Here is a 51,033-nt window from a genome sequence, read left to right as displayed (position 1 = left end):
CCTACACAAACATTAGATCTCGTTTTTATGGCGATCGTGTGATTGTTTAACTCATATTATACCTTGTCTTTTAAGGTGGAAGGATATGTTAGAAGAATAGTGTATATTAAATGGATGTAATTGTGTTGTCTCGAAAACTAACTATTCACTCACTATTAAAAAAAATGAATATTAACTTTGAGGATTGAAATTGTTTTTAACATTATATTAATATTTATATTTTGTTTTATGTAATGTCGGTTGGATTAAAAACAGTGTAGAATTTGACAATGATATCAAACTTGTATGAATATTATCGTATGTTTTCATTTATTTGTGGTGAATAAATTATGTTGACTTCACTGAGTCACCAAAATAGTTGAAGTTGTTGCAAACTGCAATCTCATACTATAATTTGGCCAAGCCAGACTGCAATTACATATGACCATTCTGCAATTCTAAATGAGTTATAATGATCATTTTGGTATGACTATACATAGCCTGGAATGATAAACCATAAGTGAATCCATAACACAAACATAAGTGCATACATTCTAAAACGAAACAGTCTCAAACATAACAAGCATTAGACAAGCTTTTTCATGGCTTGTCATGTCTTGGAGAAGCTAACATTGCATACCTTTTCCAGGCCCGTTTCTTGTTCCATGTCGAGTTCCACTACCAGTAGGATACTAGGATGACTTGTTGAAGGTTTAGTTGATGAAGGTTGATTGGAATGAGTTTGGCTTGCTGCATGTTGACTTCCTCCTACAGTTTGACTTTCGTGAGGTTGAGATTGAGTCATATTACCATGAACAGTGCTTTCTTGAGGCTGAGGTCGAATTGTGCTACCTTGAAAAGTGTAATCCCAGGTTATCACCAAGACATGTTAGAAAGTAGAATCCATGTCCAAGAGCTGATTGTTTCCGCTTCAACCGTACCATATAACAATCCCGGGTTAAATCCCATTGTTTTCTTCTCACGTCAAGATTTGAACTTAGCCCTAGATAATAATCCCATGTTAAGTCTCAAGGCCCCAGATACCAATTTATTTGTTGATGGTTGGTCTTTCTGCATGCTTGTAACTGTTTTCTTCTTAGCCCTAAAAGCTTTCATTCAAGAAATACCAACCTCAAATTGTTTAGACAATTTGATAATGATTTGCTGCTCATTGTATTTTTGGATTATACTCAAGCTAATCCACAACATGTTTTGAAAGATAAGTGGCAACATACTTATTTATTCCGTGTTTTATTTTTAACTTATAAAATTTGTTTTGTTTTGTTTCCATAATCCATTTTTGGATGAATAATTCCCTATGTTGCTTCCCAACTATCAATATTCCTGGGTTTAGGGTTTTGAACTCACTTTTAATATTTTGATAATTAATTAATAATTTTGTGTTTGATCTGCAAGGCCATTCAATCCATGAGCATTATTATACCAAGTTACCAACACCCTCTCATACCATTTTTGCAGCCACCACCACAGCCAGTGCCGCTCACAGCTTCATCACCAGCTGCTAAAAGCTGTTGGAAACCAAAGAATATCTAGAAAACACATAAAAGTATTTCTCATCGTCGAATTACACGGGTACCATACTAGTTTACTTTCCACCATTGATGGTTATTTATGTTCTATGAAATTGAAATGAACATGATATTAAAATGTACAATATAATTGAAAAAACACTTTTGACACTTCCTTATCATTTGTGATGCCTTCCCATTTCCATGTTAGCATACCATTGAATTTTGGAGACAAAGTTTCAAATCATGATCATTTCAAGTTGATCATCTTCAAGAATCTCACATATGCCAAGAAGTTTTGTCTTTGGAAATAGATATCTTTTCTCACACATTCTTCTTTTTGGTAATCGTGGTGTCTGGCCTTGGCAGACCACCACACAAACTCACACCAGATAACTCGCTCTCCCATAAAAAGATCGATGTGGCCATATCATCCTTTAGTACCATCAATCCTTGTTTACAACATGCCATTTTTGAGGTGAGTAACACAACATTAGTGTATGACAACGGACTCGCACACGGCCATTGTAAATCATTGCTTAAACCCTTACATAACCAACCATGTCAACTCGGGACTTTATCAACAAACAAATGCCTAATAGATGTCAATTTTTCCCAACTACGTATCAACAAATGTATATTCACTCTCATAATCATATAATTACTAAATTCATCCATCTGTATATGTCTATATGATATCATATAACAAGATCAGTCGATGTAAAGCAAAGATACATAGAACAGAAAATGACTTAACACGGGTTTCCATTTGTTCATCACGCGAACTTAGTATTACTATTCTTGGGGTGTACTTTTCTACTCTGTTTTGAAATTAATTAGCATAAAACTACAACTCTAGAAAGATTGCAGAGCTGCACTTTAGCAAACAAATAAAGAGGCAAATATACATGTAAAGGAAGAAATGAAAAAACATAGTATTTAGGTTTATTTGTTTATACATTATACATCAAACATCTCTTACCTTAAGCATCACTTCAGTGTAAGACGGTGCATCATCCCATCTTGGGCTCGAAACTGTTGGATTGAACTTGCGAACCAACATGGTGAAACACGGTACAAGTATAATGTATAGTATGCCGAAGATAAAAGGGGCCATAACCAACCATCCCAATAACTGCACATAATACGAACTAGTTACTATGCATATAAATTTTTTATAAAATATAACCAGTTGTACAAAATGAAATGTGAAAGGAAACTGATTAAATATGCTGCTATGGAAGTGGTTATAATCACATGAGCAGATGTTTGGGTGTTTTGTCGTATATTATGCAAGAGTAAAAACATTAAAATGACCAGTAAGAACGTTTATGAGGAACGACTATAAAAAGTTACTCAATTCAAGTTTAGATGGGATATAAATAGGTAGCTAGAAACAGGATATATTTTCCAAAAAATTAAAAACTAATTTTCGTACATTCATTTTCATAAGGCGAATCCAAAGATCCACTATGTTATAGGGAAAGAGATTTTAGTGTTAAAAGATCCATGTTTAACATACCGCACGAGCAATGCTTAGCAAGATCTCTATTGAACCTTTGCCAGTCAACATCTTCTTTAAAGCATCAGCGCTTAAAGGAAAATGGTCTCCACCGGTAAGAAACTCACCGAAGCGTAAGAACACTATCATCAAACTATATCAGTAAACAGACATAAATCAGACAAAAACCAACCACATATAACTTATTTATGCTTCTATCCCATACAAATTTTGACAAAAGATTACCGGAAAGTTCCCATTAAGTTTAGTGGAAAGAATCTATATATTTTTGGAATCTTCTTTTATGGATGGACCTTTTATATTATTTGATAAATGGTCAAGCAAATTCACTGGATTATCAGTCAAGTTAAATGCTGCAATTTTCATGAGACAAAGGAAGAGTCAGAGTTTCAGGATTAGCTCTAGTGACATTTTCTTTCTGCAATCTCCCATAAAGATTGTAATTCACCAATATTGGAAAGTTTTCAACTTCATATTAAAGTTCGATGTTTTATAACTTAATAGCATGGGCGTATTGGTGTTGGCTTATTGAAGGGCTTATCATATATACTTGACAAATAAACAAAAAACTTCATTAAGCTATTGGCCATGAGAAACCTAGTAATTTCCCAATTTCAAGATTAAAGAGCATGCCTACTGGAAGCCACACAGCTCAAAGTGGCAAAATATTACTTACATTATTTGGAGTAATATGAAAATCAACTATATGTGCAGTAATAGGTTTGGAGGTGGAGATTTCGTCCCCTCTAGTTATGTACATGTTATGTCACATTCAATCAACACATCAAATATGCATAAATAAAGACGATTTGATAGGCCAGACGGGTCAATTTACCAAAAATGTCCTCTTAACGCGTCAAAGCTCTATAATCATTTCAGGAACAAAAATTTAATTGTAACTAACATAGTATACTTTTCATAGTCATATTTGACAAGCTAAGTGCTAATAAAACTTTTACAACTCAGACTGAAAGTGTTCCAAGTCAAACAAGTACCCAAAAATGACCCCTTCTAGTCCATTACCCAATCAGCCAGTTTTATCCCCACTGGGTTGGAGCTCGAGACAACTTCATAGTTCAAGGACATGTATTAGTTATAAAACAATTATCATAATTATAGAAGGATAACAAAGTAGAAGAATAAAGAAATGTGGTTTAAGATCTTAGATTCTTAGATAAAGTAATGAGACTTGACCTCAGCTCTATTGGAGTAGCAACAAAATTCGCTAGCATGACAGTTGGGGCATTGATAGAGTTCCCAAGTATTGCTATAGCCAGTGCACAAAGGAAAAAAGTCACACCTGTTTTGAAAAAAAAATAGGTTATTCATAATGTTATGGATAGACTAAATCTAGATAATATTACACTTGTTAGATATATTCAAAGCAGCATATCACAATAGAATTCTTGTTTCTTTCAAAGCACCACTTTAAAAAGAATTCACCCTGTTCTAATGGGATTCATCATTATGTTATGAGGTTCTAGCGAAGTGCTACTGAAAGAACATGCATGAACAATACTTCTAGAAAGGAATGGTACTGGTGCCACTGTGAAGGTGCACGGAAATTATAAATTTACATAATCTGTTTATATTTTCGAACAACAAACCACACATCTTTCAACCTTGTCGGCTTGTCCCATATGCGACTGTAACACATAACCACTTGGCATTAGGGACCTTAGATACAGCTTGGATACTATTAAGCCAAAGGCCTACTGGTAACGAGTCACCAACTTTACTAGCCAATTTTATTGTAGTCTTAACTCTTCAGTCTCTTAAAAGAGAGAATATATATCCAAGATTATTAAAATGAACATTCTTGGATGATCAGAAAATCTATAGGCATGCTAAGTGAGAGACCCAGAATTCAATGCATATTAGTTTCTAATATGATATGCGGATAGATTTCCCAATTCCCTTTTTCAATGAATAACCAAGCACGACTCTTGTCATTCAGCACTCCTAAGAGACAACATACTTGCATAGCAGAATAAGCAGACAAACAGGTTGTACATGAAGTAAGAGCAAAAGCAATCTCAAAACATTAGCCTTTAAAATATTTTGGCTTTAGTAGTCAAATTTTAATTTTTAATTCTATAATAAGGAAGTTTTCGACTATGTAATTGACAGCAAATGCAAAATTAATTCTTTAGGTTTATTATCATAGAAACCAGTAGAAATGCTTAGTTTTTACCACATTATCTGAAAACAATGCATTAATTTGAGCATAGATAAGAGTTGAATCAAGAGCATACCAACAATTGGGAACACTCCTAAAGTAATGCCAAGAGCTGTAGAGAATGCCAACTGCTTAGGCTCTGCTCCCCTAAAACAAAAGTACCACATTTCCGATTAAAAAGAAAGTCAGTATCAGATAAACCTAGTTCGCTAAGAACTTAAACTAAGTCAATGGAAGTTGCAGAGCATATTAAGCTCATCATGTGCCATACGGGTCAATCCTATTAGCATCAGATAAGTGGGACTAAAATGAGTAGATTATATTTGGCATCTGGACACCATGCTTAAAAGTCCCTCTTGTACCACAAATTGCATGTTTAATACAGTTAAATTCCAAGTTGCATCTGTCTTCACTATTAGCATACAACTTACAATGAATGACCAAATTTTGTGATTTCTCCCCTTCAAGCAATGCCCCTGTTACTTCCCCACTAGTAGTGCATATTTTGGGTGCTACAAAAATTTGTCTAAGTTACAACTTTAAAAGATTCAGGAATAAAATTTACGACTTCCATATAGAAAGCTCAGTTTTCCTTAATATGCTGACAAAAAAGGTTTATTAGATTTAGTTCTAAAAAGACATTATATACAGAAAAGGTTAATTAGATTTAATTCTAAAAAGATTCAGGAATAAAATCACGAACTCCATATAGAAAGCTCAGTTCTCCTTGATATGCTGAGAAAAAAGGTTTATTAGATTTAGTTCTAAAAAGACATATTATATACAGAAAAAATGAAGCCAATCCATGTACATAACACGAATATAGAAATCTATTCAGTTATATTTTACTTCAAAATTTTAGTATATGATACATAAATGCATATAACGTGTATGCAAAGACTATTTCTCCCTTCATGCCAAAATAAGTCCACACTACTTGTCACTATCGTGCATGTTAAGCACAATACTCTTTGAAGTTACCTTAGTATTATTTCAAAGAGTCCTGCTTCTATGACCAGACTAGAACTGATGACCACTAATTTAAAAAGGTAACATCGGGTTCTAAAAGGTCATCCATACGACTGTTACAGATATTTCCACTTACATTTGTAATGATACAAATATAGAAAGACTATGAATTGTATCAATTTCTTCAAACTAAATATCATGTCAAGGGTTACAAATGGGATGATCTTTAAAAGTCAACCACATCACCTAGAAAAGTAGTAAGAGCCGAAGGGGTCATAATGTAGGAAGCCTTATCGTGCTTCTACATGTCCCCACCGACGCTCTCCCGAAAGACTCTTAAACGTTGATGCATATAGACTAGATGCATCAAGTCACCCTTTAAGGCGGGCGCGAGTGGGACACATCGAAGCACCAGAAGGGCTCCCTGCACTTGCTATGTTAAGTTCAGGAACTTAACCCCCATCCCTTCACTTATCTCATGTTCTAATCATACAACAAGCCGACTCATATCCCTAAATTCCTAAATCGTATATCTAGATGATGACACTTGGCAAAATCAAACAAACTGACACGTAGACAAGAAACTCAAACTTTTCTCCTCGGGTCAAAGTGTAGCTCAATTGGCAATGGGTGAGGTATCTTTGCCACTAATAGCACAAGGTCTCGGGTTCAAGCCTAGACGCCCCATGGCCACAACCAATGAGCGAGGGCTGATTTGTGTTGCCGGTTATCAACATACTTCCTTGCATTTTGTCAGGCATACAAATTAAACTAAAAGCCAAACTAAAAACATTAACATAAATAGATGCAACAACCAAGTTGAACCAACAATATTAAAAAAAACAAAAAGGAAAAAAAAAAGAAGGGGAACCTGGTAAGGATATCAACAAAAGGATCAACAACTTTTTTGTTAATCCAACTTCCTATTCCTTGCAACCCACATCGCCTCATCACATCACACATTCTTCTTCTTATTATTATTATTTATTATCACAAAAAGAGAAAGCAAAAAACACAAAAACACATGAACAATATTGTTTTGATGCCCACTTTGATTTAATGATCTTCTTATATATATATATATATCCTATTTTATAATTTGGGTGTGATCTTTATATTCTGTAATTATATCTGTCTATTTATATATAAATATATATTTTTCATCGTATTGGAATCTATAAAAACACGTCGTCAGGTACACACGACGACTCTTTGGAATAACACTTATATTTTTAATAATATAATAACTGCCTTAAGCATCTTATTTTTGATCCTTATAGTTGGATATGGTTAACAAAAGTAGGCATAACTTCTTACGATTTTAATTTGTGTTTTAATAAATGCATATATTTAACGTGCTTAGATTAATTGTATCATAAAAATTATAGTAAATTACATTTTTTGTCTCTGAAGTTAACATGTTTTGTACTTCTTATCCCTAAAGTGCAAAAATTATAATTTTGACCTTAAACTTGACAAATTTTTGCAATGGACGTCCCTCACCAAACGGTGTTAAGTTTCGGCCGTTAAGTTTGACACGTGCAAAACATGTGAGGGACTGAAAGTGCAAAAAATGACAAGTTCAGGGACGAAAACTAAAATTTACTTTTCAATTGTTATCATCTTCATCTTCTCCGGCTGACTTTCGTCGGAAAATTCACCGGAAAACTTAAAATGCCGATATCTCACTCATTTCTTCGAATTAGACCACGAAACCGCCACCAAACTTCTAAAAATTAATTTCCACACAAATCCTAATAAAAAAATTTCAAATTCAACAATATCATGAGAGATTTGAAAATGATGAAATTTGGGAGGAGCTTCTTACTACAGTGGTAGCTGATACCTTCTTTACTTGTTAATGGATATGTCAGTTACTATTGCAATAGTCTAAAACAATGTATGTTCTATTTGTCTTATATTGATCTAATTCTTATGCTGGATGCATCGTCAGACTTTGATTATGAAGAAATCGATCGAGCCATTGCACTTTCTCTTGTTGAAGAAGACGAAAGAAGTGTACTTTCAATTGTAGAAGACGATAAGAAAAGTGCACGTTCCAGTGTAGAAAAAGCAGAGGATGATTTTATTTCCTCTATAGAGGCTGTAAAGGATGGAGTTCCATCTCTAGAAGAACATAATAGAGGATCGAATAAAGAAGATCATAAAGGAAAAACAGTAATTGGTAGGTTGTATCTGCTACTACTTTTGTTTTTAAGAGATTCTTGCATGTTTCAGTTTTTTTTCTTCTTTTTACTTATTTATCAAAGCATACTATGAAATAAGAATGTTGTTTATCAGATGATGAGTCTTGAAGAAGATGAACAACTTGCCAAGGCTATTCAAGAAAGCTTAAAGGTGGACTCGCCACCACGAAATAACTTTGGAAGCCTATTTCCTCGTTTGCCAAATTTCTTTCAAGGTGAACTACAAAAGTCCTCTTATAAGTTCATCTCATCTGAAATGTGGGTTGCAGGATATGCGCTGGTTGCAACGGACAAATTGGTCATGGGCGGTTTTTGAGTTGCATGGGAGGATATTGGCATCCAGATTGTTTTCGTTGTCATGTTTGCAACTTACCAATATCTGATTACGAGGTCCGACTTTACCCCAAGTCAAACTTATCATTAACAGCTCTTTCACAAAGGTGTTCTTATATTGCTTCTAAATTTTAAAACCCTAACGGCTTTTAAATCATTCAGATATTTTTAAAAATGTGTTAGGCATTAGAATATTCATTTTTGCTAATATCACTCAAATGGTTAGTTATATTTGACTTTCCTGCCCGCCTATGCAGTTCTCTATGTCTTAAAACCGACCGTTCCATAAATCATGCTATAAAGAATACCATCACCCAAAATGCGATGTTTGCAAGAACTTTGTAATTTTCGCACCTAAAGTGTTGAATCTGAAATCTTTTGGTTAGGATTCGTGCGAAAATTAATTTTGAGAAGTTTGGTGGTGGTTTCGTGGTCTAATTTGAAGAAACGAGTGAGGTATTGACATTTTAAGTTTTCCGGCGAATTTTCCGACAAAAGCCAGCCGGAGAAGATGAAAATGACTACAACAGAAAAGTAAATTTCAGTTTTCGTCCCTGAACTTGCCATTTTTTGCTCTTTCAGTCCCTCACGTGTTTTGCACGTGTCAAACTTAATGGTTGTTTCTTAACACCGTTTGGAGAGGGACGTCAATTGCAAAAATCTGTCAAGTTTAGGGTCAAAATTGTAATTTTTTCACTTTAGGGATAAAAAGTGCAAAACGTGTCAACTTCAGGGACGAAAAGTGTAATTTACTCTAAAAATTAAGAATGGACTTTTGATATGAAAGATATAATTTTTTATACACGTTAAATACAGTGTTTAGAGTTGCATTTAATATTTTCCTATTGATTATAATGTTTATTTATTATGTGTCGTATCTTTTCAATATTTTTAATGGATATGATGTGACGGGAAGGTAGCACCCCCGTTTTTAAAGAAAAAAAGAAATTAAATAAAAATTGCAAAAAGATCGGGCAATAATTTTTAGATTGAATTGAGAAGGAAATTATAGAGATTCAATACAAAATGTTGATGAAGCTTATTTGAACCGTGTTCGAGAATTACACTAGTCCGAATTTCATAACTTTCCTTTGTGTTTTTCATGACAAAGATGTTCTACTTATTATCAACTGAGCTACATCATTTATAGCTACTTGTATTTGCTGTGTAAAATTTGTTTTGTAAACATCATCTTGAAAAGTGAATAGCTCGCCAATTCTTCCCTTTTTTTTTCTTTATGTATTACTCCGGGTAGTTTATATTGCTTAGCCCAATTTGTTGCCCATTAGACTGTTGGGCCCTAGGGTTTATGCGTTCAATGGGCTTCACAAAGCTATGGTAAACACTTTTTGGGCTATTTTTTAACAAACATTTTAAATCTTAATCTTTCCTATAAATATATAAAGGGAAATTAAGTTTAGGTGTGAATCCCTCACATACTAATTTTTAACTATTTTTTATTGAATGAATAAATGCTTAGGCCCATGAATTTTATGTATTAAAAAAGGAAAATAATTAACCCTCAAAATCCTCCTAAAAGCTTTAAAACATGACAAGTGTTATCAACTAATTTTCTTTCCTAATCTTAACCCTTGATTTTGCCACTTGTCTCAATCTAATAGTTAGGAGAATTTTTAGGCTATTTTCTTAAGAGAATTTATCATTTATCATTAAAAAATTAGTACAGGAGTATTTCTTACCCGTCATTCTTATATTATCATCTCCATATATAAATATATAAGATTCAAACCCTGTTGCATATGTAAAATAACATTGTGAAGGTTAGCCTTGGTTTACACATCATGTTATGTCCAAATATGAATTCTTTTATGATTACTTTGACCACTTGCCTTCAGATTTACACATCATGTTATGTACTTATGTCCAAATATGAATACTTTTTTAATTTTTTTATTTTTTGGAACACTAAATATGAATACTTGAACTTGACCACATGCCTTCACATAAGAAGTTGCATATTACACAAAAGTTGCATATAATATCAACATGAACTTACACTTCATATGTGTAAAACGATGATTTTTTTTCTCTTTTTAGGTTACTTGTAGGACGAGTCTTGGAACTTTAATTTCATATGGCTAGTGATTTTATGGACATTGTATATAATTTTATACATTGCATTGTTTGTATACTTTCAAATGCTATTTATCTTATCTATGAGATATGAACATGTCCTTATAACGGACTGCACGTAATGTAGAAACAGACGGTTACAAAAGTTTCAGTTGATCCCAAGAGTCTCCAAAGCTGCAGTGATATCATGGACTTCATACCCGTTTGAAATGACTATGTTGGAGTTTTCGGGAGGGACCATGTCGTCTTTTTTAAAACTTTCTGCACTGCGAAGAAGCTTCTCACTGCCATATTCTACCGAACCCTTAAGAATAACAGCCTTGTGGAGGCCAGCAAGGAGGTCTTCGTAGTCTGTATCTCCTTTTTCTCCCACAAATACAATCATTTTGGTGAGATCCATTCCCCAGCTAATTGATAGATATCTGCATACATGTGTTGAAAGTTGAAAGTTGAAACTATGTCTAATCCAATCAGATTTTGCTAGAGGTGAAGATTTTGACCCAATTGCTAAAAAGGGTTGTGTTTAATCTCAAACGGGTCATATAAATAATTAGCTAAAAATGGAACTGGTCAAACGGGTTGGAAGTCGCCCAAAGTCTATCGTTAATGCATACTGCCCCTAAAATCGTTTTAATCAAAGGCTTTAATTATTACATTTATTATGTTGTTTTTGTAAGCATAATGAATGCACTACTTTAGCTAAAGTTTTCTTCAAAATTGGACAAAATATGTTTCGTTTGAATTTGTTTTGACCCGTTACCTACTTACCTAACCTGACTGAACCGCCTATTTAGTCAAATTTAGATTTTGCTCATATTTATATGAAAATAAGACATCCATATAATAGAAATGCTAGGAAATAAGTTGCGGACCTTAATGCTTGGGCCCTTGATGCAAATAATGGAATCACATTTAACATGTTTGCAGCCTGTGTGAAGACGGCATTGCAACGAAAACCTCTCATCCGCAGCCTCTGGCGCAGATCATCCACCCTGCGCGTCTACATACATATGCATACATAATTGTAAGTATTAATCGCTTACTTTTGTAATATGAGCTTTTTTATTATTATAGTACCTTGGCTCCTGGTTTGATCATGTATGTGTAACAACGGGAGCTTGATGTCTTCGTTTCTTCTGTCATGTTGTCTTCATCCTCATTTTCTAGCCTACCAATCCTCATTATTGTTGATCTCACATTTTCTTGTGGCCATCGGTACTCTGTATGGTTATGATAGTCTTCATCAGCGGTAACATCTCTCCACGGGTAGTATAGTTCACTTCCACTACTGCAAACCAATGCATCAAATTTGTCTAGGCTGACTTGGCATCTTTTCAATACTTCCTTCGTTTCTTGTAAACTTAATCCTGTCGACAGTATAAAACCTATCTGCCCAGAATTTTCATCTGCAAGTTTCATCACATTTTTTACTACAATTGGCAAGACCTCGGTGAAGTCTCCATTGGTATCATAAGCGTCGGTGGCTATTATGTATAGTGCCTGACGTCTTCCAGGACTGTAGCTCATGCTTGATTTTCTATTAGAGACAGACATTCTGGTGAAAGTATCTATGAGTTCTTTCTGCCTGCTTGCTGGATCCAAGTCTCCATTGGGCTTAAAGTCACCATCTATAGAGAACCTCAATGAAATGTCATCAACATCCCTTAATGAATCACTCATTGGTTCTTCTTTAGTAGGTATTATCTTCTGACGGGTAGTGGGATGACGATTTCTGCAATGTTCAAGATGGGAGAGGTAATTCTTGCAGTGTTCGGGCCATGAGAAACGATGGATATTCTTTAGGCCATGCTTACGGCAGTCAGCCCATAGGTATTTGTCAGAAACAAGCTTCAAGAGAGCATCTTCAATGGCTTTTTGGTCATGTGGGTCAACTAGAAGACCGTTATTTAGTGCCTAATTCATAAAGTGTACTTGTTAGATACATCTACGAGTATTTGGAGGTAGAAAACACATACCACATTCATAACTTAATTCCAGGCAGTTTCCTGTCCCTTTTAGGGGCATAGTTCATGACCCGTGATTACAGACGTGGAGATTTCAAACACTTCTCTTAAACTTAGATTGGTATTGGCTATATTTGATCACTAATGGGTCAACCATAACAAACAGGTCGCATCGGTTGAAAGGCATCAAAAATGTTATAACCTTTTTAATTGAATCATATTCAACACGTTCATTACATACATTGAGAAATGTTGGCGCAAGTGATGTGACCATTTTTGCACCTGCAATAACAGTTACCCATTTTGATCTGTTACCCATCCCGTGTGATGTGACCATTTTTCCACTTCTACTTGATTGGGTGTTGTATTTTTCTGATCTTTGGAACAACATGATCCGGATAGATGTATGTTTGAAGATAACAGATGAATACATGTTTTTAACTTTTGATGTTATTCAAAGCCATACCTTGAGTATATCAACTGGCCCACCGTTCTTTGTTGCCACGACTGGCAAACCATAAGCGGATGCCTGTAAGTGACAAGAAGCATTAAGGAGATACTTCATAGGATCAGAGGTTCTTACTGTTATCATTATAAGTGATAGTTTCTGGATGTTAATTTTTTTGGTTTAAAGTATGAGTTGTCTGTGTTTTAGAAGTCTAAGTTGCTTTACCTCTATGATAGTCAGGCCGAATGGTTCCACTAGAGCTGGGTTGATGAAGACCCCCTTCAAGATAGAAACATTTCATAGAAGTGTGTTAGTGTTGGTATTGGTGTGGTCTCACAAAGTAAAATTTAGATTATAGTTAACCGTCAAACAACGATCATCAGCAATACGTTTGAATTAACGCAGTCTTAGAAAAGTGATTGCCTAAAAGTCAAATGTCTACAGTAGAAGTGTTATATGTTGGCATTGTTACCTTGGTCTTTGCAGCAAGACGATATATGTCAGGCACATCGACTTGCTTATGATGCTTTGGATATGCTACCTGTCCATACAAGTCGTACCTGTCAATCAGCTTCAGAACCGTGGTAAGAACAACTGAGCTGCTACTCGACATATCTTCTATGTCATCTCTGTTCCCAAGTATAAGCGTCTGCAGTTGAAATTTTCAAAACATATACAACTATTGTATGCGAACATTAATTCTTTCAAGGAAGACAGTTAAATGAGTCATACCAAGTTGGCTAGCTCTCGAAGGGGTTTACATTCTCCAAAAGCTTTAAGCAAAGTGGTGACGTTTTTCTTAGGATCCGGTCTAGACAATGCTAAAATCATGGGTTTATGTGGATTTGTGAAAAACCTCATTATCTGCATTAGGCAAGAAAAAGTTGCACTATAAGTGAAAAAACTTGATCAATATAACGTTACAGATGTAAAGGAGTTCTTTAGATTTCTAACCTCAGTCCATATGGAAGGTACCGCCCTTTTGTTCTGAGCTCTATCACGGCCAATTATCGATAAAAGATCCCCATCACCTTCTGTCGAATCTTCTGCCTTGACGTAGCTGAAGTCCATGCCTGGAGGTATCACCTATGTTTTCAAGGATAAGAGAATGTAGGTCTGCAATAACGTTTTGGTAGAGGTGGAAAAATGGGTGGGTCAGGAAGATTAAGTAATGCAATTGGGAAATATTTGCATAGATCAAATACTTGATGTGTTAGATGATTATTACTCCTTCCGTACCCTATTAAGTGTCTTAGTTTGACTTTCAAAGTCTTTTCTTTAAACTTTGACCGTAATTATTTTTGGTGTGCTATATAACACTTGATATAAAATATATGAACGGATTATGTTTTTAATGTACTTTTCAATGATATAAATTTCATCAACCATTATATAATACATACAAAAATATTTACGGTCAAATTTAAAAGAAAAAGACTCTGAAAGTCAAACTAAGACACTTAAAATGGTGTTTTTAATCAATACTTCATATGTTAGATGATTATTAGGAGTCTATTATTACAATCATAACTTTTTTCATTGATAAAGTATATTTGACATTTGGACCTGGTTGACTCGTTTTCCTTGATAGCTTAGTTTATTGCTTTTATTCATTTGACCTGTTATACATACAATATAGCCCAAATGGGTTAAAATTGTGAGATTTACCACCATCCTAGGCATGTTTCGTCCATAGCCGCTCACTCCTCTTCGTCTCCTAACCCTAAGCTTCCTCTCGAGCTTAACATCAAAACCATCGTACAAACCCCATTGCTCTTCAATTTCTTGCCTTGTGCTAGTGACCACCATTTCAGCACAATCCAATGCCAACTCTTCACCTTCAATCCTTCTCATTATCTTGTAAGTTGAATTGATGTCTTCTTTAGTAAGCCTTCCTTGTTTCAATAGCTGCTCAAACTTGTTTCTCCCGAGTGAGTGCCCAGTTAGTACCATAGGCACATTTAGGGAGCCAGACAAACGGGCTGCAACTTCACCTGCGTCTGCATAGTGACCATGAATCACATATGGCCACATCGGCTTCCCACCATCAAACTGCTCTCCTAAAGCTCTTGCCATGTTCACAACGTGGCTTAGTGCCCCATCAACAAATTCTGGTATGTAAGGCCATAAGGACTCTTTGAATATATACCTGTGACAAGTATAAAGATTAAGGGGTATAGTATGCATGGTGTATCTCAGTATCTACTATGGACATTTGAGTTGGAAAAATGTGCCAAGCGGTTTGGATAATTGGTCAAATTGGTCTATGCTAGAGCATGTTCCTTAAATACAGGTTAAAACGAATTGAGTTGTGCTGACATACAAAGATTTTTGCTCACAATTTAGGAGACATAGCCTTTATATTAAACACTTTCATCTCATTTGGCCCATTTGACCTGTGAGGTGTCAACGATAAACAATATTGACCCATGAATAAGCAAATGGGTCAAAATGACCACCTTAAATGGACATAAAAAGGTAAGAAGAGGAGATGGGGTGTGAAGAGGAAATACTTGTCACGAGGTCCACAAGGGATACGAACGATATAGGCCCCACAATTACCGGAACCTTCAGGTGGGGAAGAGAGCATCTCAATGGGCTCACCATAACCATAGTCGACATCTGGGCATGCTATTTGTCTAGTTAGCAGATCAACCCGTATGACTCCTTCCATATCAGCCAATGCTTTTGCAAGTTCAACCACATATTTCACCTGCCCACCAGTGTCAGAATCTCTCCCAAGTTCCATGTTTTCGCCTCGCACCAGCCCATGAATGCTATATGTACATAACATTGTTTAAGGCGTCAATTGCATAAAAAGGTCACTAAGTTGCTTTATCGTTATGACAAATAACTAGTTACTGAGTGTGAGAGTGTCACATAATCAAAAGGCAGCATTTTGACCTGTTATATCAAACACTTTTACAGGTTGATGGTTTTATCATTTATGGGTACAAACAAATATGGGTTAGATTTTTATGCAACTGCCCCTTCTTTAAGATTTGGATTTTTAAGCTACCTGACAAGAACAATGTAAAGTTGGCGAGATTTATTCTCGTCTGACCACATTATCATCTCGGAGTTTATTCTTGAAATCTTGTTAACTGTCTGAGTTTCACTTTTTTCCTTTTCGCCTTCTGAAAGCTCTGAAAGATCTTCTGCAGCATCATGGCGACCTTTCTCCCTTTCAAGACGACGCTTTGCTAGTTTTTGTGCAGCTTCTGTTGCTATCTGCAAGACATTATGATTGCTTTAACTTAAGAACCAGTTGAACATGCATACTAGAGGTGACATTATTGGTCAATTCGGGCTGAGTAGCGTTTCAAAAGGGGTTTGGATTGAAATGGGTATCATAAGTACAAGTCGGGTTGGGTTGACCAACAAACACTTCTTTTGCCATTTTTAAAGATGATTATAAAAGCTAAATAATAATAATAATTTTCTGAAAATTTTAATAATTTTTAGAAGATTATATGCATGAAAACTATGCTCTGGGTAACTTTCGACCCATTTGACCCATTTCCCTAGCTAACTAAATTTTTTATGACCCATTTGACATTTTTGAAATAAAACGCAACCAATAATGGCCCATTCATAAGTAAATACTCAATTTTATCAATTTTAATTTTTTTCATTCCAAAAGGGATTTTTTTAGTTTGGTAAATTTCCATAACTTTCTACTTATTGATGGGCATTTTGGAAGTGATAAGATGGCCAAAATATGCCATCTGAAGCTAAACTTTGCTTCATTTGTCTACCAAATATGCGGCTTTTGACATGACATGAATCTAAAAAATGTGTAATTATAAATCAAAAGTATTCTTTTAGTAATAAACAGAACAATTGAGAACTTGTAAATAAGAATAAAATTTTATAGATTATAAATCAGGTAACGAATACAATTCGCAGAAAAATTCAGGCACTCGAGAACCTAACAAAAAAAAGTATCATGTTTTTTTTCCTTCTTAAAAACGAATACGACGTTAATGAACATAACAATTACCTTCTTCTTCTTACGGGTAAGATGCCAAATCCGCCAGCACATATTCTCAAGCCTATTGCTTCTTTCATGAGTGTTCCTTGTTGCAATCACCTGCACCTCATGTTCAAAATGCATCAAAGTTATATATCATATGGTCCCAACACTTATATATTACATGCATCTCTTGAATATTAGCCCATATATATTGACATATATATTAACATGATATGTGCATTAACTATACATAACATACAGACTGCTTAATTATATGAACAAGCTATATATATATATAGATGGAAGGTATATAGACCTTGATCCAAGTTTGGTGGAGGTCAGATTCATCGACGCTATTAACAACTTCTTCGACAAAGTAATTTGTCGGATTGAAGTGTTTATCACGCTTAACGTTTTCTTGAAGTTTTTCTATCTTCAACTTTGTATCAACTCCTTTTTGGCTCTTAAAATTTGCTCCTACATCCAATATGGCTTCCAAGTAGCCGTTTATCCATTCGTTCCTTGCCATCCAGAAACCGCCACGGTTCCTAGTGGCGTTTTGTGGTGGTGGTGGGAGGAGGAGGATGAAGAGAAGGATATTGAGAGGCTTTCTTGGTTTGAAACAGATATATGAGAAAGCTTTGAGACCTTATAAAGGCTTTTTAGCATAAAAGACATAATTCCTATGCCTTGGTCCAAACTTACTACAAATCATATATTTACTAATACATATACATGTGAGAATATGATTCTTTTCACTTTGAGAGCTAGTTTACTTTAACATTTTGTTGTCAACTTGTCACAATATTATTAGATGTCTATAAGAGGTACACTGATTAAACAATTTTTGGCCTGATATATAGTATTTGAGATGACTCTTCTTCAATTAAATTGTCGAAAACTATAGGGAAAAAAAACCCTATAAATATGTTTTAATTGTATACTTGTCTGTTGTCTTGCTAAATCAAACGAGTTTTATATTAAAACAATTTTGTACACGTACTGTATTCAAAATGGGTGTATTAAAATATACTAAGAGTAAAATTCAAGGCGACTAATGCTTGAAAATTTGGGGGCGACTAGAAAAAAAAGTTTGAAAATGGCCAAGAGATGGACTGGGCCTCATACATTTAGTCAAATATTTGTCTTCTTAGAGAGCAAACCAATAGTTACCACTTTTTTTTTTATATAATAATATATATCAAAAATAAAATACACTTTTGCGTCATGGTATTTTCGTGATATAAGTTTTGTGAGATGTCTAAATTAAGTTACACTTTTTTATTTCCATCATCAATTTACATTTTAACCCAATTTATAAATAATTAATTTATATTTTTTAGTTTTTCATCACCAATTTACAATTTAACCTATATTAAAAATAATTAATTTAATATTATTTTTATTAGTAGTTGTAATCCGACTATAAATAGAATAATCATTTTGTTTTTCATCACCAAGTTACCTTTTAACCCAATTTAAAAAAAAAGTTATTAATTTAATATTATTGATATTAATAATTGTAATCAGACTATAATTAAGATAATCAGTGTAATTATTAGAAATTGGAATCAAACTATATTTAGGATACAAAGTTTTCATATATAAACTGAACCCTACAAATAAAATCACAACACATGAAATTATTGAAAACATATGAACCAACTGCTATTTTCATTGATTGATCGACTAGTGAAAATAAAAATATTTTTTTTGCAATATATCAAAGTTAAGATATTGATTCTCTGGACGAGTTTGTATAAAAGAAACGTTGTTACACCATCCAGCCTTAATATGATTTAGCATTCAGTATTTACATTTGAATATCTCAATCTTTTAAGTATATTTTTACATTTTAACATACAAGTATTATTTTTTTATTCCATATGATAATTCTTATATTGATAATGTTATAAAAGCCATGTATTTGACATAGGCTTAAAATCTACTAATATATATCAAAAATAAAATACACTTTTGCTTCATGGTATTTTCGTGATATATGTTATGTGGGATGTGGACGTGAAATAAATATGGGAAGATGGCTTGATGCGGGTATTTTGCCCATCCATTCATATTCTCTGCCAAAAATTTTTTTGGATTTGTGGACTACATTTTCTTCACCAATATTAACTACCTGTAAGTTTAAAACCTATATATTTTTTCCGAACATTCAATCAGGATCTGACATAAAAGAACTTTACCGTATAATGGTAAAGTCTCACAAGTACACTAGACAACGAGATGTTAATTATGGACTGTTATAAGTATTCGTAGAGAATAACTCAAAAACTTGTCATCCTTAAAGTTCAAACTTAAAATCTTAGGTAAAACCTAGATTGTCTCTGATTAGTTAAGTTGATCATCATTCTAAAAAATACTTCCATTTGATTAATGTATGTAGTTTAATTAAAACTAGCGGTGAAGATCTAAATTACAAATTACAAACTTTAATAGTTTTTTATTTAATCAAAGTGACCCGTAAAAGTTAAGACCGAAATACATCAAAATGTTTACATATATTAGATTGGATTTTGCTAAACGAAGCCTTAGTGGTTTCGTTAAAGTGCATTAAATAGTTGTAGCTATTATAAATTACTAAACGCAGGCCTTAGGGCTGCAGTTAAGGTGCATTAAATAGTTGTACACTTACCATAAAATTTAGTGGGTGGACTTTTGATATAGAAGGTACAAATTTTTCAAGCACGTTAAATGCAGCCCTAAGAGCCGTGTTTACATTTTCCTATAAATTATTTATAAACCTAATATAAAATTGATTCTTTTTAGCTCTGCAAAGAGTTTGGTTTTGTATTATGCAAATGAAAATTCAACCAGTGTATATCTGTTTAGAATTACGTAAATAAATATATGAAATCTATGATAGATTATCATTTAAGACAACTTTCAAGTATTATTTTATTTATTAGATATCATAGATCTTGATAATGAAACAAATTCAACGGATGAAAATATAGGGTTTTACCCATAAGAGCTATCACAACGAGTCGTTCCCTGTTCGTTCGTGCATCGAGGACGAGTGCACATCGTTAGGTGTGACTCGTCCTCGGCTTCGTTCTCCGGCTTCCGTCCCTGCACAGATGAATGCTGATCAATTTCTTTTTCCCTTGTTTCAATGTAACGGATAAATCTCAAAAATTCAAAAATTTTACCTTAATGGTCCCTAAAACGGCCATATTTGATAAGTTAAAAAAATTTACACTTTTAGTCCCTATTTATCATATGTAAATATATACAACCATTTACCATACAAACCACTTATCTATAAAAAAAAACACACACTTCTACATAAATAACAAACACTCACAAAAGAACTATGGCAAATAACATACCAAACATGATCGTTCACGCTGCAAAAATGGGCATGCAAGATCACATGCTGCAAAATGATACAAACAGATCTACAGTTAACAATGTCATTGACAACTTGCGTTCAAACATAGCGGCACTCACAACCGAAATTGAACGACTTCAAGCTGCAGAACATGCTCGTAACGCCGTCGAAGTTGAGTACATTATTTATTTTCGGCAGCACATCAACTGGCTCAATCAAACTGTCTTCCAGCTTACCGCTGCTAGTAACACTTTAAACTCCACTCTAGACCACGCATTATACTGGCAAGGCGCTATCGGTGGTGGTCGTTTGGATGATTATCTAACTGACCCTGGGGAGGAGTACACATCTCTGCAACCCGGCGACCGTGTCAGGTCTCCGGAACCATATCGGTACATTCATCGCAATGACGGCGACAGTATTGTGGACTCAGACTACTCCGAGTGTTAGTCTTACGTATGAGTTTTATAGACCATGTGTTAGTATTAAGTGTGTTTATTAGTAATGTGTTAGTGTTAAGTGTGTTTATGTTTTTATTGATCACATGTTCGTATTATGTAGTAATGTTTTATTTTATTTTATTGTATGATATTTATTAATGAAAATTTTCACTGTGTTTTTACTATAAAATTGAAGTTTTATAAGTTAGAGGGTTAAAAGTGTATAAGTAAATAGATGATAGAATATTGGGGTAAAAAGGTAAAAATAAATAAATGATGGATCCTAAACTAGTTATGGTATTGTGGGTGTTTTGGGGGATTAGTCCTTGGTTAGTCTTTGAGCTAATATGGAGCTGATGTGGTACTGACAATGACTAGTCCTTAGAGAATGAGTGCCTCCCACTGTGAGAGCTCTAAGAAGGATATTTAATTCTCAATTGGATTTTAATTTATGAAGTTTTTTCATATGAAGTCTAACAAAAATCCGTGTAATATGGCAAAAATGGAATGTTTTTAACTTTTAATTTTTGATTTTGCTTGTAATTGGCTTCTCTTTGTGTTTGTACTTGCATGCAGTTTCATGTTTTTGCCTGTACCAACTAGCCACTCCCTAGTTCTTCAATGCAATAAAATATATGAATGTTCAAAAGAAAAATTAACTCTACTCTCTGTAATGGATCTTGCCCTTGTATAGTGAGGTTGAGTTGTCTAAAATGCACGACTCAAAATAATAATAAAAAAAACTACTATATATCTTTTTTTTTTAAACATGTTAGTTGTTAATGACTAAGTATTAACAAATCATCTTTAAACCTTTAAAAGCAAACAACCATTTTTTTCTTATCACTTTTAATAATAGAATAAATGCAAAGGACGAAAACTAAAAAAAAAAAAAAGTAACGAATCTGGGCAAGTTAACGGAGGAAAGATAACAAAGTTGACGCAGTGACCAAAAGAGAAAAAAAGTGACAAGTTTAGTGTATAATTTGCAAGTTTTCAAGTTTAGTGATTAAAATTGAAAAATGTGTCAAGTTCAAGGACCAAAAGTGTAATTTACCCTTTTCTTTTCAGCCTTTAAAAAGTCGAAATACCTCTGGTTTACTAAAATGTTGAAAAATCAATTATTGTTAGTTGTGAACAAGACTTGAACAAGGAATATATGACTTTCAAAATAATCATCTTACCACTCCATTAACTATTGTTGGTTTATTAAGTTTCCTTCCATTAAATATATAACCTTACTTTACTTTTGTTATAAATTAAAAACCTTCATCTAATATACCTATAATATCCTTAATTAAATTATTTACAATAATATATTCCTCAACCCATAAGGCAGGAGGGAGTACCAGTCGGGTAGAGCTTCGGGTACCTCGAACCCGATCGGGTACACCACCGCAAGGTCTCGGGTAGCGATCGGGCATGAAAAATCGGGTAGGGAATCGATTAGTGAAACCGATCGTTGGGTTCAAAATTGTAACGTTAAAAAGCGTGGGTCCTCCTCCTCAACGGCTACATTGACCAGGTTTTTAAAAAAATATTTTTTTTCCCTCTTTTCCTTTTCCTTCTTCTATATATATATATACTTATATGCATTGTTGTAAAAATCACCGAGTAGAGCCGAGTACTCTCCGAGTACTCTCTACAAGGTAGGGTGTTGAGTCAGCCGATTACTCCGAGTACTCTCCGACTTGGCCACTTTGACCCCCGAGTACTCACCGCATATACCCGAGTACTCCCAACTCGCTCATCGACCGACTTGGGAGCGATTAGCGACTTCCACAACCTTGCCTATATGTATATATTTCTTCATAACTATTTCTTCTTCTATATATATATATTTTTTTATAAAATATGAATGTAATGTGTGTTGTGTGTTTTATTTGTTAAATGTTTTAGTATTTATATTTATATAGTTTAATTACATGTAATAAAAAAAATGAAAAAGAAAATGAAATTGGGTAGGATTGAGTATGTATTGCCAGTGATTTGGGTAAGATTGGATAGAATTGGGTAGTGATGAGTTGGAATGTTTTGATTGGAGGATGAATTGGATAGGATTGGGTATCAAAATTGTATTCCCTCCACGCTAAAATAATTACATTACACCTTAATTTACATCAATAACTTTCACATTAATAACCACACTGCTACCGCCAACGTCAACGCCATCCGTTATCACTATCGCCGTCACATTGCGCGTATACCATTCTAGTTTTAGTTCTAATAACTACGCATCTTTTCTCACTACATCTTAAATTTATCAAAAGCTAAATGAAATACCATGCTAGAGAAATAAAGTAAGTTAGGTAATATGGTATATTTGGCACATATGCCATGGAAGAACTTCAATAAACCAAGGTACCATGTGCCATTCCCATATATTGCTTTTCCATTGGTATAAAACGTTTCTTTCAAGCCATATCTTTAGTTTTTAGGTATTTTTGTTTACCAAATTAAAATTGTGGTGCTGGTTTTATAACAGATATGTAACATGTTTGATTAAATAAATTGTGTTCAATTTTATTCATAAAGATAAGATATTATAAAGAATCAATTATCATACATCGAGAATACCTCAACCCAAATAAAACCACATAAATGGTTGGTTTTCTGTGAATCATGAAACTATAGATACATGTTTTTAAGGTAGCACCAATGCTCGAATTGTGATAGAATTCAACCTAGCTACGATCTTGAAAGTTGAAACACAAAATCTAAAGTCTTTGATCCAAGGGTGTTTCTTTTTTATTTCAAACAACATATGATATTATGATTTATGAAATGACATAACGTTGCAACGGTCTAGAAAGAGTACAAAATTGGTTGACATAGCGCTATTTTTAAACATTTTTAAGAACTTATCGATAACATGACCTATTATCGATGAAAAGGTCTTTGAAATACACAAATTTTCGGTGTTTGAGGCCTTGGTGATCTGTACATCACCACCACCAAATATGCATAACATGTATTTACTGTACAACACCTTAAATAAGATATTTAGGAAATAAACATTTAAACATTTAAACACCTTAAATAAGATATTTAGGAAATAAACATTTAAACATTTAAATAAGATATTTAGGAAATAAACATGTAAATAGTTTAACTTGTAACTTAAATTCGATCATTGGTATTTAGGAAATAAACATTTAAACTTGTAGTATATCAAATAAGATATTTTACAGGAGAAAATACATTTAATAATTAGTTTTGGAAAATTCTAATCATTTAAACTGATATAAAGAGAAGGAAAAAAAAAAAGGAATATACGCATCACCCTTATCACTTCATGTGGACATGCATTGGATCAACTGGTCTTCTTCTCCTATGTTGGTTTCTTATCTTCTTTATGGCCTCCCAATTTCATATCTAACCTATGCCCACATACTTTCCTTTTTATTCAATCCATTTAAAAAATAATCGCCTAAAAATGTCTAATTACAAATTGGCAGTATTACATATGTTTCAATCCATTTTCGGGCTATTTTGGTTTCATTTGAGGTCTTTAAACAAGATAGCCCACACCCTTTAGAAAAAGATTATTATCATATAGGTATATATGTATAAATCTCTTGAAAAAATTGTATAAATTGATGGACAACCCTTCACCCTGGTGCCTTTTTGGCATAGTATCTGATGGTGTACCCATCATCACCCAAAATAAAGTCTCATTCTAGGTAGGCTTAAAGGTCACCAAGGATATCATATAGCCTGGGGAAAAGAAGATAAACACGAAAAGATACGATCATATCACTTCCTTAAATAAAGGAGATCGTTACCAAAGATAAAAGACGCGTGAGAGACTTATTCTCCACGAAAAAGCAGCTATAAAAGGGGGAAAACCCTAATCATTATCATGATGCCTACTACGGGAAAAACCCTAAAACACATACACGATCCACGGGCAAAACCCTAAGAGATCTAAACATAACTAAACCGGCGTACAAAGGAGGAAGACTCCTACCAACAGGGAATTGCCGTCCAACCCATCAAACACTTCCAAATCCTTTAACCTAATCCATTGTACAAACAATTAGTGCAATCCTCGGGACAATCGCTACTCATCACCACAGCCTGCATCAAAAAGGGTTAAAATCCAGATATTTTGCACCAAAAAAGGTCAAAATCCGGAAAATTTTTCTTACAAAAATCACAAAAACGGTCAGATTCCCTGTTTCGATACTTAGATCTCGATAATGTATGCCGGCAAAGATCCTAATAAAGCAAGCATGAAACGAAAAGATCCAGAAGACTCGCAAATCCAGTCAAGAGATCTATGTTTTCCAGCTTTGGGAGACAAAAAAGCCAGCAAAGATCCGTTAATAATACAAGCACAAATATTCGATATCTCAGTACGAAGAGTATATATCGATAATGGAAGCGAATGCGACATTATTTATGAACATTGCTTCCTGCAATTACCAGAAGCAATAAAGGCAAGAATGACAAACCCTACAGGCCCATTCGCAGGATTCGTCGGAAACCGCGTATGGCCCGTGGGGGAAATAGATCTCGATGTTACCCTGGGGAACCCTCCGTTTGCACGGACGGAAACCCTAGATTTCACTGTAGTACGAGCACCCTCACCATACAACCTTCTCCTGGGAAGACCAGCAATACAACGAATGGAGATGGTACCTTCCACAGTCCATGCCATGGTACTATTCCAAACGAAATCAGGCGTCGGAATGATAAAATCAAGTTATGACCAGACAAAACAAATTAGTGAGGTCAAAAAATCAAAGGAGGAACCAGAAGAAGTGAAGACACCCAGCCAGAGCGATCAGGCTCAGGATAATGACAAGGTACTCGTGAACCCAGCCTTTCCTGATCAATTAATTACCATAGGGAAGGGGCTGCCAGTAGATTTCAAAAAGAAGTTACTCAAATTATTACAACAAAACATCGATATATTCGCATGGGAATACGCGGATATGACAGGGGTCCCCAGGGTGCTCACCCTAGGGGAACAGACCTTTGTTACGGAACACAGGTTGAATGAACGAAAAAGCATGGAACCTGTAAAGCAAAAGAAAAGAAGTTTATCAAATGACAGAGATGAGGCAGCATGCAAGGAAGTAGACGAGCTTGTAAAAGCCGGAATCATAAGAGAAGCCACGTACCCTACGTGGATCGCAAACCCAGTAATGGTAAAGAAAGGAGACGGAGGCTGGAGAATGTGTGTAGACTTCACAGATATAAATAAGGCATGTCTAAAAGACTGTTATCCACTACCAGAAATAGACTGGAAAGTTGAATCTTTAGTAGAACATAAATGGAAGTGCTTCCTAGATGCCTATAAAGGATACCATCAAATACAAATGGCTAAAGAAGATGAAGAAAAGACATCTTTTCATACAAGCAAAGGAACATTCTGCTGCACAAAGATGCCATTTGGGCTAAAAAACGCAGGAGCAACCTATCAACGACTCGTAGACAAAGCTTTCCACAAGCAAATCGGGAGAAACCTAGAGGTCTACGTATATGACATGGTCATCAAAAGCAGAACGGAGGAAGAACTACTTGCAGACATTCAAGAAACCTTCAAAACACTGCGAAAGATAAAAATGAAGCTCAACCCCAAAAAATGCTCTTTTGGAATGGAGGCTGGGAAGTTCCTAGGGTACTATATCTCGGATAGGGGAATCCAAGCAAACCCATCTAAGGTAAACAAGATACTCAAACTACCAGCTCCAAAGACAGTAAAAGAGGTACAAAGCCTAAACGGCAAACTCGTAGCACTAAGTCGCTTTCTCTCAAAAGGAGTGGATAGGCAATTGGCATTTTTCAAAACACTAAAGAACTGCGGGGCCAAAAAAGGATTCGAATGGACAAAGGAGGCTGACGAAGCATTTGAACAAATGAAAAAGCACATAGCAGAACTCCCCACCTTGATATCCCCAAGGAAAGGAGAGGCCCTGTACATATATCTCGCAGCCTCCGCCGAATGCGTAAGCGCAGTCCTATTAACAGAAAGGGACAGGAAACAAATGCCAATATACTTCGTAAGCAGGATACTGCAAGGAGCAGAAGCAAACTACCCAGAGATGGAGAAGCTTGTGTTAGCACTTGTTCACGCAGCAAGAAGACTACACAGGTACTTCCAAGGGCAACCAATTGTGGTACTCTCAGACAAACCGCTGAGACAAATTTTAACAAAACCAGAAAAATCTGGAAGAATGGCAAAATGGGCAATCGAGCTAGGAGCATATGATATCGAGTATAGGGCAAGGCACGCAGTCAAAGGACAGATCCTAGCAGATTTCATTACCGAAATAAAGGAAACAGGAAATTCAGTAACTCACTCCACGACACTCACAGTGACTGGGGAAGCAGATTCTGAAACCTGGGAATTATACACTGACGGAGCATCAAGTTCAGAAGGCTGCGGGGCCGGAATACGTCTAGTAAGCCCAGACAAACAAGAATACACATATGCCCTAAGGTTCGAGTTTGAAACAACGAACAATGAAGCAGAATACGAGGCATTGATAGCAGGATTGGACCTGGCAAAAGACATGAAAATCAGAAGTATCAAAGCTTTCGTGGACTCCCAGCTCGTAGCCAACCAAGTAAAAGGTGAATACGAAGCCAAGGGAGAGATCATAAGGCTATATTTGGGAAAAACAAAGGAATTAATCGAGCAATTTGAAAGCTTTGACATCGAGCACATACGAAGAAATCAAAACAAAAAAACCGATACTCTAAGCAAGCTAGCCTCGTTAACATTTGAACACCTGGGGAAGAAAGTACTAATAGAGGTCCTGAAAGAAAGATCTATATACGAAAAGCGGGTGCATGATTTAGTTAAAGAAGAAGGAAAAAACTGGATGACACCGATAATTGAATATTTGGTGAGCGGAATATTGCCAGAAGATGAAAGCGAAGCAAGAAAAATAAGAATCAAAGCTCCACAATACAAGTTGATGGAGGGGAACCTTTACAAGAAGGCATTTTTGACCCCATGGTTACGCTGTGTGGGACCCAAACAGGCAGAAACAATAATTTTTGAAATTCATGAAGGAATCTGTGGACTACATGCAGGACCGAGGTCAGTGGTGACAAAAGCGCTACGCCTAGGGTATTTTTGGCCATCAATGCACAGAGATGCAGCCAAGCTTTTTCAAAATTGTGAAGCATGTCAACTGCACGCAAACGTCCCCAGGCTACCAAAGCAAGATATGACATCGGTAACATCTGCATGGCCATTTACAAAGTGGGGAATTGACATAGTGGGGCCACTACCAAAAGCACCAGGAAAGGTAAAGTTTCTAATTGTGGCTATTGATTATTTCACAAAATGGGTAGAAGCAAAACCTGTGGCAACAATAAATGGAAAAACAATTGAGAATTTCGTCTGGGAATATATAATATACCGATTTGGGTTACCACAAATGATAGTCTCAGATAATGGAAAACAATTTGCGGAGGGTACATTCACAGAAATGTGTCAAAGGCTAAACATAAAGCAATCCTTCACATCAGTATATCACCCACAAGGGAATGGACAAGTAGAAGCAATCAACAAACAGATTGTGAAAGGCATGGAAAAAAGGCTGGGACGTAGCCATAGTGGCAGGGTGGATGAATTACCATTTGTACTCTAGGCACATTGTACAACACCCAAGCAAAGCAATGGGGAAACCCCATTCTCCCTAGCCTTTGGATCAGAAGCAGTCTTACTTGCGGAAATACAAGTCTCCACATGTTGAACGACAAACGTCAATGAAGAAGACAATAACACAGAAATGCGTATAAACCTCGACCTCTTAGAGGAAAGAAGGGAAATTGCTTCAATAAGAGAGGCTGCGTATAAGAAAAGAATTGAGAAATATTACAACAAAAAAGTTCACCCAGACAGCTTCAAAGTCGGTGATTACGTCCTCAGGCTCAACAGCGCAAGTCAGGTAGAATACCTGGGGAAAATGGGGCCAACGTGGGAAGGACCATACAAAGTCGATAGAGTCATCGGAAATGGTGCGTACAAGCTTTCAACGACAAATGGCAACCTCGTCGACAGGACATAGAACGCAACAAATCTGCGTAAGTTTTATTGTTAAACAAATATATATATATATATATATATATCTAATATATATGTATATGCATAAATAAAAAGAGAAAAGGAGAGAAGATCTTCAACTCTTATGTGCCAATAAATACTCTATTGTTGAACAAGAGAAAAGGAGAGAAGATCTCCAACTCTTACAAAATATTCTATTAAAGTACACTATTAAAGAATGGTGGGGACGCCTACCGGACTAATACAAGGACGGGTTACAAACCCTCCAGTGTACAAAAATTATGATTCATGGTGAAGAAGGATCGCAACCTCACACACATAATTTCGAAAAGCCAAAAAAGGCAAAGCATATTATAATAAAGTCATGACTATAACAAAATGCATGCCGAAAAATGCCAAAAAGGCAATGGCATTAAAAAATCATACTCCTATGATTTTATCAAAGCATATGCCTAACTGCTGAAAAAGCAAGTGCATACAACAAAATCCTGAAAAATTTATAAAGACGTATAGCCTGGACGAAAAACTCCAAGAGCTAAAACTACGAAACGGATAACAAAAATCCGATAACTAAATTTAAACCGGATGAAGAATCCGACAAATTTAAAACCGGATGAAGAATCCGACAAATTTAAACCGGATGAAGAATTCGACGAATTTAAACCGGATGAAGAATCCGAAGACTTTAAACCGGATGAAGAATCCGACAACTTTAAACCGGATGAAGAATCCGACGACTTTAAACCGGATGAAGAATCCGACGAATTTAAACCAGATGAAGAATCTGAGAACATGACTATGACCCAACCGATGAATCCGGGCATATTTTATAAATATCAAAATCTTCACAAGCAGCTTGGTCGACAAGAGACTTCCCGGAAAGCGGATTCACCTTGGTCAAGTGGTGTACAAAAGGAATTACTTCCGTCATTACCTTCTTATACTTCACCTGCAGAGCTGATAGATCGGAACGAAGAAGCTGCAGCTGATTTTCTCTATTCACCATCCCATTTCGAGCGGTCTGCAGCTGGATATCTTTAATATCTAGAGCTCACTTCAAATTTTGAACATAGGAGGAGCAATCGTCAGAAGAAACACAGGCAAAACCAGCGGACGTGCCACAACCTTCAGAACGTCGCTTCAAGATTTCCAGATCCGACTCCAATCGGCGAATTTTTATCATATCCACTGATGTGCCAAATCGAGCTTTAATATTTGTAAACTAAAACTACCAAAGAACTAACTATTACGCACTCACGGGTAGTGGACCCGATCGTTTGTAATACAGCAAAGAGGTAAGTCTGAGTTCGTTCTCAGGGACTGTGAAATGATTAATTGCTTGTTAAATGGTTTGGAAAACAGGTGTTGCTCGAAATTCCCTTTGACAATTAAACAAATTGATTTGCCAATTGATTGCATTAAATTAAAGAAAGATTCAGACAAAATAATTAAAAGTCATCCACCTTGACTTCCCTTGACTTTAAATGTGATTGCATTTGATGAGGAACAAATTCTTAAGAGTTTGAAAAGTAGTTGTGACAAGATTAAACTATTCACGTGGTACCACCATCCATGAATAATTTATCGATCCACCTGACTAGTCTAATTACCCGAGCCGGTACCACCAAGACCAAGACAATTCTTCTAACAATAGTTTTTATCTACTTATCAAATTATCAATTGAACCTATGTGACAGTAACGTGGTACCACCAACCGATATCAATCACGTTGACAAATTTAATCTTTACTTAAAATGATATTCACTATCATACCATGAACTAGTGATAATTACTTATAGACAAGTAACCGTTTTAAAATCACATACACATTCGACTGGTACCACCAACGAAGAATCATATGCAACCAATATCGATTTTAATTAAATGAAAAGAATTAAAACCATCAAGATCACAGAACAACGATAATTAAATAAACCCTTTTAAATTAAAAATATAGCAATCACATTATCCGTCTAGTTTCATCAAGGTGGACGATTAAGCAGTTAGCCACTCATGATCAATTCACAATAATCAAAGAAACGGAAAAGAAACATGAAGTACCAATTGTTTGAAGAAAATAATTTGCAAGACAATAATGTAGATACGATCTAGATGGGTGCCCGTAATATCTTCAATGAGTCCGCCTAAGTGAAATACTTGATTGGAGAAGGAAGAATCCTGATAGAGCAGCTCCTAGAAAGAGTTTGAGTGCCTCGAAATTCGTGCCTAGGGTTTATATTTATACCTCTTGAAAAATAAGGCTTTAAGTCGGCCGTTGACTTTTGTTGACCAGCCTCCCACTGCGGCGCAGTGGTCTGGTCATGTGAAGGACTCCACTGCGTCGCAGCCAAATATCACTGGAATTCCCTTCGTATGCAACATGGATGACTGCGGCGCAGTGGGCTCGTATACACCCACCACTGCGGCGCAGCCAAATATCTCTGCCAAATCTTCGCGTGCAAAAGGGTGACTGCGGCGCAGTGGGCTCGTACACACCCACCACTGCGGCGCAGTCGTGCCCTACGACTTGTCTCTGTTGACTTGCTTGATCACTGCGGCGCAGTGATCCTCGATTACGACCACTGCTGCGCAGCCAAATCTCACTGGACAAAAGTCACTCGTGCATGAATAACCACTGCGGCGCAGTGGGCAAATGTGCATTTCCACTGCGTCGCAGTGGACACAAAAACTTCGACCACCTCGTTTTCAACTTTCAACTCGCCACTTTCATCATTTCTTTTGCATAAATCAACTTTCGACTTCATGAATTATTGTATTAGCCAATAGTCTTCCAAATGTGAGCCAAATCACTACGTAACCTGCTAAGCGCCTGAAACTACTAACAAACACCATAAACGCGCCAAATGCACACAAAGTAGACTTAAAACATATAAATAAATGGCCAATAATGATGTGGGTAATGGGTATAAATTAGTCACATCATCCACATACGACCTATCACCGAGCTTAAACTTCTGGCCAATAGTCTTTATCCGGCCATGCTTGCAGAAAACACTCCTCTTTTTCCGATAACCCCACTTCATTTATTTATTTATGGAATCTATCAACAAAAGTGAAAAACAAAACCCCGAATCCAATTGCTTACCTTATATAGGGATACGGGACGCACTATCGACAATTTGCAAGAAAGGCCATTCAAGATTCGTTTTCGTACGAAATCGTCCCTCTCAACAGACTTCTGAAAGACAGCGGACTCCCAGATGCAAACACGCAGGGTACGTTTCACTCTCGATAAACAAGGAAAAGATTTGTATTTATCAAGAATCCTATATCTTAGGAAAGAAGATCATATCAAATCCCTTATTCTTAGAAGTGATATACACGGCCCGAAAAACCCTATTTGGGGAATAAGTCACGAACCCCCCATAAATAGGGGGAAAGATGGCTAGCATTACATCTTCGGCTAGGACTAACAACATGATCTTGGCATATCATATTATTAGTCTGGGAGCTTGATGGTGTACCCACCGTCACCCAGAATAAAGCCTTACCCTAGGTAGGCTTAAAGGTCACCCAGGATATCACATAGCCTGAGGAAAAGAAGATAAACACGAAAAGATACGATCATATCACTTCCTTAAATAAAGGAGATCGTTACCAAAGATAAAAGACGCGTGAGAGACTTATTCTCCACGAAAAAGCAGCTATAAAAGGGGGAAAACCCTAATCATTATCATGATGCCTACTACGGGAAAAACCCTAAAACACATACACGATCCACGGGCAAAACCCTAAGAGATCTAAACATAACTAAACCGGCGTACAAGGGAGGAAGACTCCTACCAACAGGGAATCGCCGTCCAACCCATCAAACACTTCCAAATCCTTTAACCTAATCCATTGTACAAACAGTATCCTTCTATCTGCTTAATTTAACAAATTCTTATATGTTATTGACCAATAAACTAAAACAGGATTGACATATTCTTGAAACGACACGTGACGGAATCCTTGATGATCGACACGTGTCTTTTTAGTTTATTTATTTTGTTAAATTAGCTTTTTTAGTTGTATAAAAGTGACACATGTCGTGCAACGAATGCGCCAAGTATCGATAAACAAAATACACGTACAATCCTGTTTTAGTATATTGGTAGATACTTTCGAACTATCTATTATTTACATTAATGGTCACAAGTAAGACTTGAATATGCAACTTCTTGGTTATGGGCTACGTAAACCCAACATGGCTAGGATAAATAATTTAACGACTATTAACACGCGTGAATTAGTCACGAATACATCAACGACACTAGTGCTCGTACGTAGACCATTAAGTGTGTAAATCATACCATATTCATAAAAGAGGGTTATGCATTTGTGGCTTTCCAATTACCATAATTGGATATTAAACTGTATACATTATGATAAACTTTCATAGCTAGATCTTATTGATGGCAAGGTTAGATATACCACCATAACAAATGATCGAATTTGTGTTAATGTATCATTGGATCCTAAACTTAGTGTTAACGAATGGAATTGAACTTTTTGTTTTTCTTTTTATTGATCCTCATCGACTTACATGATATCTATATTTATACAAGAATTGAAAACTATATATGGAAACTTAGGTCTAAACCAACCGACTCTAATTATGGACCTTGGGCCTTGTTTCTTGATTCTTGATGCTGTGGGCTTTTAGTCTCGACTTTGTATCTTAGGGAAGTGATGAATTGATTTCTGATCCCACATTGTCTAACACTCCCCCTCAAGTTGAATATCGGGGTTACCGAAATTCAACTTGCCTAGACATTTATGAAACATAGATGTTCCCACTGCTTTGGTTAGAATATCAGCGAGCTGTTCATCAGACTTAACAAACAGAAGCTTGATAATTCCACTTTCTAACTTTTCTTTTATAAAATGACGATCAATTTCCACATGTTTGGTTCTATCATGTTGAACTGGATTCTCTGAGATCTGAATAGCAGCTTCGTTATCACTCATAATTTGAATGCTTTCTTTTGGAGCGAATCCTATTTCAGACAGAAGTTTTCTTAACCACAACGCTTCTGCTAATCCTCTAGCTATACCTCTAAACTCAGCTTCAGCACTCGACAAAGAGACGACTTTTTGTTTTTTACTTTTCCATGTAACCAAATTTCCACCAACCATTGAAAAATATCCAGAAGTTGACCTCCGATTACTTTTGTCTCCTGCCCAATCTGCATCTGTGTATATTTGGATCTTGAGATGACAATTAGCTTTAAATAACACCCCATGACCTGAAGTTCCTTTAAGATATCTGATAATCCGCAAAACTGCATCCATATGATCTTCCTGAGGTTGGTGCATAAATTGACTAACCACTCCAACAGCATATGCTATGTCTGGACGAGTATGAGCCAAATAAATAAGTTTCCCTACCAACCTTTGATATCTATCTTTATCAGTGGTTTTAGCATCTGTCTTTATAAACAATTTCTGATTGAGGACCATGGGTGTGTCTGCTGGTTTGCAATCAATCATTCCTGTTTCAGCTAAAAGATCCAAGATATACTTCTTCTGACAAATAAAAATTCCACGTTTAGACCTTGAAACTTCTATTCCAAGAAAATACTTCAGATCTCCCAAATCTTTCATTTCAAATTCTGCAAACAAAGCTGTTTTTAGTTGATTAATCTCCTTTTCATCATTTCCTGTGATAATCATGTCATCAACATAAATTATTAGACATGTTACTAGATTCCCTCTATGACGAAGGAACAATGTATGATCAGAATTGCTTTGTTGATATCCATATTTCTTCATAGCAAGAGTAAATCTTCCAAACCACGCTCTAGGTGATTGTTTAAGTCCATACAAGGACTTCTTCAACCTACAAACTTCGCCATTTTTAAAATTATGGGAAAAACCTGGAGGAGGGTCCATGTACACTTCCTCTTTTAGTTCTCCATGCAAAAAGGCATTCTTCACATCGAACTGATGAAGGGACCACCCCTGATTTGCTGCTATTGAGAAAAGAACCCTTACTGTATCTAGCTTTGCAACTGGAGAAAAAGTTTCTGAATAATCAATGCCATAGGTCTGAGTGTACCCTTTGGCAACAAGTCTTGCTTTATATCTTTCTATATCTCCATTTGGTTTATATTTGATGGTATATATCCACCTGCACCCTACCGGATTCTTTCCTATTGGAAGAATACACTTCTCCCATGTATCATTTTTCACAAGAGCCTCCATTTCACTATCCATAGCATCCAAATACTCTAGTGTGCAAAGTAAGAACCGATGGAAGCTTATGAAACTCAGAGAGGACTTTCAAAGGGGTTTTCATATCGAGGATCTTTGTAGGAAGACGGTTTGTCAAGTAGGTAGCAGTAGCTAAGGCTTCGGGCCAAAAACTCTTTGGAACTAAGGACTCAATAATAATTGCCCTAGTCATCTCTAAAAGTATCCTATTTTTCCTTTCAGCTACACCATTTTGTTCGGGGGTATGAGGACAAGTAGTTTGATGAATTATTCCTTTGGTTTGAAACAACTGGTCCAGTTTTGAATTCACATATTCTCCACCATTATCTGTTCTTATTATTTTGATAGATTTTTGAAATTGAGTTTGAACCATGTTATAGAAAACAATGAATCTATCATAAACTTCATCTTTATTTTTCAAAAAATAAATCCATGTCATTCTGGTGCAATCATCAACAAAAATCACAAAATACTTGAAATTATTACCTCCAACAATTGGTGCAGGCCCCCACACATCTGAATGAACTAATGAAAAAGGAGATTCAACTCTAGTATTACGAGGTTTAAAAGTTTGCCTATGACTTTTTGCTAAAATGCAAGTTTCACAATCAATCTTTTTATTCAAAGGAAAAAGTTTCGGAAACAAAACATGTAAATAACTAACTGACGGATGCCCCAATCTTCTATGCCATAACCATGCTTCTCTTTCACTAGTCCCATGAGCAAGCATGACACTGCCACCTTGAGTAACTTCATCAACATAATACAGTCAAAAAGGGATCACTCAACGTGTGCTGAAAAATGTGTTTTGTGGGATATGGGATCACTCAAAAAGGGTATAGATGTTACAATCCTAAAACTCGTCGTATGTTTACTACGATGAATTGTGATTTTTTGGAAACCAAGTATTACTATTCTCAAGAATTCAGTGGTCAGGGGGAGGAACAAAGTGACACACTGAGTTGGCTTCAATATTCATCAGAAGTTCATATCACTAATCCATCAGAAGTCCAGACTACAGATAAAGATTTACAGTCCTTCTCTCAAAGTGAAAACCCAAGTCCAGACCTGATATCCGAGGTAAGTGTTTCTGAACCAGTTAATGATATGAATGTTCCAGTGAATGACACACTGCAGGAAAATGTTAATCCAGAAGTAACTCTTGAAAGTGCTCTGATACCATGTTAACGAATGGAATTGAACTTTTTGTTTTTCTTTTTATTGATCCTCATCGACTTACATGATATCTATATTTATACAAGAATTGAAAACTATATATGGAAACTTAGGTCTAAACCAACCGACTCTAATTATGGACCTTGGGCCTTGTTTCTTGATTCTTGATGCTGTGGGCTTTTAGTCTCGACTTTGTATCTTAGGGAAGTGATGAATTGATTTCTGATCCCACATTGTCTAACACTTAGGCATATAATTAAATCAGATAATGACATATGAATTTAACTAACTATGACAAAAAATTTATGTAATATAGATAGTCATGTGATGTATGTATTTATGTTTTTTAGGGTATGTGTACCTATTTGTAATAGGTAATTGCCATGTCACTTGTCAAGTCAACCCTCAATGCCTAGGTGTATTATAATTTATTAAACATTTATATATTTATTAACATTTACACAATATATAATATTTATATAAACATATATTTGAGATTCCGTCACTTAACCATCCACTTGCATCCAACATATTTATTTGCTAAAATACTATCACTTTTCAATATTATGTATGTATGTACATAACCCAAAAATCATATTATATAAATCACATACCTACTTTAACAATATTACATAATTTTTTTGTTTGTGTACCAATAAAAGCTTAAGTATATAAGATGAATTATCTTTTTATTATTATTTTTGTTTATTTTATTTTGTATATTAATAATTTGACCACAAAATTAATTTCGTTTAAATCATCCAAAAAATTAAGCTTAAGCAGATATTGAGTGGTGTTCACGTTAGAAATAGGATATATCGAATCTCTTGTCATCTCTAAGCCAATGTAAAACATAAAATTAACCTCACCTGAATTCACTCCTTCCCCATTTTTTTTAAACAATTTATATCCATTTTAATATAAAAGCTAGTGCGGTTACAATCCGAAATACAGGAAAAGTAGTAATTTAAGAATTTACTTTTTTGTTTAAGAAGTTGAATTTCGTGCAAAAAGGTCTCGTGAGAAGCCATAAAAGTGGAAAAGAAGAAAACATGTTCATACATCCTATAAAATGTTGTATATAAAAACGTAAAAGTAAATTTACAAAAAGTCATCGTATAACTCACTTTGTATTTACTCAAATTACTCGATTCTCTATAGCTTAATTAGTTAGTTACCTACCACAATTAGTTTCACACTAAGAAAGAAAGTTGTTTTAGAAGATATGCAACACCAGAGGTATGCAAAACTTGGTTTAGTGATGGTGATTTTGTTTTTACTACTGTTATTAGTCTCCGAGAAGGTAACGTTGGTGGCTGGAAAGACGAGAAATAAGAGACTACTCGGAATGCAAGACAAAGAGCAGAAGAAGCGTCGCCATAAGGGAACAAATTCTTCATTTGATAATTTAATCTCTAGCAAAAGACGAGTTCCAAATGCTGCAGACCCACTTCATAATCGCAGATTGTGATCGAATGGACTCAAGATTCATTGATGATGTCATATTAATTAAGTCCTACATGCCAAGCCAAATGTTTTCATATATTTAGGTAAATGGCACGCGTAATATATTGGTTTCAATTTAAATGTCAAAGATTTTTGTATATATGTTGATGTACAAGTGTAATTACTATGTTATGGATAACTTTGTTAATGACTTATATATACTCATATATATAATAACAAAGCTTCTTTGAGGCTTATTAATTCCCTAGCTAGCTCATTTCCTCTAAAAAATGCTCATTCTTCACCATCACCTTCCTTAATCGATGGATCAACGCCTGTTTTATTATATCCTCCCCTTTTTCTCATTTCTCCCTCTTTTGTTTCTTTCCAAATTCTTTCTGCAACGACAAAGAAATCCGAAAAATCTCCCTCCAAGCCCTGCTTCTTTCCCAATAATCGGCCATTTCCATCTTATTAAACACTCCTTACATCGATCATTACAAAAGCTTAGTATAAAATACGGTCCTGTTTTCACCCTCCAATTCGGGTCACGCCTTGTTCTTGTTCTTTCCTCACCATTCGTGGTCGAACAATGCTTTACACAATGTGGTAATTTCTTGAAAGACCGCGGCCTTTTTTTTATCAACGAAAAGAACAAAAAATACGATTATACCTCCATGATCGTAGCCCCTTATGGCCCATATTGGCAAAAGCTTCGTCGCATCACAACCTTAGAACTCTTTTCAATCACCCGGCTCAATACTTATTCTAACGTTCGACAAGATGAAATCCAATCGTTAATCAAGACTTTATTACTAGGAATTGTTCATGATAAATATACAAAAGTGGGATTAAGGCCAAGGTTACAAGATTTGTCATTTAACATCATTATGAGAATAGTTTCGGGCAAAAGAAACTTCGATCCTGAACTAAATTCTTTGATGGAAATTCTTGATTTTCGAGAGATGATTAAGGAGATCATGAAGGGTCGTCGTAATGTGAAGTATCGAACGGATATTTTACCATTTTTACAGTGGATGGATTTTCATGGTATGAAGATGACATTGTTGAGATTAAAGGCTAAAAAAGATGCATTATCAAAAGATTTGGTGGATGAATATAGGAAAAAAGATGGAGTATCTAACAAGGAAATGATTGATGCCATTATGCTTTCTTTGCAAGAATCAAATCTAGTGAATTACTCTGATCAAATACTCAAGGGGATTATGTTGGTATGGTTTCTCTAATGAATATGTCAAATAATGAGTCCTATATATAATTTCTCAAAGTCTAATTATTTATAGCTTACACAAATGCGTTAAAGTAATACATTTACTTATGTTAACCTAAAATGACTTGTAAAGAAATCCAAATTCCATGATGAAATATGTTAGATTTATTTATTGTAATTAAATAACTATCTGGTTATATTATTGCATACATACTAAGGAGAATCCATTCTTGATTTATGTAGACACTACTACTTGTGGGTACGGATAACTCAGCAGCAACAATAGAATGGGCTATGTCGTTTCTCTTGAACCACCCTCACATTCTACAGAAAGCTCGAGCAGAAATCGATGAACATGTAGGACAAGACCATTTGGTAGACGAAACAGATCTTTGTAAGCTAAAATACTTACAAAACATAGTTAACGAGACACTTAGATTATTTCCCACAACACCACTTTTCGTGCCACACGAGTCCTCCACAAGTTGCACCATAGGAGGCTACTATGTACCTAACGGAACGATGCTATTGGTGAACACTTGGGCTATACATAGGGACCCAACAGTGTGGGACGATCCTACAAGTTTCAAACCGGAAAGGTTTGAAAGGCAAGTTGGTGAAGGATATAATTACATGCCATTTGGGATGGGTAAGAGGCAATGTTCTGGAGCTGGGCTTGCTAATAGAGTGATTGGTATGGCTTTAGGTTCATTGATTCAATGTTTTGAGTGGAAACGGGTTAGTGAAAAGTTAGTTGACTTGAATGAAGCTAAAGGGTTAGTTATGCAAAAGAGTAAGCCATTAGAGGCTATGTGTAAAGCAAGAGAATGTATGTTTAATGTTCTATCAAAAGTGTTAGCTGCTTCATAAAATTTTTTTGATTGATGGAATTAGCTAAACAACTTATTAATGTATAGCGTAATTTATAGAATGTGACAATTAAGCCTTAATTAACTTGTCAACAACGTATTAAGGCCTGTATTAACATCATATGTGGTGAGTGAGTCCTTGGTACTGTAGTCGTTCCCAGAAGCTGGACCCGACCGGAACCGGGTTTGGTCAACGGAAAAAAACAGGGTTTGACCAAACTCAAACTGGTTTGGAACCGGTTTTGGTCAAGGTTAGCCGGTTCTTTTCAGATTTTCTCCAAAAAAATCAAACCCAACCCGATCCTAGGAACCGAAAACTAAAACTATTTTCAAACCGTCGGTTTTTTTAAAACCAAACCCCGTTTTGATCTAACACGATTTTGACCGACTTCGGTTTTTGACCCAGTTTTCCAAATATTGGTTTTTTTTTTGGGTAAAGGGTAGTTTACCCGGATGAATTATATATATCAACAAAACATTACAAGGTTCAGGTGGCATGGTTGAATACCATACCAACTATACATACAAGCAAAAACACTAGCCAATCAATCCAAGAAGTGATATGTCACCCCAAAACTAAAGCCCTAACTAGCCACAGGTTTGAACACAACTAACAACCAATATACATACAAGAGGGGTTAAAAATCAGCTACTCTTAAGAAGCGATCTTGGTAGTCTCCAGACAGCCATAGTTCTCTCGACCCTTGCATTCTTTTTGAAGCGTAAAGACAACAGCTTTAGGCGCACTGTTTCAATTATTACCTCAACCAAACGGTCTTTGGTTCTCTTCCTCTTTTTGAATAAGCGTGAAATCCGTTCTTGCCACAAAAAGTACACTGTAGCACCCAAAATCAGCTTTGAAATTACACTCAAAACAGAGTTCTTCTTTGAAAATGGAATCATGTCATGAATGATATCATCCCATTCCACAACATGTTGATCCAAACCGGCTTTTATGTTGACCTCATACCACACTTGTCTAGCATAAGGACATTCAAAGAAAAGGTGAGAGTGTGAGTCTGATTGCATCTGACAAAACAAACATAACAAGACTGAAGGTGAAACCATATGTTGCAAGTCCCAATGTCTAAGCATGTCTTGCGTATTGAGTTTTTTCCTTATTGCAAGCCAAAGAAAAAAAGAATGTTTTGGAATGCACTGACTGAACCACACAAAGAAAAAATATTGGTTTTTTTGGCCACCTTTAGTAGTCCTTTGCGCACACTTTCATTAACGGTCAAGCCCAAAAGAAATAATCAACCAAATATTCAAGCCCATCAACCTATTTATAAGAAAACAAGTTTTAAAGCCTAAGCTTTGCTTATCACGAGCTTACCGATGGGCTGTTTGGTTACTAAGATGTTAGAATATATAATTTGATTGAATTGAAATCGAGCTTCTTTTATTATCATGTTAAGATAACATAAAAAATAAAAAATCTGTCAATGAACGTGCACAAAATCTGTTAAGACACAATAAAAAACCTATTAACATGTTTTTTGTGTAATAGGTTAAGCGCAGATTTCATTTAATAAAGATATATATTAAAATTTTGGAAAATGATAATGACAGCTCTAAGAGTTGTCATTAAGTGCTTATTACATGTATAAAAAGTAGTACTTTATATATCAATAACCGTCCCCTGAATTTTCACAAGACAAAGTACAAATTTTAATGCATCAAATTAATTAATACTGACAGCGACAAAACTTTAAAAATTTTAATATGTCTTTTCGTGTCTTAATATTAAGATACAAAGTTTATCTAATACTATCTTATAAAGTATTTTGCTCTTTTCTTTTTTAAGAAAATATGATTTGAACTACCCAAAATACCCCTATTCTTTATTCACTAATTTAAACATCTCTACCTAATATACCTATAATAACTTTAAATCTCAACCGCTCATTTTTTTCTCTATCTTTAAATTTCAACCACTTATTTTTTTTTCCTCTCATCCATAAATCATTTTATTTCTTTAATCCATTCAAAATCTTTTATCTCAAAACTATATATCAATAAATTATGAAAATTGTATGAGTGTTCTTAAAATTTCATGTTCTTTCATTAGAGATGTCATTCGATATACTTTTGACGAATTTTTAAATCCGTGAATGGAACCCGTACAGCTAAGACATTTGATTATCATACTCTATGACTTAACCTACACCCACACCATTTTACCGTCACAAACTCACAATGCGGGAATACTATCTCGTTATAACCAAAAGCGAAATCGGTTAAATTAAAGCCGTGCAGTGTTAAGTATAAATTGTCCGCTTTATCACTATGTTAAGTAACAATGTACACAACCACTAGTATATATTTGTAAGTCATTTCATTTCCCTTGCACTCTTCCAGAAACACCCAAAACAAACCTTCCAATCCAAAAAAAAAAGAGAAAAATGACAGACCAAACAGAAGAACAAACCGCCGCCGCCGCCTCCGCCTCCGGAGAACAAGAGCCACCATCAATCGAAGAAACAACTAAAAAGCTCGAAACGGTGTCGTTCAGCATTTGGCCACCAACACAACGAACACGCGATGCCGTCATCAAACGTCTCATCGAATCTCTCTCCGGCAAATCCGTCCTTTCCGATCGGTACGGCCAGATCCCAATCACCGAAGCTGAGGTCATCAGTCGCCGGATCGAAGAAGAATCATTCACTGCCGCCGGCGGATCTTCTCCTCCGGCCGCCGGAGATGATGGAATCGAGATCTTGCAGGTTTACTCTAAGGAAATCAGTAAGAGAATGCTGGACACTGCTAAGGCTAGATCTGGAAATGTGACGTCATCTGTGAATGAAGAAAGTGATAATGATGGTGCTAGTGCTGTTGTTACTAAAGATGAGGAAAGTGAGGCTTGAGATATTTTAGTTCCTTTTTTTTTTATAAATATTTTTAGATCTGTGATGATGATATTTTGATGTGATTTTTATTTTTTGTGGTTTATGGATTTTTATTGTGTGGTTTTTGGAATTCTAAATGCTATATCTATCTCTCTCTCTCTATATATATATCTGTATATCTATATATATTTGGTGGTTTATGTGATTATTAATGTTGCTAATATAGGAATGTAACTTATTGATGCTATTATTATGCAAATGAGCTTTACATAGTAATGTAGTATCTTTTTACACACTTGTATATCTTACTTCAAAGCCTATTTTAGTATGTATTAGAGCATCTGGTGTAGGTGTTCAGTGTGGCCGAGTTGCAACCCAATAATTATTAGTGGGTTCGGTGTAGGCGTATGTAATTGTACTCAGTTGTTCTTCGTATAATTGATGCTCTAAATATCGCAAAAAGTTACTTTCTGATGTATTCAATGACCAGAAACCGTTAACTTGTTTGGGTATGTAATTTTGATTATGTGGTAACTTATACTAGTGTCTAGTATATACAAATTGAAATAGCATTATACAATAGCAAGATCTAGAGTTTCGTAAGTTAAATGCTAAATTTTTAGGTTTAATATTGTAATATAGTTTGCCCTGATATTTCTATCATTGAACTTTCTGTTTTCTGGAACATAGTAACATTCTTACATTGTTTGATTTTATACATACATAGAAGGAAGTTGCTTGATTATTAGAAAGGAATACACTAGTTCCCAAAGATTGTTCCCCTTGTTTCTCGAGTATCTTGTTATCTTTACAAATAAATATTTTGTTTATTTCAATATTTCCTTTGTTACTTAAGATCTTGTGCTCAACTTGAAGTCTGGTTATGCTAATGTGGCTCGTGTATCTAGCCATCATATTATATACTAGTAAAAGACTAGAAGTTGGAAGCTGTGTAGTGTGTACTTCAAAAGGTAAGTTTAATGCTTAATTTATACCAAGTTAAACATTTGTAATTGGATACAATGAGATGTAGGTTGCTGTCATTGAACTTATATTTGCTGGATTTTTAGTTTTGTTGTTGCATATACCCATATAGTTTGATTTCTAAAGATATAAGGTCGTTCCTTACTTTTGGAAACGCATGCCTTATTTCTTAGTTTCACTTTGATACACTAGCCTTTGCCCCTTTAGATAGAAACTGACGTGGTTATGAAACTCTGATTGACCCCTTTAGCTGGTAGATTAGCAACGAACACATTAGAGTGTGAACTTAACACTCGTATTCTGTATCTACTCTATGGGCATACAGAGTATAAACTTTTTGTTGTTTGAGGTGCTGACGTATTATTAGGTTAGACTTGCCTGAATGGATAAACGATAGAGATTTTTAGGAATTAAGTTGCTAAAATTGAAAATTATTAGGTTTGGTTATCTAGCGAATTAATAGTCTACTCTGTCACTTTGGTACCTAAGATCTGATACTTTTATTAGGCACGGTTTTTAGGTTATGGAATAAGGTATCAGTCTTTAAGTTTTGGATTCGGGTGAAAAAGAACATTATACTTTCTCTTTTTTGGTTACTGCCAAGTTTCTCTGACATGTAGACTACTAAAGGTTGTGGTCATAGCATCAAGGGGATATGTCAAATGGATTGAAACTGCTAGCCAAGAGGGAGAATGAAACGAAACAGGATAAGTCTATCCACACTAGAACAAGAAATACAAAATAAGGATCATTGCCATTTGAAAGCATCCTTATCAAGAAGAAGACTAATTCACGGTGATTGAGGTATGACTTTTATGTCTTCCTAACCATCTCTTTCATGCACTACAGTGTCATATGATGATAACCCCTTTGAGAGTTGCAATTTATCACATCAGCTTTTACCCGGTCAGACTGCGTCTGATTGATAGGGAGTTTAATAAGTGATTGGTTAGTGCACTTAGTAGTGATGGAAACAAAGGTTGATAAAATTAGGAAAGCATGGACAAGCCAATTAAATGGTTGATGGTCAATATGAGAAAACTACTGGTGTATTGTCATCATAGAATTTTAGTTAATTTGATCAACTGTAAGAATGATTTTGATTGATGGGGAGTTTGATAACTGATTAATTAGTGGATTAAGTAGTGATGAAAGCAAAGGTTGATGAAAATAGGAAAGTAGAGATAAGCCAATAGAATGGTTGATGTCAAAGTGAGAAAACTACTGCTGCATTGTCGTCACAGAATTGTTATTTATTTGATCATGGGGACAGATGGGCGTGTAAGTGGGCATTCTCTGGAACATGGTATAATTTTGCCAATTTGCCTTGACCCCTGATGATTAGTATCCGGCTGTCATAATCAACATCTAATAGTTGTTTAAGGATAAGAACTTTTTGATGCATGAAAAGATATGAGTATTTGTCTTAGAAAACAGAGGACGATGCCTTGCTTTTGATTTCATTTGAAATCATTAACAATTCACTGTGATTTTTTATTTCTCCATTATATCTAGTAATATATTCTGTATGTTGTGATGGTTCTTTAATATATGCTAAATTCGAGTCCCACTATTTGGCAATCCTTTACAGTTTGTGTATATTCCAGTTCCAGTGTAAATTGACTGGTTTTATGAATATCTAACTGATAGTTATATTTTTGATTTGGTTACCACAGAACAAACTCGGTTATATTTTTGATTTGGTTACCACAGAACAAACTCGATTGCATCTTTACTTGGTCAGTACATAACAGTACAGGTTGTTTTTTGTTTTCATCAATGGGATAGTTTTTTTCCGGTTAATGTGAACTGCTTGCAAGTGTTTGTTAAGAGGGAAAATAATTAAAAACGGTACAGGTTTTAGTGTCAAGGTTAGCCAAAGTGATGTTCATCACCATTTGATCTTAATTAGAAAGAAAACCGAGTTACGTCATTAGTTGATAGATATTTGACAGATATTTGACAGAGATTTATCTCAAAACCCTCCTTTCATTCATCGCATACATGTATATTTATAATAACACTGGATACACTTTGACCTCCTAAACTATTACTAATTACAATTATAGTCCTTGTCTAATATACCCCCTCAGTCTAAGGAGGAGGCTCACGAATGCTTAGACTGGCTCGAAAATCAGTAAAGAGTGCTCTTGGAAGGCCCTTTGTAAAAATGTCTGCAAGCTGGTATCTCGAGGGAATGTGTAAGACCCGTATCTGACCCTGCTGAACCTTTTCACGAACAAAATGTATATCAATCTCTATGTGCTTAGTTCTCTGGTGTTGGACTGGATTATTAGACATATAAATAGCACTGACATTGTCACAATAAACGATGGAGGTCTTTCGAGGAGGACGCCCAAGTTCAAGAAGAAGATTTCGAATCCAACATAGTTCAGCAACAACATTTGCAACACCTCGGTATTCTGCCTCGGCACTAGAGCGAGAAACTGTAGCTTGACGTTTAGAAGACCAAGAGAGAAGGTTATCACCTAAGTAAATGCAATACCCCGAAGTGGACCGCCTGGTGTCTGGACATCCGGCCCAATTGGCATCCGTATAAGAAATTAGAGTAGAAGGGGAACATGGACTCATGTATATACCAAACTGTATTGTGCCCTTGACGTTTCGTAGCATACGTTTAAGAGCATGTAAGTGTTAGTTCGCGGAGCATGCATGTACATGCAGATCTGTTGTACTGCATAGGAGATGTCAGGGCGGGTGAACGTTAGATATTGAAGAGCCCCTGCTAGACTTCGGTATGTTGTAGGGTCATCAATTAAGTCGCCTGAGGATGCACTTAACTTTCCAGTAGTGTCCATAGGAGTGTTGCATGGGTTACACTCGGTCATTTTAGCCCTTTTAAGGATGTCAAAAGCATACCGTTCTTGAGAGAGAAAAAAGACCAGAGGGGTGTCTTTTGACAGAGATGCCGAGAAAATAACTCAAAGGTCCAAGATCCTTCATTGCAAATTCTGAACTTAAGCGAGCAAGAAGATGTTGCTTTAAAATTGCAGAGGATGAGGTGAGAAGTATGTCATCCACATATAATTAAAGATAGGCTGTGTCATTACCGTGCCTGTAGACAAACAAAGAATGATCGCAGGAGCTATGTCGAAAACCCAAAGTGCTAACAAAATCAGTGAATCGTTGATACCATGCGCGTGGAGCCTGTTTTAATCCATACAACGATTTCTTTAATCTACATACGTGGTTAGGAAATTTGGGATCCCGAAAACCAAGTGGCTGGTGCATGTAAACAATCTTAGATAAATGCCCGTGTAGGAAGGCATTCTGAACATCTAGTTGATTGATTTCCCAACCATGATATAATGCGATGCCTAAAACTGTCCTAATGGTAGCAGGTTTGACAACAAGACTAAATGTTTCTTCATAGTCAACCCCCACCTGTTGAGAACGACCATCACAAACCAGTCTAGCTTTATATCGTTCAAGAGTGCCATCAGACTTTGTTTTATGCTTAAAAATCCACATACATCGTATGATATTCATGCCTGGTTGACGAGGCACTAAATCCCAAGTCTTATTATCAATGAGAGCATTAAACTCATCTGTCATAGCATGGTTCCACACGAGTACTGATAAAGCATTGATAGGGTTTTGTGGTATAGGAACAAATGTTTGTGAGGTATGAAAAGAAAAAGGTTGTTTTGGTTTTGTTATGCCGGACATACTGCGAATGGTAACAGTCCTGTTTGGTGGCTGTACTGGTGGCAGTTGGATGGGAGTAAAGGATGTCGAGGACTGGGATGGGCTAGATGGAGGTGAAATAGGCGTTGGGGCAGCCGGTTGTGTGACAACAGTAGATGGCGGGGCTGTTGGATATGTGGAAATAGGCGTTGATGCAGCCGGTTGTGTGACAACAGTAAATGGCGGGGCTGTTGGATATGTGGCTTTATCTTTACGGCTGTATGTTTTTAGTTCTGATTGGGGGGCAACTGGTTTGGGTTGAGCAGGTGGGTTCTGGTCAATGGTTGGGATATGAGGGCTCGAGGGAGAAGTGGGACAGATAGGGGTGGTCTGAGGTGAAGTGGGGTAAGATGCTGAATCCCAAATAGATGGGTGGAAAGAGGAAGAAAAGGTAAGAAAGTGATACGATTGAGGGGTGGAATTGAGTTTTGCAAATGGGAAGACATGTTCATCAAAGAGAACATGTCTAGAAATAGTGATTTTGTGAGAAGACAAGTCATAGCATTTGTACCCCCTATGATTTGATGGGTAGCCAAGAAAGACACAAGGATATGAACGATTAGCTAATTTATGGATAGAAGTTGAGGAAACCAGCGGATAACAAAGGCACCCGAAAACGCGCAAATGATCATAGGTCGGATCTTTGTTAAAAAGGAGACGTGTAGGTGTGGAATAGTGCTTGGTTTTGTGAGGAAGAATGTTTAGCAAATAGGTAGCCATTTGCAAGGCGTAATGCCAGAAGGTAGTAGGTAAGGAAGCATGTGTGAGCAAAGTACGAACTATGTTGTTTATGGATCTTATGGTGCGTTCAGCTTTGCCATTTTGAGAGAAAGTATGTGGACAAGAGAAACGGAAAGTCATGCCTTGTTTTGCACAAAAATCATGGAATGGTTTATTATTGTACTCTGTCCCATTGTCACATTGAAAACATTTAATGTGGCGTTCAAATTGTGTTTGGATAAGTTTGTGAAAGTTAGTGAAGATAGAAAAGACATGAGATTTATTAGTTAAGGGGAAAGTCCATAAGAAATCAGTGTAGTCATCAATAAACAATACATAATATCGATGGCCTCCAGAGCTACGTATAGGGGAGGTCCATAAATCACTATGAATAATATCAAATGGCAGCAAAGTAGAAGACAAAGAATCATAAAAAGGCAGTTTAGTATGTTTACCAAAAACACATGATTGACATAAATTCTTGTTCGAAAAAGAAGAAACAAAAATAGAACTATTATTGTTCAAAGTACGTAATAAAGAAGACCCAGGATGACCCAAACGATGATGCCACAGATCTTGAGACATAGCAGTAAAGGCAGAAGGACTTGTGATTCTTGCATTTGGCAATGAGAGTGGATATAGTTCTCCGGTGCTGTCACATCGAAGGATAGGAATCCGCATCAGGTAGTCCTTCACAAGAAAACCAAATGGGTCAAATTCAATGGAAACAGAATTGTCGGTTGTAAGACGACGTACGAAAAGAAGATTTTTGATGATTTGTGGTGCATGTAATATGTTTTTGATGAGCAAAGGCGGGTAAGGTGAAGAAAGGGTTGTGTGACCAGAACCTTGAATGGGTATGTGAGAACCATTACCTACGACAATTTTGTTCGACATGCTATTATTGACATAAGATGAGAAGTTACCTGTCGTATTGGACATATGGTTTGTTGCTGCTGAATCGAGGTACCAGTTCTGATCAGGTGGGTTGAGAGACATAGTATGTAGTGCTTGCTCAATGTTAGTAGGTGTGTAAGACATCTCTGAGGCTGCATAAGCATGAGATGGAGCTGCACCTAAAATACCAGCAGATGAACCTGAATTGGGACGAGCCTGAAAGCGATTTGAGGGCGGGGCGGTCGGGTATGGGGCTGGTGGGGTGTTCCAGCCAGGTGTGTTCCCCGGTGTGGTTGAGTATGGGATTGGTGAAGTGTTCCAGCCAGGTGTGTTTCCTGGTGCATTCCAGTTCTGCCAATTCATCCAAGGTTGTGCATGGTAGAAGTTGTTGCCATATTGGTTTCCACTGCCACGACTCCATCCACGACCCCGTCCTCGGGAACCACGACCTCTGCCCCGATAATATCCATCTGAATAACCACGTCCTGTATAGTTTTGATGATCAGAAAAGTTACTGCGCTGACCAGAACTGTAGCTTGAACCCGAATTGTTGGGTGTGGTGGCAGCAACGTGTAGGGCTGTCTGTGAGTTTGAGGATTGCCAGTTTTTATGATTTGTTTCTTCAAGACAAAGTCTTGAACGGGCTGTGTAGAAGTTTGGTAATTTGTTGTCGGGCTGTTGTAGAAGAGATGCAACACCAGAATACTGTTCACTCAGGCCCGAAAGGAGTTGCAGAACCAAACGTTGGGTGTCGACCGGTGCATCAACGTTGGCCATTTGATCTGCAATGTTCTTGACTTCTTGACAATACGCGGACATGGATGAAAAATCTGCCAGTTTGGTGTTAGCAAATTTCTGTTGGAGGTGGATAGCCCGAGAGGGTTTGCTATCAATGAAGATATGTTCGAGGGCTTGCCAAGCATCTGCAGCAGTAGTATTGGGTGTGAGAATTGTAATAAGAAGATCCTGAGAAATAGTGCCATAGATCCATTGCAAGACAATGGAATCCAGTCATTTCCACTCATCATCAGTAACTTTTGGAATCTCTTTACCATCTTTATCTTTCGATTTGGAGGAAGAGGCTGATTCTGATGGGATAATATGTTCACAAAGTTGAAAAGCACGACAATGGATCTTGAATAGCTTGACCCATGAGGTATACTTACCATTTTCTGCTTCCAAAGTGATAGGAATATAGTTACGTATATTTGTAACTGTAACAGCAGGGTGTAGATTGGCCATGGAAGTAAGAAAGAAAGAAAGAAGAGAATACTTGTTAGGGTTTTTGTGAAAGTGGCGGCAGGGTTTAAGTAATCAGAGATTTATTTTGCTCTGATACCATGATAGATATTTGATAGAGATTTATCTCAAAACCCTCCTTTCATTCATCGCATACATGTATATTTATAATAACACTGGATACACTTTGACCTCCTAAACTATTACTAATTACAATTATAGTCCTTGTCTAATATTAGTATAACTAGTTTAATGCTTTATATCATATTTCTAGTAGACTGCAAAGGCATACAGCCACCTCTCCGAGTAATGACGAAAAGGAAAGCTTACGAGATAGGAAATTAGGATTTTCTTCTTCCGAAGCAACCCATACAATGGTTAGTGTCAATGATTAAGTTTTTTGTACGCCCAACGGCCCCTTGGTGTTAAATTGTAAATGGTGCATCGTCATCGATCTTTAAAACTTGGTGATGGAACTTTAAACATTCTGTGGATGCGAAAACTTGAGTTTCTTGTAAAATGTGGAAACTTAGTATAAATGCGGAAGCTTGGCTTGGTGTAAATTTGGTGTGAAAAATGATTTGTCATTTTAGCTCCCCCTCAAATTGAGCAAATTCTTCGGAGCAATAAATCATCTTCAAAGCTTTCATTGTGTTCCCCCTTAAATGGGCAATCTA

The 51,033-nt window shown here is 35.9% G+C and overlaps 4 protein-coding genes across 4 annotated transcripts; 2 read left to right on the top strand and 2 right to left on the bottom strand.

Annotated features, from left to right (window-relative positions):
• Positions 1-2,256: 2,256 nt before the first annotated feature.
• LOC122578895 lies at positions 2,257-7,315 on the bottom strand. Its single transcript, XM_043750945.1, has 5 exons — positions 7,050-7,315; positions 5,286-5,356; positions 4,225-4,330; positions 3,031-3,163; positions 2,257-2,643 (listed from the first exon to the last, which is right to left on the bottom strand). Exons 1-5 carry the CDS (start codon positions 7,139-7,141, stop codon positions 2,476-2,478), a joined length of 570 nt encoding a protein of 189 aa, XP_043606880.1. The 5' UTR covers positions 7,142-7,315; the 3' UTR covers positions 2,257-2,475.
• Positions 7,316-10,795: 3,480 nt separating this feature from the next.
• LOC122579489 (probable sucrose-phosphate synthase 4) lies at positions 10,796-17,840 on the bottom strand. Its single transcript, XM_043751671.1, has 13 exons — positions 17,517-17,840; positions 17,228-17,317; positions 16,244-16,455; positions 15,738-16,001; positions 14,893-15,373; positions 14,179-14,310; positions 13,957-14,088; positions 13,697-13,873; positions 13,450-13,503; positions 13,243-13,305; positions 11,890-12,726; positions 11,685-11,812; positions 10,796-11,234 (listed from the first exon to the last, which is right to left on the bottom strand). The coding sequence occupies exons 1-13, from the start codon at positions 17,727-17,729 to the stop codon at positions 10,961-10,963; spliced, it is 3,057 nt and encodes a 1,018-aa protein (XP_043607606.1). The 5' UTR covers positions 17,730-17,840; the 3' UTR covers positions 10,796-10,960.
• A 20,342-nt stretch (positions 17,841-38,182) lies between these two features.
• LOC122580573 (cytochrome P450 81Q32-like) lies at positions 38,183-39,960 on the top strand. Its single transcript, XM_043752845.1, has 2 exons — positions 38,183-39,091; positions 39,334-39,960. Exons 1-2 carry the CDS (start codon positions 38,183-38,185, stop codon positions 39,958-39,960), a joined length of 1,536 nt encoding a protein of 511 aa, XP_043608780.1.
• A 2,318-nt stretch (positions 39,961-42,278) lies between these two features.
• LOC122578948 (MFP1 attachment factor 1-like) lies at positions 42,279-43,013 on the top strand. Its single transcript, XM_043751006.1, has one exon. The coding sequence runs from the start codon at positions 42,365-42,367 to the stop codon at positions 42,824-42,826; it is 462 nt and encodes a 153-aa protein (XP_043606941.1). The 5' UTR covers positions 42,279-42,364; the 3' UTR covers positions 42,827-43,013.
• Positions 43,014-51,033: the final 8,020 nt, after the last annotated feature.

The sequence above is a fragment of the Erigeron canadensis genome, chromosome 8 (assembly GCF_010389155.1).
Source record: "Erigeron canadensis isolate Cc75 chromosome 8, C_canadensis_v1, whole genome shotgun sequence".
NCBI classification, from domain to species: domain Eukaryota; kingdom Viridiplantae; phylum Streptophyta; class Magnoliopsida; order Asterales; family Asteraceae; genus Erigeron; species Erigeron canadensis.
The sequence above is the reverse complement of the archived record's forward strand: the minus strand, read 5'-3'. Positions and strand labels throughout refer to the sequence as shown.

Coding starts and splice junctions, on each gene's coding strand:
- LOC122578895 (XM_043750945.1), bottom strand. CDS start 7,141: ATGTGTGATGTGATGAGGCGATGTGGGTTGCAAGGAATAGGAAGTTGG. Junction 5,357..7,049: donor TTTGTTGATATCCTTACCAG/GTTCCCCTTCTT, acceptor CTTTTGTTTTAG/GGGAGCAGAGCCTAAGCAGT. Junction 4,331..5,285: donor AGGAGTGTTCCCAATTGTTG/GTATGCTCTTGA, acceptor TTTTCAAAACAG/GTGTGACTTTTTTCCTTTGT.
- LOC122578948 (XM_043751006.1), top strand. CDS start 42,365: ATGACAGACCAAACAGAAGAACAAACCGCCGCCGCCGCCTCCGCCTCC.
- LOC122579489 (XM_043751671.1), bottom strand. CDS start 17,729: ATGGCAAGGAACGAATGGATAAACGGCTACTTGGAAGCCATATTGGAT. Junction 16,002..16,243: donor CTTTACATTGTTCTTGTCAG/GTAGCTTAAAAA, acceptor ATGTACATATAG/CATTCATGGGCTGGTGCGAG. Junction 14,311..14,892: donor GAAACATGCCTAGGATGGTG/GTAAATCTCACA, acceptor TTGAAAACATAG/GTGATACCTCCAGGCATGGA.
- LOC122580573 (XM_043752845.1), top strand. CDS start 38,183: ATGGATCAACGCCTGTTTTATTATATCCTCCCCTTTTTCTCATTTCTC. Junction 39,092..39,333: donor TACTCAAGGGGATTATGTTG/GTATGGTTTCTC, acceptor TGATTTATGTAG/ACACTACTACTTGTGGGTAC.